Here is a 71,174-nt window from a genome sequence, read left to right as displayed (position 1 = left end):
TAACCTTAACCATAACCATCACATGCCTAACCCTAACCCTTACCTTAACATAACCCTAAATTTACCTCAACTTTAAACCAAGTCTTCACCCCAAAATTAATGATTTATGTTAAGGGGACTTGCTTTTTGTTCCCATAAGGAAGGCAAGTCCCCACAACATGAGGAATACCTGGTACACACACAAACATACACAGAAGCTACAGGCACAGTGTAGAGAGAGAGAGATAGTTGGAACCAGTGTTGCCAGATGTACAGTAATTATTGTATTTGTACAATAATTATGCTCTCTGCAAGCTGTACGATCAATAATGCCAAAAGTCCCATAATGTATGATAATTTGATCATTTTGTGACACTTGGTATTAGTAGTTATAATCAGTCATTTAATTCATTTCCTGACACAATCAGGATAGTAAAATATGAATCCTACATCTGTGGCTAGATTTGTAGGTGGTGTCAAAAAGTCGTTCATCTCTATAAATACATGTTTTCTGACAATTACATATTCATGCCTATTTGTCCTTTTGGTTATGACTTGCATACAATAATTTTAATATGATAATTTTAAGAATCTGATACGATACTTTAACGTTTCCCAACTGGCAATGCTGGTTGGAACCATCGGTTTTTGACAGATGTATTGTTTCTTCCCGCGGTTCATCTGTGGTTGTTTATCGATGTAGCCAAATCTCTGAGTCTTATATTGGTTTTTCAATACATATCAGTTTATCATTACACCCCTAATCAGCGCGCTAACATGCTCACAAAGATTATACTAATAATGCTAGCATGTTGATGCTAAGTGGGTATAATGTTTACCACGACGGACGTCTCCGGATCACCTGAAGTCCACCACCGTTTCTTTGGTTTTGGAAACATTGAGGGTCGAGTTATTCAAGCTGTACCAGGTCACCAGCTGTTCCACCTCAGCTCTGTACGTGGATTCATCGTCCTGATTGATAAGACCCACCGCAGTCATGTCATCGGCATACTTAATTAAGGTATTTGAGCTGTACCTGGCACATTAGTCATAGGTCATCAGAGTAAACAGCAGGGGGCTAAGCATGCAGCCCTGGGGGGGACCCGGTACTCAGTCTGATGGGGCCAGAGGTGTTGTTGCTGACCTTCACAATCTATGGTCTGTCAGTCAGAAAGTCCAGAGTCCAATTACATAGCGGGGTATTGAAGCCAAGCAGGTTCAGTTTTTCAATCAGTTTCTGTGGGATGGTGGTATTAAATGCAGAGCTGAAGTCCAGAAAAAACATCCTTGCGTAGGTGTCCTTTCTGTCCAGGTGGGTCAGTGTGGTGTGGAGTGTGGTGGAGATTACATCCTCTGTGGATTGGTTAGGGCAGTATGCAAACTGGAGGGGATTGTGTGCTGGGGAGGCTGGATTTGATATATCTGGAGACTAATTGCTCAAAGCAATTCATGATGGTTGAAGTCAGTGCTACTGGGCAATAGTTATTCAGACACCTCACCATTGATTTCTTGGGGATGGGGATGATGGTGGTGGACTCCAAATGGGATGGTGGCCTGGCTCAGGGAGATGTTAAAGATGTCGGTTAGCACATATGCCAGCTGGTTTGCTCACTCCCTGAGAAAACAGCCTGGAATATTGTCAGGACCCATTGCTTTGTGAGGCTTCACACTGGAGAGAGTGATCCTCACTTCAGCCATGGTTAGGTTGAGAGCCTGTTCATTGTTGAGCTGCTTGAAGCATGCATAGAAGTGGTTGAGTCTATCAGAGAGAGTCCTATCGCTATTATGACAGGGATGTCATTAGTTTTGCAGGTATTTGACCATAAACCAAAGCATTGGACAAATGTAATTTTGACCAGATGATAGTGCCAGATCAAAAGACAGATCATAGTTATTATAGTTCATCCTCTGGGGACCATTAATGTTTGAACCAAATTTCACAGAAATCCATCCAATAGTCATCGAGACATTTCAATAAAGAACTAAAAAGTCAACCTCTGGTAGTGCTAGAGAAAAGTCAGAGGATCATCATCAAAGATGATCATTAGAATATGTAATCTGGGAACCATTGTCTTGTCACACAGCTCCCTCTGGAGCCACAAAAGACTTTATACTACTCTTTTCACATATGTGGTAAAACTCCCCAAAAACTGGAAACACACTTCGATGTGTAGAGTCAGTGGAGCTCCCATTTAACATATATGCCACTGACAATTACCATTATGATAGTGTTTGATTCTCCTCTTGCATACAGTATCTACACTTTGTCATTTTTCTGTTATTTTCTAAAGAAAGTCAATTTAAGAGTATGAAAAAAAACTACAGTAACTGACTTTGCTATTTATTCTGAATAAATACAACAGGTGTAAAAGTATTTCTGCATGAATATAATCTTGTAGAAGAGTGATAAAAAATTAAAGCAGCATTTCATTTCCCAGTCTCTTCAGAATACAGCCAAGAAATGATTATTATTAACAACAGCAATCCATCAGAGAGACACTAAATCATTCCATTAGTGACATAAATGAGGCCATGATCAACAGCATTTGTGTGACATGATACTACCCTGCTGATGTAATGAATATTCATGTGATGTGGACTGATTTAGACTTGCATCCAAAAGGTCACCAGATCAATAAGATTTCCAGAAGTACCGTTGCACTGGCTGTCAAGTACTTTTTCTCTTGCTCTCTTCTTTATTTCCTACAGCCATGGCTCAGGAAAAATAACATGTACAGTAAATCATTATTTAATATTTCAAGTGCTGAACCTACTAGTTGGCAAAATGGAAGCATGGGCATTATGTGGACACAAAATTCATTTCATGACACCACTGATATGACTGTCAGTTACTACATGTATTGTAGATTTATTTAATGAAAACAAGAAGACCACACAAGCAGCTTTTAGTGTCAGTTTTTGGCATGAGTATGAAATAATCAATCATGATTAATGTGGCGCAGGCACATGTATTGATCTTATGATCTCATGTTTAAAAGATGCAAGAGCTGATTCTAATTAATACACATTTTGATCATTCGATAGTTGGTTTAAAACTGTATTTTATATTTGGTCAAAGGAGGAGTTTTTTTCAAACCATAAATGAGCCAGAGTGGTCATCGTGACAACTACCTAAGCTACGTATTGTTTGTCTTGTTACTGGGTCTTACTGCTGAGATACAGTAAACAGAACAGTCTTGTATACCTAGTGAGGGTTTACTATCCATAGAAGGTAAATCTAAGATCTAATGGCCGTTATAATGACCGACCAAATGATGAATATATAATTGAACAAGGGCAGTAATTTCCGTTGTTAAGTGATAAACTATGGGTAATAGAATTCCTCATTATACTCACCCATCATCCCACTTCATCTTCATTTTGCAGGTTCCAGTCTAAATTATAAACTCAGGCAGCTGTATTTGGTTAGTAGACCAATGTTGCTACCAGTCATCATCAAATCAGGAAATGAATGTTTTTATGTCAACATACAGGAGGAAATGCCCCAGGAGCCACCTGCAGAGCAGACTGTATGTCTGGGGCCTTCACTGAAGTGCTACTGTTCACTCCACTCATCATAACTATCAGTTTACCAACTGAAAACCCATTTCCTATTGATACTGTCCAATGGATGAGGTCATCTTATTAAAACATGATATCATTTTGAGAGAAAAGAAAAAAATCTGAATGTTCAGAGAATCGACTTGAAATTGTACACCATCAATATCATGATTACAGTTTGGATGCAACTAAATTTAATTTAAACTTGCAATAACAGTTTTTTTTGTTTGTTTTGTTCTGTTGTTTTTTGCCACTTTGGGGCATTGGAAAACAAGCTGTGAACACATCATTTAAACATCATCACTTTAAGTTGCAATGGTGAACTTGTTAGCTTACAAGTTTAGTTGGAAATTTCCACAGCCAGCAATTACAGGGTAACACAATAATTCCTTTGGAATCATGTTTCTGTCCGCCTGGTGAATTCAAGTCCAATATTCACTCTTTTAGCTCTGTTTTTGCTCTCTGCCATCTCCTGAGGGAAATATCTGTCTCTTTAGCTGCTAAATGTTCCACTATGTTCAGCAGCTAGTCTACAGCTAACTGTGTCTGATAGCTGTTTGGTGCTGAGAAGGTAGTGTACAGTGGGGTTTTCAGAGCTTTTTCTCTGAAAACAGCTGCCTGCTGTGGCCAAAAACAACACTATGAGAGTAAAAACAAAACAGTACAGTTACAGCAGAACAGTTAAACAATGAGCTGAAACTCACTCTAAAACTCCATAAAATGAAGGGGAGCTGCTAATAATAAGTCACTGATAATTCTGTAATTTAGGTTTATCTCTATGAGCAACGACTCTCACATCAAACATTGTCATTTTATGCATTAGAATTATAAAAATAATGATTATAGTTGCTTTAATTAAGACTGCAACAAGCATATTTTCTAAAATATCTGAGTTTTCCTTTAATCAAAGTGCGTCATGTACATATTAAATGCTTCTGGGGGTATTTTTGGTGGTTTTTTTGTTGTTGCTTTTTTTTAAAGCTGCACTCTTAACCATGAAAACAACAATGAAAGCAATAATTTTACCAGTATAATAAAATTATAATGATCAAAAGTTCCTTCTGCCTTCAGTTAATGTTTTACAAACATTTAGCAGTATGGTTGTTTAATTGCTGCTACTAAGTGCAACACGATGACAGCAGAGATGAATAACTAGAAAAAATTAAAAAACAAGATTTTTAAAACAAGCACATGGACAAGAACACACAAACTTTGTGTATGTAAAAGCCATCGATTGAGATAAAGAGACTTCAAACTTCAAACTAGAAAACAGCCTGTGGAATGGCACTGTTAGATATTACAGTCATGCTGTGGCCTTTGGCAAATGGAGTTTTTCTTTGAATGTGAACGTGAAGCCTTGACAGAAAAACCTGAGGATGGAATAACTCTGGAGCCAGAGACTGGCAGCATCTTTAATCAGATATTGACAGAAATCACTTCGCTATTCAAGGCTAAGCAATCCAGAGGGGAACCTTGTCCTGTGCACGCATGAAGAAAGGGGCAAGCTGAAGATAGCACATATGTGCCAAAAAAAAAAAAGAAATAGGAAACCATAGTACTTATAGTAATGGGTGGGCGGATGTCCTTGAGGAGCAAGGGCAGCAAGCTATAAACAGATTTCTAATGCATATGATGTGTGTAATTCTAATTACATTGATAAATGCAGCATGATAATTTGTAATTTGTTTCTAATTAATTAAGATACCACATATAGCAATCTTGTTCACACTGAGGATATCTTTTAAGAATTATGCTTCTACAGTACATGATAAAACTACAACTGGTTTCCTGTCATTTAAAAAAAAAAAAAATAATAATAATAATAATTTATGATTATAATTATTAATGTAATTATTTTTGGCATTTTTACATTTTATCTGAGAGTGTATAGTGTAGAGTTCACACATTCATTTTGAATGTAAATCACTATGGTAATCCTCTGGCTTTTAATCTAGCACCATCATCAGGACAAATTTCTAATTGGTCTAAAATTTGTAACTAATACTTGCAAAATTAATGACATTCCCATCAGTCTGTTTGGATAAAAAAAAAAAATCCCTGCAGTTCAGCAGCTTGGAAATGACTGCTGGTTAACATGTAGTGTTTATGAGTAGCGATTAAATCACTATTTCATGCTCACTCTGTTGTCTGACAACAGAAACAGAAAAACAGGTAAATCAGAACAACTAAACCAGGAATAAGGCTGTATTAAAACACGGTATGATAACAGAAAGAGATAACAAGTGATAACAGAGAACAGGAGGAGACTGAAAGGAGAGAAACAATAGTAATCACAGGGTTAAGGTCAGGGGATGATCAAAGTTACGTTTTTTTAGTAAACTGTCCCCACTGTTGGTTAGAAACAAAGTGAACAGTGATCTCCTATTGCAAAGTCCAACGGCAAAGTGGCACAGTTTGGGTTATGCCATCCAACCCACTACCTCCAAACCTCCAAATGAGGAAAATTGTCGGGTTTTTTTTCAAAACATTACACATGCTAAACATCAGCATGTAAGCGTTGTCATTGTGAGTGTGTTAGCATGCTAACATTATCATTTAGCTACAAATGTGGCTGCATGTAGATTATTAGTCTCTTAATAAATAGACAGATTTTTTTTTTTTTAAATTTCAACTTTGATTATTTTGTCATGAATATTTAATATTATTGACAAACACTTGAGGTTTAAAACCAGGTTTTCAGGGGCTTTACCAGTGTGACAACAAAAGTTCAAGTTTAGTTCACTTGATCCTTTACAGACATTGGACAAAGTATCCAGGTGTGTTGTTGTACTGATGCAGTCAATTACAACAGCACAGTGTAAATGATATAAAATGTCATAGATTTGAATCAACTCGTCAGTAGAAAATTAACTTTAAGCATCACTGGCATAGCATTTGTTTCATGGATTTTGTTTTGATCACATTTTAGTGTCAGATGATTCTGTTGTTTTGTCCACCCCTTGTATATTTAAAGCTAACATTCAAAGGAACCTAAGGACACACAGTTTAATAGAGACAAAGCATGTGAAGTTCAGCCGTATTGCAGAGAGGATGAGTCATTGATCCTGGTTCAATATATATATTCTGTCTGCTGTGACTCTCAACAGCCACTAGGGAGCAGCTGCACTTACAATGACGAGTTAGTGAATGAATGAATGAATGATTCAATGCATGAATGACAATGTGAGTAAGTAAGTGCGTTCATAACTAAATACCCATTCACATATGAGAATTTCGAAAAATGCATCGGCATTAGTGAGGAACTCCATTCATTCATAGTAGGCTCATAGCCAGCAGCAGCAGTGTTATTGAATGCATTACCATGATTAGACACAGTCTTCTTGGTATGCAACCTGTATTTCATCCTGAGCTGACAGTGTTCAATACTGCGAAAGCGTAAGGACGTAAAATAGCCATCTCTGGCTTCCTTTAAGAGTAAAACAGAACTTAGATACAAAAAGTGGTTGTCAAATACAGTTACTGGAACACTTAGACATTCTGACGCAGGAGGTTTTCTTGTCAATCGAGTTAAAGACTGCGGCAGCCAGGCGGTGAATGAGGGCCACACCCTCCCTCTTATTCTCTCTGACTCTTAGTGGTAGTGGTGCCAGGGGGAGCTCCTGCGTATTTCCCTGTCTGAGTGTGATTAATAATGTCTGGGCTTTGTCCTCTTCGTCATTGCTCATAGAAAACAGCAGAGTGACTTCACTCACAGGTGCAGTCATTCAGACTGGCTGGGAATGCTGAAGGGAGACTTTGAGTCACGCATGCATAAATTTATTTCTTCACTTGATGTGTAATGTTGATTTATGCAAGAATAAGTTGGATATATCTTTGCCAAAAATTCACTCAGTTGCTTGCTGTCACTCAACTGACCCTGTCGCTAAATATAGCAGCAGTTAATGCAGGAGCTACATCACAATACACTAGAACTTACTGACACACCTGTACTGCCAAGGCTGGCCCAAGCCACCTCGGACCCTAAGCAGAAATTGAGTGGTCAAGCCCCCACCCTATGCTGTGCTCGTCCTTTATGTTACCATTAGCCATTGAAAAAGATAACAGTAGTAGTGTGGTGTACTGAAAAACAACATATAAAGTAGCATCATTTCCAGGCTTTTATGCAAGGTAAAGTATTTGCCTCCAAAACAATTGGTTACAATGTGGAAAAACAACAATGAAGAGTTAAAAACCACAAAAAAGACATTCTTTTTACTGTTTGAAGTGTAAAAAAAAAAAAAAGTAGAAAAAACATTTTTTGAGAAATACATATTTTAGCAATGGATACTGTATGGTAGGGGTGTTCCCAAATACAAATACGTTATTCAGCAAAGCACAAATAGTGTGTTGTTTTTTTTACAAATATTTGTTTCATACAAATATTTTAAAAATTGTGTCTTTGGGGAGAAAAAAAAAAAAACTGTCAAATCCCAGCACACAGGTCAGTTACATTGCTTTCTCTGCTACGTCAACAGCAGGTCTCAACGAGGGGAGTCACATCCACCTGCTACATGATGCACATTTCCTTATTTTGACTTCACTCTCAGAGTTTGGGGTGTGAGATAAAGCTGAGCTACTGACACACACTGTCACAGTGTAGCAGTGACGAGTGGATCCAAATGCCGAGACCAGACAGCAGGGCTGAAGAAAACTGCTTTTACTCGGCATGAGCATCCAAACAAAAGCTGACGGAACAGAGAGTGCAGGCATACATGCAAACAGACTTGACAAGACAGAACAGATGATCCAACAAAGACTCAACTGAAAACCAGACCTTAAATACAACCTAAACTAATCAGGGAATGGGGAACAGGTGACTAGACACAAGGGCAGGCTGGGAGTGATTGGCTGAGGGAATACAGGGAGCAGGGCAGGGCTGACAAGACTGATACAGGGCAGGTGTGGGGAAGACACAGAACAGGGCAGGGCTAATGAGGGTAATGCAGGGCAGGTGAGAGGAGGAGCACATGAACACAGGAGGAGAAAACACAGGGAAACCAGAAAACAAAAAACACAATACCCTAAGCTAACCAAAAAAGACAGTCCTCTAAACCCACCACCCCAAATCATGACAAGCAAAACCATTACCAGAGGGACTTGACTCAACAGAAGTGTAATACAGAAAACACAAAGAGTCCAAAAACAGAAAGTCCTGGCAGGATGTGACACACACAAAGTGCTCCCAAGGGACTCTCCATAACCTGTTGTTCCCCTTCTCCTTTCCACAAAGTTATAAAAAATAGGCAATAAATGAAAAGTGCAAAGCAAGGAATCACCTTTGAAGTTCTTCCCTACATGTTACACGGTGTGCTGTCTCTGTGTTATGGGTGTATACATAGGTAGATGTCTGACTGCAATGAGGCGATGAGTAAAGTTTTAGCTCAGCAGTCACCGCAGTCATCTATGATCTGGGAGACTCCAGTTTGAGACCCGGTGTGGGGACCTCCTTCATAAGGTAGTTTATTCATAAACATTTAATATAATACTTTAATTTCTAAAATTAAAAGCCTAATAAAAACAAAAACAGGAATTTTACGCCTCTTTCCACTTTTATTCCAATACAAACACGAATAATGTTGCTGCCTCAATAGATACAGATACAAATACAAATACTGGGATCTCTGCACATCCCTAATGGACATAACCATATACAGCTTCTGCACAATATATTTTATGTGTTGTATGATAAAATATTATATTATAAGCAGTATATAACTAGCAATATAGTTATTTGGTATTGCTCAGTAATTGCAGGGTCTTGTGCATGAACTGTATTGAAGAACTATTTGTGAATGTGATTGAGGAAGAAACTGCTGGTTTTGTTTTAGTTGCACCTACCAGAGAGGAGACGTTAACACCAATGTGAGTGGTGTGAGGTCTCTGTGATGATGTTCCCTGCATGATCCCAGACTCAGAGAGTGTGTGAGGGTCCAGCAAGAAGGGCACCAGTGGTCTTTTCTGCAGTCCTGGAGACTGTTTCATGAAAACAACTTGCGAGCACTGCTTACGCATAGATCGCAAATTGTAGCAATGACATGTTTGACAACTTGTTGTCGCTCACAAATTGCAGACACATCTGCGAATCCTACAGCGCTCTTGCATGCTCATGCATGAGTCGCAAGTATGGTATTTGTTTTGATAAGTGAATTGTGTCAAAATTATATTAATTATAATTACTATCATTTCAATTCAGAAATACTGGTATGATCCTTCAAAAATACATAATGAGTGAATACTCACACCCTGACTGGACATCAGTGGAATGGACACAGTTTATTTATTTATAGATTTTTACCGCAGCTGTTTGTTCAGGGCCAAGTGCAGGGAATGCTGGACTGAAATGGGCAATTCACAAAAATAAGACAATAAAAATGCGTAGACCAGTAAAACCTATGAGATCAATAATTTCTTAGATTTATACTTACCAAGCATTCTTTTTACAAACTTCATTTAATTCTAGTAAAAGGAAAGACGGTCATATAAAGTTTTATTAAGGCCCAGGTTCTGAGATATTGCCTGTAGCTGCAGTGGTCAACGAGACAATCCCAGGAGCATGTCTCTGGTCTTGTGTCAGCGCACTTAAAGGGAAATACACGAGCACAAAGGTGCAAGGTGGGAACTGATTCATGTAGGAAATGAGTGGCAATAAGACGGTGCCAGCAGAGCCGCCAATTACAGCTGACATGTCCCATCTGGACCATCTTGATTAAACTTCCTCTAAACTGAGTTTTCAGTGCTACTAAAAGGCAGTCAGTCTTAGGAAACTTTCAGAAAGTGATTCATTCTTTTATTCCTATAGAGGTTTTAAGTGTGTGTGTGTGTGTGTGTGTGTGTGTGTGTGTGTGTGTGTGTGTGTGTGCGTGCATCGTGTGGAAGGGCAGGTGAGTGATGTAACTATTGTGGCAAACTGCATTCCAGGAGATGTCACATTGTGTGACTCATTGTTGTAGTAGCCAAGAAAATTAAAACATCCTTACAACCTTCAAAGATGAAATTGTATTTTGTGTCCTGTGATTTGTGTGTGTGTGTGTGTGTGTGTGTGTGTTTGTGTGTGTGACAACATGATTTCATTCCCACACATCTGCATTCTGCCTACTGTTCTATAGGTGTACTTGACATTTCATGGGTAACAATAGCTAACTGAAGTTGATGATGTGAAGTACAGATGACAATTGTACATCGATTTGTACAAACGCCTCTCACTCTGGAAGCAAACCCCACTCTTTGCGGTATTGAGTGCCTGATGGCCACTTCACTTTGCATCACTTCACTTCAACAAAAGTCATGGCTTGTAGGCGTTTTGGGGGGTGTTTGGGGGACAATATTAGATTGTATAGTAGCTAAATCATTGATGTGTGTGGCAAGAACCAGAATCTTAAGGCCAATTCATGGTTACTGCACCTCCATCACCACGAAGCTCCACTTGGTTCCTGTGCACAAGTGCACCAACTGTGCATGCACTAGAAAAGCAAACTGGGTGCTTGTTTCATGTACAATATGTACAGTATGTACTACATATAGTGCATACCACAAACCCCAGTTGTAGTACATATAGAAGTGTATGTGTGACTGCTGTCGGTGGGCAAATATTCAGCTATATTGAAGAATAAACAAAGCCTTAGGGCCCTAATGATCCAAAGCGCACGGTCTGAAGCGCATGGTGTAAGTACAGTTAGGGTGTATCCAAATCCACTTTTGCTAGTTTAATGGAGGAAAAAACAGTCACAGCACCAGCCGCATGGTTCAAAAGGGTTGTACTTAGTCTTTTAATTAATCATGAGTGTGTTTTGGGTGTAACATGCAATAAACCAATCACAGTGTCATCTCCCATTCCTTTTAAAAGCCAAGTGCACTTGCACCTTGGCGGATTGCTATTATGATGGCGCATTTGCCAAGTAGTAAGAAGGGACACTTCTCTGCAGAGGAAACGGATCTGCTCATGCGCAAAGTGAAAGCGCACGATCCATAACAAGCACACTGGCCCCTGCTGCTCCTGGACCCTCCCGTGGCCCCAGACCACCAGTTTAAGATCCTGTTCATTAATTTGTTGCAAATTTCTTTTTGTTTGCTTTTGAAAAGGTTTATTTTTTAATTTCAGCTTTGGTTTCTTTAAAATCATTTTGTTCAGTCATGGAGGAACAGATAAAATCAGCAGGGTTTTAATTGCTGAAAGTAACTGATCACTGAAATCTCAAAAATGTCAAAGACTATTTTTTAAATATTGTTCAGAAATTAAATCATTGATTTTAATCATGCAAAATCATTTTTAATCATATTTTAATCATACACAGTAGTCAGGACTTGATGAGCTCTCCAAGGTGCTGATCCTGCTGCTGGCAGCAGCTAGGAGCTGTCCAGAGTTCTTTCCTTCTTTAGTTTAATGTTTGTCTTCAGACCAGGTTTTTGTTGGTCAAAAGCGCAATCCCTTCTGCTCCCTCAAGATAGCAATACACCAGCAATGCATCTGACCACACCTCATTTTAAGACCAACACGCCCATGGGCGCACAGATGGGTGCAAGTGCATTTGCTATTTAAACAATGTGGGCGCTGGAAGGGAAAATGACCACTGCGTCGGTCTTAAACTAGCAAAGACACTTGCATTGTGCTTGGCGCTGCTTTGCGCTGGGCGTTAGATAAGGCCCCTTATCTGTGAACGTGTAGTCTGACTTGTAAGTGTGTAGAATCTGTTAAGAAGTATGAAGATTTTTAATGTGTATCAGAATATGTATATACTCAGACATGTGAATTTGTAGAACAGTTAGTGTCCTTTTCAATTTTGCATGTCTCTAGGACTAATTTTTACAGCCACAGTTCAGCACTCTGAGGCCTGCCTTTAAATTGGCAGGGCACCACACAGTGTATCCCTGTGGGTGGTGGGCCAACAAGGCTCCATGTTATCTCTTTTGGGTGAGTCTGAATGAGTGCATCCCAATTCTCAGAGATTCTTGAATTACTTTTAAGGGTTTGGTATGCTTAAAATGACCTAGTTTATTCAGATGTGTCATCTGATAAATCTAAAGGCAAAAGTGTTTATACATGTTTTGATTGCCATCCTTGAAGGCAGGGTCACATTCATGGTTGTACACACAAGTTCAAATCCTGTCTACTTTCTCACCTCCACAACATCAAGTGGGCTTGTAGGATTGTTGTTCCTGTAAGTTGCAAATTTTGGGTCACAGGGTCACAGGGACATGTAACCTTCCATTACAATAAGGTGAGGATACATCTGAAAGGGGTTCACAGGCAGATTGGCCAGCTGTAATGCAGGCTTGGTACTGCACTGCCAGAAGGTGACATTTGTTTGTGAGATTTGAAACAATCTATGTTCCAACTCTCACCTACATGCTCATGGTACTGGCAAAATTATTTAATTTAAAGACAGAGTAAGGTATTCTGATCTCCAGAAGGAAATCAAAGTAGAACTGCTGCTCTTTTGCATTCCCTGATTAGAAAGCCCCCTGGCTGACCCTTCTGGATTCCCAGACTTGCCCAAGTGGAAGGAGTCCCTGAGCCTAGACCCAGAACCCACTGAAGGGATAACATCTTATCTGATTTGGGAACACGTCTGTATCTCTCAGGAGAGAAATGAAGGACGTAGTTGGGGAGAGGGATGTCTGGGTTACCTTACTTAGTCTGCTGCCACTGCCACCCAAACCCAGATAAGTGGCAGAAAAAATGAATAAATGGATGAATGTAAATCCACACTGAGAGACATTTCTTCATTTCAGCTGCAAGAAAGCTTCTCAATTCTCAATCCTTGGACGGATAGATGTGTGACTGCGTCCCTAACTAAAACACCCACATAAGCACTTCCTAGAAGACAAAACACTGTCCCACAGCAAATTCTACCAATCAAATTCTTTAGTGTATGGACCATGTTTGTGAGGGTATGCCAGTCTCAGTGAGGTAGTCATGCAGCCTGACAGGGTAGTCTGCCTGGAAAACTCAACTCAGGAAAAAAAGTCAATAGAAACATGAAGTCTCTGCCTTCAGTATCCCTACAGTATGAGTGATGCCAGAAATGCTATGTCCCTTTTTTCCACCTTTTTTTTCCTCATTCATTAATTTATTTTCTACAGTCTACAGTTGATCTCCACAGCATAACCCATTTATTTGCAAAATATTAACTCTTTTCCTATCACTTCCTTGTCTTCTCCCATCTTATCATACAATTCATGGGTATTCAGCCTTGTCAAGTCACATTCTAAGAAAAAAAAAGTTACCTGTTACCACTGTGCAGATTTGAGATGCAAATTTAACACCAGTGTCTGTGGTAAAGCCTGCGTATTTCTTATTTCAGACATTCAGTTATCAATATTCCTTTCACATCAGCCACCCGCCCACAAGTGAGTATCCATTATCTAGATGGAGCCCAGGGGACCAACTCCATCAGAAGGTCACAGCATTGTTCATGCAACCAAACTCTCAGCATAGAAAGCAATTCGGCCACAAAGGAAAAGACAATATTTGGTCAGATCCCAGGCAACTGTTCAAAAGTACAACCAGAAAGTTCCTATATTTTTATAACAAAAGTGCCAATGCTAGTGAAACATAATTTGTAGTGTTTTATGCCATTTGGAGACTTGCCATTTGGAGATTTGTTCACTTTCTGTTTCCAACAGTGAGTCAACACTGTTGGAAACAGAACCATGATCACAATGACATTTCCTAACCTTAATCGCATGGTTATTGTAACCATGACAATGAAGGTCCTCTAACCTTAACAAAGCAGAAATTTAACCTAAGCCACAATATTTCGCTAACCTTAAAAAAGTTCCCCTAAACCTAACCAAACCTTAATCATTGCGTTGTCACATCATAAAGAGAATTTATTTTTCGAAAGTGATTTGTAACAGTTTTGGAAGGCTGAGACAAATGATGTCATCCTGCTGCTGATATCAGTGTCTGATCAGAAAATGCTTATATGAGTTGCTCTGGAGGGTGTTGTTTGTCGTAAAATTTGAAGGACTTTTTTGCTATTGGACATTCTCACAAAGATAGATAGATAGATAGATAGATTGATAGATTGATAGATAGATAGATAGATAGATAGATAGATAGATAGATAGATAGATAGATAGATAGATAGATAGATAGATAGATAGATAGATAGAGTAGGCAGGGACCTCACCTTAGAGGTGAAATAAAAAAGAGGCTGTGCTCAGCAATGAAGAGATGTGCAAAGTTGTGTATAAGTATATAATCATGCAGATACATGTAATGTTTTGCTATATGTTTGAGCAAGGCAGCCACAGACATCTATCAATTTATTATATTCTCTGTTAGAAGTACCTAATTAGAGGTAAATAAAAGATAAATAAATAATGAAATACACCACATCACAGGACAGGGGGGTCACCAGAAACATCCTGAATCATTCTCTGCGGACCATGAATATCTTAAGTGAATCTCATTTCAAAATGGCCAGCAGTTGATATCTGGACAGAAGTGTTGGACAGACATTTTAGGCCCCACCAGTAGCAGGGCACAAATTTGATCAGTACACTTCAGTGAACCAAACACATTCTCACTTTGTGCTCCTATAACGGGTCATATCTGGCATTTATCTGATTTTTGTGTTCCTTGGGATGTAATTCAATCAATCATCTAGGGAATTAAATGTGGTGAAATTTAATTAGTCTTTTACTGGGAGGCTTATTAATGGCCCCTGGTGACCCCTGGGTGCCAGCGTGTGAACCACAGGAGTAAAGCACTTCACTATTGCTCTAATCAAAATACTGAGTGGCAACCAGTAGGAGACTGATTATACAGTGCAAACACCAAAATGCAAACATGTAAAATAAAGGAGATGAAGTTGGAACAGAGTGCATATGCTCGGTAAACCTATAAAGATATGTGACAATGATGTTTTGGACTTTATGGAGCCAACTGGGGCTTTAAGGTAATTTTAGTGAGCAATAAATCCAACTCAATCCAATAGCACTTCCTTGGAAGGACTAACCACGGCTCTGCACATAGCCTATACAGTATATTGGCAGCATTGTTGACCTGCTTGTTGAACTACTGTGTTGTATGGGTTTTTTTTCCTTAAATTTAAATGGATCAAAACCAGCAGAAAAACAGTCAGCACACTGACCTGTATGAATACACAATATTTTGAAGTGAGGCTACTTTACTCAAACACAAATTTATTTCAGTCCCTTTAATTTGAGTCAGTCAAGTCCTCTTAACTGCAAAAATGGTAGAAATAATAGTCTAGTTTCTTGGATGGGGAGTATTTTTAGGGCTCTTTTGACCACTTCAGAGAGAGTTGATGGGAACAAACACGTGGACAATCTTAATATGTTGCCTATGGGGCTACAATGCTACTTCAAACTAGCAACAATTGAGAGAGGATAAGAAGAGTTACAACATTTATGAGGACTATCCCAAACATTTGACATGCATTAGTGCTGTCCCACCTGATACAGCTGGTATCAATCCATTGAAAGGCAAAAGAAGTGTGCTTGCAAATGCTTGTCAAGAAAGCAAGGTTCAAGTCTCTTATTAACATTTTTTGCTAAATAATCCTAGTTAGTTGTATCTGCACATTTAACAAGGCCATGACACTGAATTAACACAAAAAATACAATCTGCCTGGAGTAGGCAAATGGTATTATCACCCCTTTCAGACAGCAGATGCGCGTATGATACAGGTCTAATTACACATGTTCACCTTGTGTCACTCATTCATTTTGGACACTGTTGGACACTAGTCAGTTCCGTGTTGTTGCCATTCACTTAATACCCAGGTATAGCAGGAGTCTTCTGCAACATTTCCACATAAGTCACTGACTGGCTATTTTTTAAGATTTATGTTGTTTGTGCGACTACCTTATAAAACATTACTGCAACAATTAATGCTACATCAGCTTCAATCAAAGATATGATTGAGAAGAGCAGCATTTTTGTTGTTATACTCATGCACCTCACAACAAAACCACATTCCCGAATGGCGACCCCCATCAAGGATTCCATTCATGCAAAAACTGTCCAACTCTGGTTGAGAGTAAGGTCAGCTGATGCGGGTTGACCCACACAGACCCCCAACACGTGTTTAACCCATGTCAATGTGTCGATCTGAATGTTGCACGAGACTACATCTAATATTTGTGCATTTAGATACATGGATGCTCTTTTTACATGATAACTATATGATTATTGACATTGTGGCATGTAAATGAACTTGTCATCATCCAGTCTGGCCATCTCTTACAGAAAGTGCAAAGTACACAGCATCCATTATGGATATATACAATTTAGCATTTGTTAGCAACCAAATATCTGCTAACAATATTATTTTAGAAATAAGGCTGTCCTGTCAAAAAATAAATATTATAGAGAGCTGAAGTGAGGCTAGAACTTCAGGTTTCTGATCCATAAAACCTCATTCAAAATCTCTGACTCTCTCTGAATCTCTGAATTGACTTTGTAATAATCAAGTTACTGAAGTCCAGCCTTAGCCAAGTCCAGCAAAGTCTTGGACATGATCTTACTCAGTATGTTAAATTACCATCTTTATCCTTATAAAGATGGTAATTCTTTTCAAAACACTCACATCATTCATTGTGTAACATGTTTGGAGCAATTGGTGTTACTCATCTATTGAAAACAGTTGGAGGACAGCTGCATTTACAGATTGTGTTGAACAACAGAAGTTAGTGGAACAGCAGCTAGCCTGGATGTGACATCAGGATTTCTATGCAAAAACATATAAATCAGTGAACATTTTGAGGCCTCTCTTGCTCTCAAACTCTATAGAGGGTATTATATTAATAGAACAAGTCATGAAAAGGAGCTCACTGCCATCAGGTTGTCATTCTGGAAAATTAACTGCACAAGTTCCTGTTGTGAAATATCTTCTAAACATGTTACACCCACAGAGAACATGGGGTAACCCCATTTAATTTATCACCACATCTTTAATTTGAAAAGAAAGAAAACTTGTGTACTTTGAGAGATTGCTTATATCACGTCTCATAGCATTGGTGAGGGTGCCACATTTGTCATTTTAACATCAATAAATTATTACCACATTAATTGCGAGACAGTGTAATTATGGTAAAATTAATTAGCTCCCTATCCCATTTAACAATGTCTTGTATTACGTTACATACATGGCAAGTATTGCAGTTGACAGAAATGGGTTTATCTTCTGTAAATGTTCATGGAAGATCAAAAAATTCTTATGCTAATTTCCTCTTCTCGATACAGTAGTTAATATTTTAACAACTCTGCTTTTATTTAGCATCTACAAGGCTATTATAATTCAAAAATAAATTGAATCTTTGGTACGATCCCTGTTTACACCAGGGATTTTCTAATTCAAGTCGCTCATGCATTAACTATTGGCACTGTCATATCTTCCAACAAATGATCTGCTTCAGATTCATTCCATGCACAAAATCAACTTATGCTCTGATATATTCATGAATTATATCAGCATCCCATTTGCTACTGGATGCCTTATCAAAGTTAGAGGAGTGTCCACAGTGACCTACGCAATCCATCTGATCGTATTACCTACGCAGCAGTAACGGCTGCAAATGCCTCTCAGTCTCTCTGGGCTGATGTTCTATTTGTCCACATCTCTCCACATAATCTGCATATCTGTTTATCTCTGCACCCCAACTTCAACGACGCCCTGCTCCTTTTACCTCCTACGTCTTCCTTCTCAATCCTCCTCCTCCTGTGGTAACTCCCTCCCATGGTTCCAACAACTCCATGACCTCTCACTCTCTCGCTATCTCTCTCTCCTCACCTCCCCCTTCCTTCTGTTAATTGGATGAGCTGTCACAGTTGTGAGGATGATTAAATTCCAGTCCGGAGTGGCTCTGTGACCACGGAGCTCCCCCTGGTACCCTGGTAGAGGTAAGTAATGAAATTTAGTATAAACCTATCCACAGTCCCTTCACCTGCACAGAAAGTTCAACAGGACTTCTTCATTTTATGTGTGTCATATGTATCCCACACCCAGGCATGGTGGGAATATAGTCATGGTTTAAAGTCCCCCTTCCCAGAATAGAGCATTAATAAAATACACAGAATATCAAGGTCAAATATGTCAAACAAAGCCAGTCAATGCAAAGCATCCTTCAAAGATTCTAGTGTTGATGTAAATTGGTATTGCATCTTGGGTCAGTTGAACAGAAGGGTGAACAACACACGCCACAGAAGACATATTGAAGTTCCTCTTCACCTCAGGCAAAACATTTGCATTTGCTGATAGCACATGGGTAAATAAAATGAACTTATTGTTGATGGAATAAAGGCACTTGAGCAAATCAAGCACTCGAGTTGTGTGGACACTGAACTTGGTGTGGCAGTGTAGTCCTCTATTCATCCTGAACATCCTACACTTAAAAAAAACAGCTTTTCTAATGGAAATCAGTGGCACGCTTAGGTCACACACCCTTCTCCTTTTCATCCTGGCTTTGATATAAGAGGTTTGTAAACCTACATGTTCTTTGTGCTGTAGGAACCAGGATACATGTACAGGATAAATTATATGTGGCATGGGGTGTATAACATGTCTCTGAAGTCCGTAAAAATACAATATAATAATGAAATAAAACATATGTATTTGAAGACCTTTATGTAGTTAAGCGTAAAAGCTGCGTAAAGTCAAACGCGTCATCATAGACTTACGTGACTGTTACGTCATTATGTCGGTGTAGATACAAGCTTTCCGCTTCATACAGGTTATTTCTGCTTTTAAGATGTCAACAGAACTAGAAAATACCGTTTCCTCACAGCCTTCAGATGATAAATAACAGCAGCTTGTAAAAACAAATGTGTGATTATCATTTGAAATATCCTTCTAGATGTACAACTCAGATTTTTTTTATATTTGCCATTATGACTCATTTTACTGAAAAAATGAATAAATAAATACATTAAAAAAAATCTTTAATTGCTATACCGAGAATTGAAACGTGAATCCAACATTAGTTTCCTTCCACTGTATTTTAAGATCTCTTCCAAGTAAAATAATATCTTATTTATGGTCCATTTTTGAGGATAGTCTTCCCAGAAATGTTGTGATGTTATAAATGATTAGACCTCTGTGCAGAATGAGTGCTGTATTATAGTACACAATACATGTCTGAATAAGGATGATAAATTAGACTACATTCAGGCTTAGTTTAATATGGAGAAAGTCCAGTGACGCACATAGTTTACAGCTCGTGATAAGAGAAGTGGTTTGACTGGCAACTGTAACTTAATTGAAGTATCATTACACATCTTTACTCGTGACTGGGCGCGAGTAATCACACTACTGTAATAGCGTTACTAAGCAACGCTGCTTAGACCGCTATATAGGAGCGCATGCGAGGCTTCTCTGGACAGGAGGACGCACGAGACCGAAGAAGTAACTGCGGAGGCTGAGCGCGCGGAGAGCTTTGGACACAGTGGCGGGAGCCTGGCACAGCGTTTTGACGCACGCACGCACTATGGACTACTGTTGAGCTGAAACGGAAGAAGCAGTGCGCGCACGATACAGCTGCTGCTCGTGCCTCAAACCTTACTCATTTTGTATTTGTTTGTTTGTTTTGTAGTTATTTAACGACAGCTATTTTTTTTTCGTATAGCGACTAATTTATCTGAATAAAACTGCGTCGAAAAACAAGTTTGGCATCATGAAGTTGCTGCTTTTACCAGTTTTAATGGCTCTTTTCGCCGTCGCCCAAGTTTTTTGCGAGAACGACCCAAAAGAAGAGGTTGACTACTGGACGAGCAGTAATCAAATTCAGGTAGTTTACTAGACAACTTTGTTATTCATAAATGCCAGTTTTTGCTTATTATTGTGTTCTAGTCAGAAGCAGAAACAATAGTAATTATTATTAGTTTCTTCTCTTTTGAATTAAAGTTGCATAAATCTGCACCTACTAGCATAAGCTTCTTTAACCAAAATATGTAAGAGCACAAAGGTAAGTTAGTGGGATGAAACTGAGAGCATATTTTTTAAACTAGGATGTCTTTTTACTGAAATAAAGTTAATCTCAACATCGAATTACCCAGCAGGATATTTGCTATAGAAACCTTATTAGTAAAACCTGTCTAAACATAATAACTGTTAACTGTTGTGTATTTCTGTAGACAAAGTAGAGCAATAATGATGAGATAATATGAGAACAAGTGTGTTACCTGTCAGCTTGTAGGGAATATATCCAGATGTTTTATGTTTGGAAAAAAATATGATCTGATGTTTTCGTCATTTTTACTTATTTTTTGCTCTTACCATTAGCCATATTTTTTAATAGAACATAACTGATTAGTGTTAACTAATTAGAGTTAAGTGTGGCCAGACAATGAAACGAATTGACGCCAGTTCTCTCACTGGCAAAAAAAAGCCCAACCTGCAAGTTTCAGTTTCAGCCTTCAAGACATCAAGGCTGTATTTCTTAAAACTAGAAACAAATCTGCCTGCGTGAGTTTCATCCATTTTCCAAAATTAGTGTCAATATGTTAAGATACACAGAATACAGCAAATCACAGCAATAGTGGCCTATCACTGAGGAATAAGGGGAATAAGTGGATTTATAACAGAAACAGGTGAAACAAAAAAGAACACCCAGCATGAAGGAGGAGATGTTTGCAGCAGTCAGAGCAGACTAGCCAATAGGAAATTAAATAAAGGCTGAAGTGCGCAGTGTATGAGGAGCTGAAGCCCAGACTATCTCTATTGACATGAAAAGCACGTCCTGTGTTTGACATTGCGAGTTGGAAACGTTCCAAACTGCTCCACCAATACCATAAACTGTAGGCTGGGGCCATTCTGCAGATGAATGAGCCTACAATAAATCATTAGAACTCAGCGCTGGAGACATTAGGCCCCCAGGTCCACATCTCAGACTGTCAGACTAATGCATACTGTAGAAATATGTCCTGAGATGGAAATAGAAACACTTAGTAGAAGTTCAAAATTCAAGGCATATGTGGATTATTGTGTGTGTATGTGCGTGTGTGGGGGGGGGGGGGTTTCCTCTAGCAGTTATTGCTCCATTTTGTCCCCATAATATTGTCTCTTTATAAACTTATTTTAACATTTTGGTGACAAATGACATCCTACAGCCCAGGTTAGCAGGATTCCAGTTGGTGTCTCTGTGAAGATTCATTGAGTTTCTTGCACCCCTCAGGACGGCTGGCTTTCCAACGACCCATTCAGAGAAATCCTCCTGAGGATGACAAGAAAGCCGCGGCCACACCAGTTCATCGGTCTGATGGGGAAGCGCTCTATGGGTAACGCCTCATTTCTGATGCCAGAGGGTTTTTACTTCCCTCTGCTGACTTGTTGACTCTTAATTTTGTCTTCTCTTTTTTTTACTTTTCCTCCCACAGCAAATGCACAGATCACCCGCAAAAGTAAGTATAGTCACTCGTTTGTTATTTAACTCTCCTGATTGTGCCTTAAAAGTCAGTAAGAAGGAAACACTCCTTCTCCCACAATCAGACTAACATCATTTAAATTTGCTGGAAAACAGTAGTGGATTTCTGACTGATGATTGAATGTGATCATTTATTCGATGAGTGTCACCAGTCCAGCCTACAGGAAACATTTGTCCTCATTACCGCATACCTCATTTCTGGTCATTTTGGCTTGATCTTTCATTGTGCAGTAAAAATCATACCTCCGTATTTGATAAGTTGTCCTGTGCAGAGCCATAACCAGGATTATAGAAATACTGACGTCATGAGTCCCCACCAACCCCCCCCCCCCACACCCATTTTTATTACTGAATCTGAAACTGTAAAACCTTTCACTCAACACACGTTATTATTATTATTATTATTATTATTATTATTATTATTATTATTATTATTACATAAAAATCCAGAATCTAGCAGTCAAATGTAGGAATAATGGAATCTGCCTTAAAAACATACCCACCATGTGTAAGTTTAGAATGTAAATGTCGCTAATTTTCTAGAAAAACTACAAAGGGCATGACGTCAATGTCTTTGATGGTAGCTACGTCTCTGCTCCTGTGTGTTAGACCTTCTAAAAGCTCACTGAATGATCTGAAAATGCCTAAAACAAGCTAGTTTGTCTTATTTTATGAAAAGTTGACATTTTGAAATACATGTTTTTTCTGTTTAGATCAAATTTACACTCCTCTAACATTATATAGTATGAGAGGAACCATGTTTGACCAAATACAGTTTTTTTCATAACCAGCTTTTTATAACATTATTATGTATATATTATATTTGACAATAAAATGATGGAGCATGAGCCAGCAGATGTTTTGGCAGTCAGTATATGTCTTCCTCCAGTACTACAGACATTGACTCAAGTGGGTTGGGTCAGTCATTCGGTGCCAGCATTGTGTCAGCACAATGGGGAAAAAGCAAGTCCTGTCATATATCGCCCACAATATTAGTCATTGAATATTTATATTTAACAACAGTGGTTAAAAAAGATTCTGTAATTGAAGGGAACACACAATTTCACAAGGTTTAATTAATTGACAGCAACTGCAGATTACTGTCTGTCACTGTTTTTGCTTTTCTTTTGAACACATTAATTTGTCAGTATGGATGGTGGTCCAGAGCAGAAGTCTGTGTGCGACAAAGAGGAAAGAGATAAAGAGCGTAGAGGAAAAAAGGAATGAGGAGGAGGGGATTTTCCTTTTTTCTTTGTCAGGGGTTTTTGTCTAAATTAGTCACCCACTCAGTGATGCAACACAGCGCAGTATAAGTAAGTATACATCTAATTTATTCCTCTTATGCAGGCATGACTATAAGTCACTCATTATTAGGGTGAGGGAGAGTGCTGGGATCAATGCCCCAAGGACATCTGAGAGTTAAATTGGATTGTTTACGCTTGTGATGGATAGATGGAGCTACGCATTTCATCCTTCACTTCTAACAGGAATGTCTTCTGTCCTTACACTCTTACACTGTCTCTTACACAAAACACCAGAGACAAAAATACTATTTCATTCTTCTCCAGCAGGTCAGGATTTAGTACATTTACAGTTTACTCTCATCAGTTTAATGCAAATATTGATGTGTGATATGTTAATATGTAATATATATTCCCTAAAGGCTGTGTTTGGTTTTATAACACCCCAATCCAATACAGCGCCCCACCCCCTCCACCCCCATTGATCATATTACAGTCCATTACTGTGATTGACAGGGGCCCCAGTCAGGCTGTGATGCAACTGTCCATCAGATTTATTTTGATTTTGATTTTCCATCAGGTTGAGTTCACACATGGTGGCTTTTTTTTTAGGGAGATCCTAATATTTTTAGACTAAATCATGTGATAAAAGCAGATGCAGGGAAAACGTTTTCCAGACTTGATTCAAGTTAGACTCTTTCTTGTAAATTACTAGTTAATATATCCTCTTCATCCTCAAATGAACAACCTGAGAAGGAATCAGGAATCATTCTTTGGTTGAAGTGGTCACAATCTTCAGACAAACCAGAAAGGTTGAGAAGCACTGGACCAAATTTCTTTAAATATGACTGTTTCAGGTTAAAAAAAAAAATGACATCATTTTTAAAAATGATTAGAAATTTCTGATGTTTTTCAGTGGCTTTTTTCTGGGGTGGGTGTGGTTGCGAGGGGGGAACTTGAACTTTTGACCTCAGTATTTCTAAAATACTGGTTATAACCCTAGTTTCATTTAGCTTAATGAAACTTTGTTGCTGCTGTTTTGTCACACTAGTCTCTGTGAACTATTTTAAATCAAAATATCTTTTCCTTGAAGGGCATAAAGTCAACTCTTTTGTTGGACTGATGGGGAAAAGGAGCCAAGAGGAGCCAGGTAGTTAAATGTGTGAACTGTCCTCATGTTATCAGCCACTTTTTAAAGAAATAAACTGTGTGGTTATTATAGAGGTCCCTGTTTAACAACCATCTCCCTCTGCAGATTCCTATGAGTGGAGCACAATACAGACGTACGACAAGCGCCGCTAAACAGTCATCTCTTCACCCGCCTGCTTCTCATCTAGCCATTCCTCATCCTCGGGAGGGGTATCCGACGCTGGATTTATTTTCTCAAAACTGTGTATAGCTGTTAGTCAAATAAAAAGATTCTGTTTCCACATTGTAGTGATGTAGCAGTGCTGTACCTGTGCCAGTTTCATTTGTCCCAGCAGAAGGTAGAAAGGGGCAAGAGGAGGGGGAAATGATGTCATTATCAATGTTAGTGATTTCTGTGACCGTTCTAGACCATCTGCCATGCCACAAAGACTAAATGTTGTTGTGGACCATCAAAGCAAGGCTATACCCCGGGGTATGCTGAAAATTGCACTGCCAAAGTCACTGTATAGTGCCTCATAACTGTTTAATTGCAACTGATTGTTCTCAAAGTACAACACACTGGGACAGGTTCTCATTTCGGCTTTCGAGTGACTTCAGAAAAGCTGTCCTGATCTCCACCCAGACATATGGTGTGATATGACAGATACCTGTGTGTTATAGTGGTTTGACAAATATTAAAATTATTTTCTTTACTGGTTGAACTTCAGCTTGCAAATTGTGAATTCCTTGTGATTTATGTGTGTGTGTGTCATGAAATTGTACAACTGAGGTAAGGGTGCACTCTGGTGGACCAGACAGGTACTGCATGAAGAACATAGAAGACATTTCAGTGCCAAGAGTGAATTTATTAACACTAATTAGTACGAAACATAAACAATTACAAGAAAGCAAGTCAGACAGATAATTGTTATGATGGGGAGTGGACAAAATAACAGAGCTGAAAATATAATGCAATCAATTCAAGAGCCTTGCAATAAATTACTGAGATATTTTTTAAAGCTTACAGTGTTAAATGTATATTGACTGTTAGATAATGTTGCAAAATTGTAGTACATTGTCAGGTATTATTATGTCCACTACCTATAGTTCACTCCTCAGTTCAACACTTGGAAGGGGTGGGCCATATGGATAAAATATTACGGTATATTTAACTTTTTATTGTGATATAGATAATTCTCTAGAAATTGAATTCAATTTACTTGCAAACCAAGTGAAAGAAATACCTAAAATGATTGAAAAACATAGGTAGTTGTTCCCTTTGATGGAACACTCTAACAGCTGATAAGTTTCTCCTAATATACATCATATCCCCCGACCCTAACTCAAATATTATGTTGCACATACATGCAACAAATGCCTATCTTCTCTGACTCAAACACCTATTTCCCTGTGGAAAAAACCAGCACAGATGGCATTAATCAGTGTGATAAACCATGCCAGGTTCACACATGACTCACCTCTACCCATGAGAAACTGTAAAGATGTCCTTTACACACATTGCATAATATACTAGTCAATAAGCTGCAGCCTTTTTGGTGTTAGCGACTCTACAGCCAAACCAACAAAGAAACATTTGAGCAAATGTTGAAGTAATTTTACCCGATGGGCATCTAATTCAGATCAGTAGGTTCAGTATGACCTCAAGTGATGGGTAGGATTCTATTAAAATGTACTGTTTCAATATATGTCTATCTATATCATGTCTATGGTAATTTATGAGGACAAATTATCTGTAAAGAATTTGAATTTGAGGTCTCTTCAAGTATAGTACCATCTAAAAGAAAGAACGTAGCCTCAGGTTATTCTATTTTTTCCACATAACTAGAATATGACTGATGTGCTGATTGAGGCTCATTATTTTTGGATTCAGGATGCTGATAATGTTTATGAAAATAAATTAAAGAGACAATATTTGACACTACAGAAAAGCCTGTGTAACAGCATGTAGACTATGATGGAAGAGTAGGACACTAAAACTCACACTACTGCCAATCAGAATAATATTTTAGTTGGTTAAGCAGCTCAAGGCAGAATGAAGACAGACGATCCTGTAAAGGCTCAGTTTTGGTACTCATAATATATCCCACAGTACCCAAAAACAGTGAGGTGTTCCCTGTGATGGATTACTGTTATCCCAAGCAAGTTTCAAGTCTCTGCAGGTTCATTTTCATGTCATAGCATAATGAAATCAACTGAAACAAATGGCTACCTGGAAGGCAGAAAATCAATCTAATAAATAATAGCGTGCTTTGGAAAATGGTTAACAATTTAAAAAAAAAAAAAAAAAAAAAGGTAGGAAATGAGCTGATCATATAAAACCTCTGGGATGGTCCTTTAAAGGTCCAGAGTGTAGAATTTAGTGCTATCTAGCAGAACAGACTTGGCAGAAATGAAATATAATATTCATAAGTATGTTATGACAATAAGAACCATTGTATTTTTGTTCCTTTAGAATGAATCCTTTATATCTACATGGGGATGTAGATAAACATATGTACATGTTGCACCGCCATGTTTCTACAGTAGCCAACAACGGACAAACCAAACACTGGCTCTAGAGGGCCTTTTGCATTTTTTGTGAGTTTCGTGGTCACCATAGCTTCTCCTACATGCTTGGAAGGGGGAGTTGAGGTGAGGAGTATTCAGTTGGTTGCATTCTGCAACCTCAGGTCTAGATGCAACTAAATCCTACACACTGGTCCTATAAATAAAATGAAAATATCAAGCTAACCCTGATGTTTGTTGATCAGATTTAGCTGTACTTCAGGAAGTATTCATTGTTTTTTGTCAGACTTTGATGGAGTTTGTCAGATTTAGCTGTAAAACAATAACTGCTTTGCTGTACCTTCGAAGCTTTCATAGTGCAGTCAGCTGCACAAAGCAAACTGAGTAACTAGAACTCCTCTAACAGTACAGCTAAATCCGTTAAACTCTACAGTTGGTCTGATAAACTACATCACAGTCTGACAAATTTCATGAAGGGTAAAACCAGGAGCAGCTCAAAATAGTGCCGAATAAATCAAATTCTAAAAAAGGGCTAAGAGTGACACATGTAGTGGAGAAGGTCCTAAGAAGGCCAACACACTGATGACTGACAGACACAGGCCCACAGCTGTTCCAGTGAATCACTGGTCTTTATCGGGTTTATAGATAGACAGGGTGCGGGCTGATGGGTCAGTGGCGTTGGTCCAGCGTGGCATCCAGTAGTGGGGGATCCACTCAGCCCGGCCAGGGTAATTCTTCTCAAACACCTGTCTGAAGTAGTAGGCCTCTTTGGTGCGAGGAGGGTTGTGAGGGAAGGTCTTGTGCGCCTTCTCCATCTGGGCATCATTCACCTGAGAGGAGACAGAGCAGGTCAGACACTGTGGGACTACAGGTGAGTGTTTGTTTGTCCAAAAAAAAAAAAAAATAGCATAGCAATATGGATGTGATGGTGTAATAAGGATGAGGCAAACTACTAATTATCCATGTGAATCCTGTTCAGAAAAATACTTCAGGATGGATTACTGCTCATGAGTGAAGTGAAGTTTGATGTGTGTTATTGCTCTTGGTCCCACAGTAACACCTACCATAGACTCCAGGTGCTCCTGCAGGCAGGTATACCAGGACTTCTTCACTGACATCACACCGTCACTGAAGGCTTCCTTGCGTCTCCACAGGATCTCGTCAGGGATCAAGTTCAGACCTTTGAAAGAGTCTCTCAGAAGGTGCTTTTCCACTCCGTTCTGGTTACATAAAAAACAAAGAGTTATTACAAGGCGATGGTAGAAAACTGCCTTCAAAAAGGTGACTTCACTGGTTTGAGCACATGGACGACAACAACTGCACAAATGAACCAACCTTAGGAATCCTCATCTCCTCAGGCAGGGAGAGGTAGTACGCTGTGAATCTGTGGTCCAGGAAAGGCACTCTGAGCTCCAGGCTGAATGAGAAAAAGGAATTTCAGATGAGTTGAAACAAAAATAAAAAAATCCAAAAAGTGTGACACAAAACAAAAATATATATTATAAAATATATATTATTCAACTGAGAGCTCCATTGCTATCAATTATCAGTGATCATCATTTAGGTTCTTTGTTCCAAATTCATTTTCATTTTTTTTTACTTATTACAACCAGTATCACCTTGTTGGGTTTTAATGGCTTTCACTCCTGTGGTTAGTTATTAAGCAATGAGGTTAAATTATTAATCACATAATTGCTCTAATTATAAAACATTATTCATTTAACTGTTTCCAATCAAATAGCCGTTCAAGTCAGACCACTTCATCTTTTTCTTCTGACACTTGATTTCCTTTTAGTGGTTACATTAATCAAGACTACTAAAATTGAACATTCCAATCTTGTCCAATTAACTAACAGATTACAGTAGAGAGCAGAAAGAGCACCTTCAGGATTTTTAAGAACAGGGATGAAGGCGTTACAGCTGATGTCATAGAAACAAGTGAAAATGGAATTCAGGGTTTTAATATTTAAGTGAAGCAGATATTTCCACTGACATGCTGTAGCATTAGTAAAGACTTTTAGAAAACAGAATTGTGCCATTCACAAATGAATAAAGTCTGCACTAACTTCTAGTACAATTAAAAAAATGCAAAAAAAAAAAAAAAAGGGGACTTTTCTAACAGAGGACTTGTTTTCTCAGACATGTTGCTGTGTGGTTTTGTCAGCCTAAATTGTGATGTGATGCAGCAGTTGTGAATGAGGTGAATGGTGTTACCCGTGTGCAGCGGTGGTGCGATCAGCACGGAGAACATCAAACAGGTAGAGTTCCTTCATCAGACGAACACTGTCCTCTGCTGCTGCTTTGGGATTTGGAGCCTGGATGAGGATAACATTTTTGTTAACAACTCAACTCTATTAACATTCCAGGACACACTTGTACATTGCTGTAGCGAGGTCAGAACTTCAACCACTAGATGGCAGCAAAACCAAGATCAGCTGCTGTCTGCCATGTCTGACACATCCTGCCATTAGAGAGTGCAGTTGATCACATGCATTTTGTCCCCAACTTGTGTTTCTTTCCCCAGTCTATTCTGTGGGTACGTTTTAACTTTCACAGTAGCTCCACTGAATTAGAGGGTGAGAATATGTGCGGTGTGTGTCTGTTTGTCTCCGATTATCTGTTGTTTGATGCAGAGAGACAGTGATTGGAGGACTTGCCTTGTGGAAGTAAATGTATCCCTGAGTCAGTTCATCAGAGCCTTCTCCAGAGAAGATGACCACACTGTCCGTCTTCTCCCTGATGTACTTTGACACCAAGTACATACCTGCAGAGGAAGAAGCAGAAAAACATTCAGTTACAAAGAGACCAAATCAAGAGAGCTAGTCCATATGACTGAGTGAAGAATGTGCCAGAAATGACTGTAAAGCATTCTGGATCCTTTGAAAAGATGGCTATAATTGTAAAGGATGATTTAAAGCAGAGAGATACTTTTTTTATTTAATATTACACTGCACACTGGTCAACCAATGGATTCACTCCTGCCTACATACACTGCAGTACAGCTGGGCCATATAAACCATATAAAAACACTCGTCCTAATATAAAATCCAACAAGAAGAAAATGGTCGATATAACTGTCAGTAGGAAACATTGCCTGACAACGCACGAGAGCCTATCACATCACAGGAGCAGAGCTATTTGTAACCAATCACAGGGCGGTATTTTAAACAGCCAACATCCCTGGCGTGGTTGGTTGACTTGACTGAACCAACCACATGCTACTCTTTTGATTTAACAAGAGATGAGCGCTCCTTCAGAGGAAACTCCACGTGTCAACAAAGGAAGCGACAGCTCAGCGGCCACAACAACCTTAAACACAGGAAATACTGTAGATTAACAAGGTCAAAAGATGACGGTGGCATGGTGGTACAGGTGACTTCAAATCCCACTTGCAACAGAGTGGAGCATACATGTGAACTCTGCTAAAAATGTGATTTAAAAAACAGGAAATACCACCAACTTATCTCATCACCTGAAACATTGTCACCCAATAGCAGATGCAGAGTGTTAACAGTCACAATCAACAGGAAACAAGCGAGGAGCTGCTCAGAGAAAAACCCCAGCGACACACTGTCCTGTCTGCCTTTTCTAGCTTTACACCTTATGAGACGTAACACATGCTGTTGCTTTGTTCTTGCATGATTCAAGAAGCTAATGAAAGTAATGGACCCAAAAGCTGAAAGAAAAGCAAAGAGTGTTCTGACTGAGCACTTTTGGAAACCAAGTTTGTGTAAATGTGCTTTTTGGTGTCTGGTAATGATTGAAGGCTGTTGCACAACAAAGATTTAAGTTCATTTTTGTCTAATTTCTTTTATTAGGGATTAATTTTCTGTTCGCAGATGATACGATTCTTCAGTTTTCACATTCTGAATCCACGTCAAAGAAATCCTGACAGAATTGTAAGTTTAAAGGGAAGTTTTAACTTGATTTATATTGTGATATATATCGATTATAGAATGATGCTGCAGTGTTTTAAAGATGCACTACTGGACAAACTGGGATCACAGCTCCCGTTTTCAGACCGTCATTATGGCTGCAATGTGTCGGGTCGGGTTTATAACGCAGTAAACGTCCCATATGTTGCCCTCGCTGACCTCTTTGACCATTTCGCTAATCTCACTGGATTTCAATGCGATTCAAACGAGCCAATCAGGAGGAAGAGGAATGTAGTGATACAGCATACTCAGACACATTTGTCACATCAGTGAGCACATCAATCAGAAAAATGTGAAGCGTTCACACTTTCAGTTCAGATCCACATAATGATCCCGTGCAAATGTTTACCATCATTCTGCTGTTTTGTGAGTGAAAAGCCTGATAGTCTACATCACTAGCTGTGCAGTGTAATATCATCCAGAACAACAGCACTGCAGTATATGCTGTGTTTGTAAGGTTCATAGTGTTGATTTTTTTTTTGTATGACACTGAAATGAGAGCAAATGATAACATATTATTTATAAGGTTGCAACCGTGGCCATATTTTTTTATTAGCTTTATTTTCATTTCATAGATGTAGTTTTGCTTAGTCAAAAATGTATTTAGTGTGACTGAAACACATTTTACTTTTCAGTTGGTCCAGTTGCAGTTTGGGGGGTCCAAATTAAATCTATGTTGATGATGATGATGATGATGTACATCTTCGTAGTTTCTTAACGTCATACATTTCCTACAATGCTTCATTTTGCACTTACCAACAGAGGCACGTATGGTGGTGATGTCATAGGACTCCAGGTGGAAGATGACTTCCTCTACAGCTTGGATGCCTTCTTCTGCGGTGAAGTTCACCTCGTGGTGTTCGCTGCCGATGTGAGCTGCAACCTGACGAACACAAAACAACTTGACTTAAAAGTTGACCAAGTTTTTTTTCCTTCCACAAAAAAACTTCATATCATCGACTGTAGAAGAAGATAAAAAAAACTGTAGAAGAAAAAACTATAGTTTGGCAATGAGAAGAAGTCACCTTGCGAGCAGCTATGACGTCTGGACTGTCCTCTGACCCGATTGAGAATGTCTGGATGGGATACTGGAGCTTCTCCTCTTTGGCCAGTTTCACCAGTGTAGCAGCAACTAAACTGGAGTCCAGACCACCTGGTTGATGGACAACATGAATGAAGTTCATTGACCCAAACGACTGGTTCCCATCTTCCCAGCTTGCATCAATAACGCTTTCCAAGAAATTACTGTATTCAGGCTTATCTAATGACAACATAACAGGGCAATGTGCTCCTCAACAGGAGCCAATCACATGTTTGGACAGAACTGGCCTGTATTTTATTTTACCTCACCAATATTTTTCATAAGTTTGATGCATTTTATTTTAGCAAATTTTACTTTTAGCATTACTTTAGCAATTTATGCAATTCAGATTCCTTCACCAGCAACTTGGGGCTAAAATAAAACACAACAATCAGTGGCAAAGTAAGAGTTCAACTTTGGTGAAATTTTGACCATTGTCCAATATCAGAACATCTTGACTCCCTTTGAGGGAACACAGAGGACCTGGGAGTCCAAAAAGGATTCAATGACAGGTTCACAATTTTTCAAGTAAACAGTAGTGGAAGAAGTATTCACATCATTTACTTAAAGTACCAATACAGCAATGTAAAAATACTCTATTACAAGAAAAAGTCCTGCATGAAAAATCCTACTACAGTAAAAGTACATAAGTATTAGCAGCAAAATGTGCGTAAAGTATTACAGTAAAAGTAGTGGTTTACACCCTTTGACTGATATATTATTATATATATGGGCATAGATTTGGGTATGGACAGTAGGGACATGTGCCTACCAATATCATTGTGTTGGATTGTCCCCACCAAAGTTAAAACCAAACCTTCATTATATTTATGACATCATTAGATTATTAATAGTGAAGCATCAGTGTTAGAGCAGCATGTTACTGTTGTAGCCGCTGGAGGTGAAGCTAGTTTCAACTACTTTATATATACATTTTTGAACAGAAGGAGGACTGTGGATTTTGTCCCCCATCACTTCCATTGTAAGTGCATTATGAAGGGATCTTCTAATGGTCAGTATGAACAGGAGGAATGATTACAGCAAGAAAAACATGTTTCAATGTTCATTTGGGCTCCTGACTGATGTTTCAAGACAGACTTGAAAAATTGTGAACCTGTCCTTTAAGGCATGAAGAGCATCAGCTGAAAAATCTGTTTTTGCTGACATCTAGTGGTTGAAGCTCATGTACCAGTGTGTATTACAGTACAGTATGTCATATCATATAATATTTCAGTATATAAAACCCCTATTAAATGTATAAAGCCCTGTGCTGCTGCATATAAAAAGCTCCACAAGAGGGCCTGGTTTGCAGTCCTTCTTAAGACAAGAATTAATAGTTAAAATACTTCTCTTGAATTAACCGCGTTAACTTCTTGTCCTGTTCCAGTTAGCGACTGAGCTAGCTACATGGTGGACTATTATGACTGGCCAGAATGTTACTTTCCATGTACTTTGCCAGGATGTGTGAATGAATTTCAGTTTTTGGTCTCACAGGCCAATGAGTCACCCAGCCTGCCCTTCCATGAGAAACAGGAAAACCATAGTGAGTAATCTGAAAAGTATATCCACTAGCTCATACCCACTGGTCATTGACTGGTAGTGTTGGCAAGAATCCAGTAGATGTGATGTCGCAAATGCAGGCAAGCCACTGTGATATAGTAGATGTGTGATGGTAGAGAACAGGTAATGCCAACCTTTTGGTACCGAATGAAGTGGAATGAGAAGAAAATACACTAATATACTCACTTTTTATGTTACCCAAGGTGTTATTGATAGTTTTTATGAGGGTTTATGTTCATAAAGTATGTTAGTTATTTATTTTACAAAGAAAGATGTAAAAGTTTGTTACAATGTTTCATGTAACAGACAGCTACAGGCACTGTTTCAGTATCTCATTCTGTAGATGGCAGAATCATAAATTACCTGACAGAAGACAACCAATTCTCCTGTGAGCCATGAGACGTTTCCTCACTGCATTCTCAAACAGGAATCTGATGTTGCTTTTCACCGTCTCCTCGTCGAAGCCTGTGAACACATCGATTTAAATAACGCCATAGAAAATGCTTAGCAACTAACGAAACAAAAAGAGACAAACGCGGTTTCATACTTGTTGGTAGTCTCTCCACAGTGTCGTAGATGGCATGAGCAGGCTCTTTTGTGCAGCAGTGAAACGGCTCTATCTTAACAGATTGCACTTTGCCGGACTGCTTCAAATCAAAGACCTCATAGTGGCCAGGGAGAAAGGCGTCAATCTTGGCGGGGGTGGTCTGTGCATGGTTAATTTCTGTGAGGCCTGTGATCAGAAAAACAAGTTAAGAGCAATGCAAAAGGAAGAGAAAAAAAAAAAAAGGTGTAAAACATCTGATTCAAGGAGAGGTAAGAAACGACCCCATTACCTTTGGCTTCTGAGCAGACTGCGAGGAATCCATCGTTTGTCAAGAGTTTGAACAAAGGCCGCACACCATATGTATCCCTTCCCAGAAAGACTTTTCTGTTGGCAGTGTCCAGCAGAACAAAAGCAAAGACACCGTCCAGGAGTGAAGCCATCTTCTGGATGCCGAAGCGATCGTACAGATGGAGCAAAATCTCACCGTCCACTTTTGTCTGGTAATCAAAGTCAAACTGCTTCTTCAGCTGGGAGAAAATTGAGAGAAATAGCACAGAGAGTTATTTTAGGTTTTTAGGTCTTCACATAAACATTCATACTTCTCTATCACTAACAAACAGTGGATTAGTCAAAAATGGGCTTTGATTCTCTCAAGTCAGTCTCAGTGTGACCAAAACTGATTTTATAATTATTGTCACTTTTTCTTCATTTTGTGGAGCAAAATCAAATTTTAAATTCCCCCCCTAATCCAAAACTGGACTCCTCCAGTTACAAAATCATGTGAATCACTTATAGCTGAATGAAGAAAGGGATGCTGGCATGTCTTTAATCTAGTTTAATAAGACACAACAATGACAAGTAGTCAACATAGCTAACAAGTTGCACGCTAGTGATGGAAATCTTGGACAAAAGTTGAATTGAGCAGAAAGCAGGTTATTAACCACATGCAAAATATTTCTCAGTGACTTATTCTCCCCACTGTGGAAATATTCAGCAGAAGCACCAGTCAGTCTTTCACAGGGTGTGGAGGAACATGTAGTCCCTACTGGTTGGATTATTTGCCTGGGTACAGTTACTCTTCAAATCAGTGACATCAAACTAAGTGGTGATGTTTGTGTGGTGAATGTGGGAACATGTAATAAGTGATAACATCACGGGGCTAGTGCAGTGGATGTACTTTTTGTTCATGCTCTAGACAAAACAAGCTTTTTAGGGCGAGGTCCACAGTTTTCATGTAGCTAACATTAACAGTAAGCTCCGTTCTCCGTTTTACCTTTTATTTTGTTTTGACTGATTTTTAGTATTTATCCTGAGTAAATTATTGTCCAACTTGAATTATTTGGTACTGTACAGCAGCAGCATTGTGTGTCCAAGACAAATTTCCCTCTAGGATAATAAAGTCTTAGCTCACTTTCTAACATGCGACCATGTGTCAGCAGTTTTCAGTTGTAAATCTGATGGAACAGACTCACTGGCTGCTTCATGACAATTTTTTTCCTGCTTTTCCTTGCAAGTACATAATTGTTTAATGGGCTGTGTGCTTCTAAGCAGACAGAGGTGCTGTGTAGATGCTGGTAGGGGACTGCTGCTTTTGGAATGTGAGCAAAGTGTCCAAACTCTGGGACCTGCAGCAGATGTTGTCAATTTGGATTTTATCTTCAAGGCTGTTTGATGGGAATGGGTGGTCACATAACGTGCAGTCTAAATACGGTGTTTCAGTGTCTAAACTGTGTGTGTTAGTTTAGGACGACTGGAACCTTGACAAGATGGTGGGAACAGGTGATGGCTAGGGATGCCAAGGTGCGGATATTTTCCCACCGACTAATAAACTCGTGATAACACGCTTGATACTTTACAAATTGGAGTTTTTTTATTTGATGAACATGGACGCTGATACGCAAAAATGAAATAAATGGGTTTGTTTCTGTAGAAAAAAAGCAAAACTAGGTTTGGGCGGTGGGCAAGTAATGTAATCGGTGTATGTCCCAACATCGTGTAACACCGGTAACATCGACTACCGCGGCAAGCCTAATGATGACATAACAGGAATAATTGGCAGCAAGGTGGCTCAGTGGTCAGTAGCAGCCCAATAACAGACTGGAGATGTACCTTGGTGGTTCCTCACAGAACCACTAACACCAACGATTTCAGAGCAGCAGCTAGCACCTCCTTACCGTCTGATGGTTGTAAATCTCTCCGTTGTAGCAGAGCCACAAGAAGGGAAACTTCTTGATTCGCAAGGGCTGCATGCCATACAGCTGATCTACAATAGCCAGGCGGTGGAAGCCAAAACAGCAGTTGGTGTAGCCGTTGACATTCTCAAAGCGGAAGGCATCAGGGCCCCTGTGAGCTATCTTCATGGCACAGGTGCACTGAGCTGACAGGCACTCATCGCTGCCGAACAAAGCCCAGATACCACACATCTCAGAGCTGTGGAGAGAGATGAATAGGTGGTCAGAAAGAGACAGATAGTGTTGGTCAGTATGCAGTTTATAATAATCTGAAATGTAAAATAACTGTGGCATTCAAACTAAATAAGTTCAGTATCAAGAGATACTTTTTTATCAATTGTGAAAAAAAATAATACAATATTTGAGGGGTGCTTGTGTAAAAGTGAAAAATATCTGATTGTTGTGGATTTCTTAAAACTCCTGTAAACCAAATTAGAATATTAACTCACACACATGCTCCACAGAGCAACACAGCCACATGATAAGTTAGTGCAACAGAACATAAACCTTTCCCTGCACTACAATGAACCTTACACAGCATTGAAACTCTGCCCATGTCAGGCAGAGGGATGAGCAATGACCATTGCCTGCTGACTTATGGGACATTCTTTTTTAATCACGATGCACACAATTACATTACAGCTACAGAAAACACTGGGGAAGCTCTTTATACAGCAATATTGTGTATGCTCAAATTGAAATCGGAGAACGTGACTACAAGCTGAAGGAAACTCCCAACTTCCCTGAGAGCAGCAGATTGGTGTATGAGGCATGGGAGGGGCTGCTGGCGCTGCGCGTCAAACTTGATTCTCGCAAAAGCAGTCTGGAACAATTATTGGGTAAATGCCAAACCACGTACTACTACCGGTATACTAACTGACTCAATGAACAAAGTTTTCTTGTAGTCGAACTTTGTATGTCATTGTTTTTGTTCAGAGTAATTCCAGTTGGCAGACATGTAACGAGCTGTTGAGAGAAATATGCGGAGTTTTCATGTAGCTAACATCACAGTAAGCGCCGGTCCCTTATCAAGGGCACCTTCCACCGAAGTCCATTAAAATAATCTACCAATTACACTTTTGCTTTGCTATGGACAAACACTATAACAGCTACCGACATGTGTTGGACTTTTCATAAATTAATGAATAATATCATTCAACTCGGCGTAGACCAAGCAGCACATAACTTCCATTTAATGTCAAGTTGCATCATCCTGTATTCTCACTATTATATTGTAGCACATGTTCCTCGTGGGCCGGATAGAAGCTAACACGTGTTAAACGTTACAGTACTAGATAGGATTTTTCTACAATAAGATGCTGCTTGGTGGGTCATATATACGCCGAATTTTAACAAACATCCTACTCATTTGGAATAGGTCGACAGTCGTTCTCTATGTGTGTGTATACCTCTTATCAATAACGTATAAAATTAAACTTGAAAATGACAGATTTTTGAACCTGAATTCGTTTAAAAACGCCATTCAAGTGAAAGCCACTATTTCTGTCTACGCCATCATTTCAGTGTGAACACAGTTAACAAGACACGCATGTAGTTATGGATGAACTTACCTTGTTCTTCAAGAGATTTCTGTGAAGATCCGTGGAGACTGCAATGTCACTGACTTCTCAGCACTGATGCTAACTGCGATGACGCGCCCTAATTAATATATACCCGGATTTTGTTCTTTTTCTTTCAGAATAAGAGAGGCTTTTGTAGTACTCCTGAGGAAAAACAACACAATAGCTAAAAAACAAAAGGAATAAAATATATAACTGATGATTTAAACCAGTAAAAATATACATAGCAATAAAAATTCTATGTATGATAAAAACAATTTGCATGCAATGGTAAAAAAAAATAAATGTGAAAATCAGCCACAGCCCTACCACATTATACAGAGTTAGTCATAATATTTATCACTAGTTGTAATATTTCCTTTTACTACCAACGTCACGTTTATTGAGGTCTTTACTTCTGGTCATTCATTGTATATTCCTCTTCCATATAACTTGAGCCAGTGGTTCTCAAAGTGACGTCCAGGGACCCACAGGGGTCTTTGAGTGGGTTCCAGGGGATCCCCAGCAAAAAGGAGAATCATATATTTTCACTATAATTCCATGACACCATGACAGAATGTATGACTATTTAGGTCATGGGTTTCATACACTTTCTGTAAAAAAAAAACAAACAAAAAAAAAAAAACATTCAAAGCAACAGTCATATCAGATGAGGAATGCTGGGACAAAATCTTATCAGATGGCGTCCGTGGTCTAATTTGTGTCTTTTAAGGGTCCTTGATGTGAAAACGTTTGAGAACCATGACTTAAACTGAGCTTTTAAAATGGTTTTATTGTGAAGATTGAATCGTTATTTTATTTTCTTAATTTGACGTACATCCTGGCGCCGACGTGCAACAGTACATACTGTTGCATCACCCAGTAGCATCCATGACAGCTATCAGCCTGGAGATTTTAATTTCAGACAGACAGATATTTCAGTAGATGACTCAAAATAACATAAAGCTGTGATGAACGTGGCAGCCCTGTGGCATCATGATACATTGCATTTTATTTTTGTTTGGCACAAACTCCACATTGAACTATTACGCCATCAACTGATACAAAGACTTTTATTTTAATAAAGGCGATTAATATATCGTCAATATATTTTTTCGAACTGTGTCATGGGTACTTTCACACAGAACGCGAATATTACGAGGCGAAAAAGCGACGTGATTTTTTTTTCGGACCCAGGTCGATTTTTCGGAGTTTTCACACAGCGAATAAAAGCATCAACCAGCTGTTTCTTGCGACGGCCCACGTGGGGTGCTGAGTATCCTGCTGTATGTGTTTTGAACTTATTTACCGTATCTATATTGATTGATCAGCTCCAGGTCTGTCTGTGAGCACTGCAGGCAGACAGGTAGGTTCACTCGCTACAGTGGGCGGAGAAATAAAGCCAATGAATTAATACGTTGATGTATCGTGTATCATATGCATCATCACCATGTATTTATAAATACAAACACTGTGGATTTCTTCCTGTGGAGCCGACATGCAAACTGTTTTGGTTCAGTAACTCCCTGCTGTCAGTCAGCCTGGTGAAGGCAGTTTGTCCTCTCAGCTTCCCAGGGGCTGCAGCTGACAGGCGGCTACTTCTGTGGAAATGAGACGCTGAACGCAGGTCGGAGATCATCATCATCATCACTGGAGTATGATGCCAACATCCTCCAGTGATGATGATCTTGTCCTTCTTCTCCTCACTCGATAAAAGAAGTGTGTAAAAGCCTTTAAGGTTAAGTCTGTGTTTTTTCTTTTCTAGCTCGACACTGCGCCTTCACATGCAACATTGCATCACTAAAGGGAGCGGCTACATGGTATCTATTGACTGACTTGTCCGGATCATGGATGTGTAATAAGAGCTGGATAGGGCGCCGGCGCACCCTGGCCCACCCTGCGGCCCAAAAAGGATATTTACATTTACATTTACATTTTCATTTAACAAAGATTTTCCCCATAGACCACCATTGTAAAAGAGACGCCTGTAAAACTGTTGACAGGACACCTCGCACTATGAACAACGTCAATTATGACTCTTTCTATTATGAACTATTGATCCATGGAGGTTTTATATTTGTAAAACTTTCCTCGAGCCGAGAAAAGCGATTTAAAAATCCGTGACGTCATCACAATGTAAAGTCTATGGGCCGAGCGGGAACTCGCAGGCGGGACCAGCGGGGGAAATACTACTGCGCGTATTCAGTGGGCCGCACAACGCGGAAGCAAACCCAGAAGCTAGAAACTTTTTTGGCATGTGCGCCAGACGAACATTTCCTACAGGACTGAATGGGCGCTATTTTTAGTCCGGTATCCAGCTCTTATAATATATCCATGGTCCGGATGAAAAGGCAGTTCATGATGTTGTATCCTACTGGTCTAGATTTGTCGATAACCTGAATTGGAAAAATGTCTGGAATCTTCCATGTAAATATCTTCTTACTAATAAGATGAGGGAAGTTTCTTTCAAAATCATATATAGATATTATTCTGTTAATCATTATCTTCTTAAGTTCAGAAAATATACCTGTGTTAACTGTTCATTTTGTGAAATGCATCCAGAAACAATGCAACACCTATTCTGGCAGTGTCCTTACACTATCAATTTCTGGAAGGATGTAACCCAGTATATCATTGATATTATTGACTCTGACTTTTCACTCTACTGGAAAAATATATTGTTCGGTTTCTTCAATAACACTTTAATTCGATTTCCCTGTTTGTGTGTGAACTTGAATGTCAACACATTTGAATGTATTAGTTTTATATGATCGAGTTTAATTGTATTTAATTAATAATGTGTAATTTACACAGAATGTTCTCTCTTGATGTTCCTGACTGACAATCAATAGTATGCTAATTTACATGTCATGTGTGGTATACACAATGCCTGGAGGGAAGAGAGAAAAAAAATGGTCAGCAATGAGCGAGATAAAGTAAAGTATGATAAATAAAATATAATAGTCTGGTTTGGGTGTCACATTTTGGCAATTTAGCTTTAATGGTACTTACATTACCACTTTCTGGTGTTGAGTTTAGTTACCTATAAATAATTACAGTATATTTTAGGAAATTCCTTGTCTTCCTTCTGATGGCATTTACATTATGTACTTTACTTTCAGTTTTTCAGCTTTCCTCATTCATAGTAGCCATATAGATGTTAAGCCCTGACAGTGTAATTATAGTTTATCTGACAAACCAACAAAAGAAAACTTATTTAATATGTTTTGAATGAATTCCTTTTTCTTGACCTCTTCCCTTTCTATGTGCTGTACATTATGTATAAATGACATGTATGTTTTAACTAGATGTTTTTGTATTGCTGCATGGGAGTAAGTTGTAGTTAAGCATCTTTAGGTTAATTTTTTTTTAAAACTTTTAATAAGCAAAAAATGAAATGCTGTCATGAATATGAGTTAGTTGGTAAATCCTTTATTTGAACAGGTAGTGCCATTGAGATCAATATCTTTTTTTCTTTTAAGAGAGACCTGTGTACCAGAAAAACATGTACAGAAAGTGCTCTTTAACGTACTACATTTGTAAGGAACATAGTATTTAAAACTTGTTTTGCCAAGCGCAGGTTGAACATGTAGCACAGCTAAAGTTAAAATGTCCTGTAATTATAAATACTGTATTTGTCTGTGATCAGAGAGCAAATGTAATGAGATAGTTTTCCAATAGAGTTTTATGCATAAATAAATTATTTATTTATTTTAAGTTATTGTATAATTTATTGTACGATGTATCACTGGGTGACACACCCACACACATTATTTACGTATATCATTAAAAAAATGTATTGTCATCATTACATGGGCTATATAACATAAGTAAAATGTATGAAATGCCATGATGACAATAAAATAAAGTATATAAAAAAAGAGTTTTATGCATAAAAATGTAAAGAGCAACGCCCTGTTGATTGTTTGAAGGGACAGTCACACCTTTTCTTATAAGATACAATGGTGAATAAGGAAATTATCACCTGTGATAAAATGAAGTGCACTGTGATAAACAGACTCAAGATGCTTTAAGTACACCAGTCTTGAATATAGCAAAAGGAAACATGGGCCTTAAAAGTGAGTCTGTTATTTAGCTAGATTTGTAACATTTGATATTTTCAATTTGGGAGCCCTGAAGATTATATTGACTGCTGGTAGGAAAGTCTTCAGCATTTGAACACACTTCTGTTTGTTAAGTATGATCTGAAATAGATGAAAAGCAGACAATAGATTACTCATGGTTAGATTAAGAGATGAGTAGGTGGCATATAAAATGGTATCTGCATAAAAATATACAGTCCAACATAGAGAGGCAGGGATTCTATTATGTATTTATATAGTGAAAAGAAGAGGACCAAGAATAGCTCCTTGTGGGACACCTCTCTTAACGTTAACAGCATTTGTAACTACTAAAGAGAGGTAATCATAAAACCATTTATTGGGCTGCTCATCTAATCCCAAAAAGGATCCTTTTCTAGTTAAATATCATGATCAATAATGTCACAGGCTTTAGATAAGTTTATAAAACATGGTGCATGGTGTTGATAATTGTCCAAGGCATGAAAATGTTATTAATTATAAGTAATGCAGTGGTTGTTATGTTTAGTTGAGCATAACAGTTTTGCCTGCTAGTTAATAGTTAGACAGACAGTGAACCTAAACAATGAGCCAAAAGACACTAAAACCCTTTGTTGAGCCAAGCGAAACCGCACAATTAGGTGATAATTATCTGGGGGTTGGCCACTATAAGCAATTCCCTTCAAGTTTCATATAGTCATTTCATCTATTGTAAATATAAAGATATTGATTAGTGCAGCAAGAAAAAGTAATCACATTATTGTAATGCATTACTAAAGATTAATAAAGGCCAAAGTGTTGGACAACATGCTCTAGCACCAAATTTAAGAATATCTTTTGGAAATGGTTTTCCATCCCTCCAAAGTTCCACACACTTGTAGATAAGTGTTCCAAATACTTTATGGACTTCGTGATAGTCCTGTAAATGGTTAAACAATATTTATGACCAACCTAATAATCAATCCAAATTTGTTGCCAGCTGGATCATGTAGGTAGTCTAAATCTAGCACAATTCAACACAGTAGGCCAGCAATAAATCACATTTTTATTTCAGTTTTACTATTTATTAAATTTACTTGTCTTTTACTGAAATATGTATTCATATTCTTTTTATTGTTGAAGTACTCACATACATACTTAATATTTTGCCAACCCAATTAATAAATTACTAAAAATCTTTCAGTAGAATGCAATCCAACACAATGCCACCATTAGCTTAAGCCTCAAACACTACCACAGTGTCATTAATGCCTCTCGGTCACAACAAAACTTGATCATTTCAAATGTAATCTTATTTAGGATCTTATATAGAATTTTAAAATCTGGTGATATTGTATTTTTTTCTTTTCAACAACTCCCACCCAAACCAACAATGAATTGATCTACTTACAAGTATTGTGTGTGTATCCAAAGTCTAATAGCCTGATATATCTTATTCCTCTGTGCCATAGAGCTCTGTTGTCTATTAAAAACCCATCAATGAGACACACTGTTGCACTGGGTGACATGTTCCTTCATTAGTTAGAAATAGACAGTGAGATATTGGATACAGATGAATCCAGGTTGCAGGCGGAAGTAGCCAAGTCACCATTACTGCGGTGGCACCTCACTTGTAAACTTGCATAGGCTATAACACTGTAATTTATGTAAATGGATCTCACTGTTTGGACGTTAATGCTAAGAAATATCACTAGGTGATCCAGTAAAAGCAGTTCTATGTTGAAAATATAGTCATCATAGGCCATTAAAATGCAGGTTTTTATCTACTAAACTTAATTTTTCAGCTAAATTTAACAGCTAGTCCTGTTTTTACAGAGGGTTCTTTATTGTGCTGTGAGCTGTGCTGTTACCAGCTGCTCTAACAAGAAACTGAGACTCTGGAAAAACAGGAAGTATAGGAATAACCATTGTAATTTTCTGAATTTGCTGCTTGAATCGAGTTCACCTGTATAGCAGTAGTATATGTAAGCTCTGTTAATGGCCTTATTGAAAATGTTTATGTTGGCTCAATGGTGGTTTATAACTGTACTGATTAAGTTTACTATGTTGAATATTGACTTCCTTGTCTTAAGAGTTTTATTGTCATTGTTACCAGAATCACACCCACATGTATAAAGTCCTGCACCACATGTATAAAGTAATGTAACAGTGACACAGCAAGACTGGAATTTGGTTGGTTAATAAATGACTAACGGTGAGATGATTAATGGGAGAGGAAAGAGGAAGTTCCAACACACAAGTCTATTTTCAGTTTTTGGACTTTTTCTCTAATCTTGGATTTTTGGTGAAATATTGGATCATTTGAACATTTATTGATATGAAACCATGTGAGAAGTTTAGAGGGAAAAATCACTATTTTGTGAAGCTGTTACCAACTCACAGACATCGGAAATGTGACCCCGACTACACACTGCTTTTTGTAAGACGTCAAAAGCCAAAAAGGTTGGAAACCACTGGTTTCATCTTTAACAATGTGATGTATTTTAAAGGCTTGTTATATTATCCATTGTGTCACATCTTCATCTGAAAAGTAACTAAAGCTGTCAAATAAATGTAGTGGAGTGGAGTGTTTCTCTCTGAAATGTAGTGGAGTGGAAGTATTAAGTAGCATCAAATGGAAATACTCAAGTAAAGTACAAGTACCTCAAAATTTAACTTAAGTGCTTGAGTAAATGTAGTCAGTCCAATGCAGAATGATGTTTGTGCAGAGTTTGACACTACAAAGCTGTCTTCACATTCAGCTGCTGAAAGAGGAAAGTTTCTCTAGGTTTCCTGAAAATCTGAGTTTAATGCGTGTACTTATGAGCATGATTTGTGACACCACAACTAGTTTAGGGCCAGCTGGATTTTTCAATGAGAGAAAAGTAGATTTAATTTTAAGAATTTTTAACTTGTTAACTGAACAATCATATCAGACACACATTATTATTCCAAGCACAAGTATTTCAATATGTCTTAAAACATAAAAAAAAAGCTTATGCTCCTGACTCCCTCCCTCTACTCCTTTTATATCTGTGTTTTTTCAAATAGATATACCTAATGGTTCTAAAGCTAAAAGAAATAATAGGGGTGACATAGGAGATCCCTACTTGGTGGACTTTGATCATGTAAAAAAGGATGAAATCATTCCATTAGTCTTAACACTGTACAAGACATCGATCCACTTCGTGAATTCTGGATCAAAGCCAAATTTTCCAAGAACAATCAAGATAACCAGTTGCAAATCTATCATTGCATGGTCTGTTAATGAAATAGCCCCAGTGTTTCCATTTATTAAGCTTTCAGTAAGTTGATTTGAAATCAAAAAGTAATCAGTTCTAGACTGAGTGCCATGGGGGTGAGATGGGTGATGAGAAATAAAAGAATATTCTCTTTCGCTGGGATAAAGTAATCACCATATTAACCCCAGATCTCTCATTAACTAGAGATTGGCAAATGGAGTAGTGTTTTGTGTTTTGTTTTTCCTGCATGTAATGTATTATTATTATTATTGTTATTATTATTATTATTATTATCATAACCATTATTGATGTTTATAATGTATAAAAATGGGTATTTTAGTGTGCTTTAGTGCATTAGTGTGTTGACGCCACGTAGTGGTTTGGTGCTACTTTTTTGTTAATTTAGCACCTCCTGCTGGCCATGTGGCATATAGACAACAGACTGATGTAACTTCCTGTTGTGGTCATGTCATGAAGCCAGGTGTAGAATATAGGTGATCATCCTATTTTCCATGGCTGTTAAGACGCACTACATGTAAGTTTTTATTATATTTTTTTATGTTTTCAATGCATGTATGTAATTTGTTAGCTCAACATTTTCTCAACATCAGACTGTGGTCCTGAGAATTACTTATTTGGAGATGTTTATCTTGCTGGATAACTGAGAAGAAGTTTCAGTGAGACCAGTACAGCCCTAACTATAACTAATTTTCTCAAAGTATATTGTGTGTTCCGTTTTACATACTTCCTGAGGTTTTGTCAAAATCCAGTCAATGAGTCTGAGATATTGTACAATGATATTGTTGATACACAGATTCATGGACAGACAAATTTGCATCAGTGGAGTATCAGGGTCAATATTCCTGATGGTGATTCGTACTGTCCACATCATATTTTGTCTGCCACCAGTGAATCCCTGTTTTCCCTCAAATATGTTTTACCTGAATTGGCTTGATTACGGGGAATTTGCTATGTTGTTGAGCCACCACCATTATCTCAATTAGGGTTTTTTGACCATCCGACATACAGTATACTGTATATGTACTGTGAAATGTTGTTTGTTTTTCTTTTTTTACTTATATGGTGTCTATCTTATATTTCAGATGCAGCTTGGTCACAAATATGCCTACATGTAAACAGTGAACCTCACTAACTGTAACATATCAGTAATAGCCTTTGAGTTTGCCCTACGGAATTAATTTGGCCCCTCAGATTCTCCATTATATTCTGAAGATAAATATGAGTGCAAGATGACAATTACAGCTTATAAAGTAAAATTGGTATACATTTAGGAAAATCCAAAACCATTTTACAATCATGAAAAATGAAGAGATATTCATTATTGGTTGATATTATTTTTTGTTTTTGAAGAAATTTTGTGGCATTCATCAATTTTCTCATACCAAGAATTTTCTCTTAGGTACGAACAGAATTTACGAGTCATGAACAGGTGACATTCATCAGGCCAATTCACAGTAGTTCATGATATTTACTTACAATTTTGTCTTGTTCCCTTTGCATTTTCCGCTTTGTGCGCTCATTTCTTGGCATCGCACTGCAAAAGTGGCAACCCGTCAGCTCTCACTGCAACTCTATGTATGTTTGTAGTTAGCCAACAGTATGCAGCAATATTCTGGTAAACTTTAAAACGTGTATTAATACTTACACTGTACAGTGTTTAGCTGCTTATGCTTCTCATATAACATTAGCCTAATTGTTAGCTAATGTTAGCTAGCAGGCTAGCTGTCAATGTTACGTTGCGAAATCTTGCGCTACTGTTGATGTCCATCATGATGACAGAGACACTGGGAAATGTGAGTTTGTTTATTTGCTGCATCACATGTAGTTTTAAATGAGGAAATCCGCAACTTTCTTTTAAGGGCACAGCAGCCACTTCCAAACAGGGCATGTCAAACTGGCCATGTGAGAAGTTAATTTTAGAAAGGGCATTACGGCAACACTCTGGGGCAACAACAGCATTGATCAACAACTTCCCCATCGCAGCAGCTGCTGTTTTTTTTATTGTCTTATCTTTTTGGTTAATGTTCTGACAAAAAGATTTAATTATCTGGTACATGAACGACACTGAAATTAAGATATCTCATAGCTTTAAAACCATTGTAGATTCCGTTTAATGTTACATTTCAATAAAATGACAAAAGGAAGCACTAAAGAACCATTAGTAACCTGGTCCATTTTGGTCAAAGCAGGCATTTATTGAAGTCTCATTGATCCACTAATACCTGACAAACTGAAAACTTTCATGTGTTAAAGTATCTGATGAAAGCACTTTTATATTTCCTGCTCACTCATTCTTTATGATGAAAATGGATGTAAAAGGATGAAAAAAACAAAGTGTAGTTTTGTAAATTTGTGTTCATTATCAACATGCTGAAAATCTGTCATTCTGAAAATACATTTACCAAGACCCGCTGGCCCACTGTAAAGTCTGTTACATACTCTCCATAGTTAACACAATGGGTGTTCTTGGGCTCTTCCACAGTAAAATATATAATCTAAAAACCATGAGATACTCTGAAAAAGCAAATATGACGCTGGAGCAAAGTGGCTTCCTTCCTTTCCTTTTCCTCTTACATCAGGCACATCTGGTATGGCATAAAGCCTGACCAATATCTTATATTACAGTGTTGCTATAACAGTTTTTCCTCCGTAGTAGTGACAAGGGCAAGATGCCCTGCTTTGTACATATTTTGGTCAATATACAATTACCAAATTTTTATAAATCTCAAAAATGTATATCAGCCTCAAAAATCTAGTATCATTTGGGCTGTATTATGGAGTATGTCGCAGTTAGCCAAAAGTTTAACACTGAAACAATGACTTAAACAATGAACAAACAAACAAACATTGCAAATACATGTCCAAAACTGCTGTATCAAAAATCTGTGCATGGCACTGACAAAAAGCCAGGCCAAAGTCCTGCCACAAGTAGTAAAAGCTAATATATAAAGTAAAAACTTACCAGAAGTATCAGTACGGTTCTGTGCCATCATGCATGATAAAATGTAGCGCATTCATTCAGTGATAAAACTGTGGTGCTCAAATTAGTATTCATCTATATTTTCAACACCATTTCTATATTGATTTCAGCTTTGAAACCAAATAATTTAAAGCCATGCATTCTGTGGCAAGCGCACTAAATATCGGCGTTAACATAAAAAAAGGTGGCAACCCATGTGTCCTCATGTATAAAATATAGTGCCAGGATCCCAGTCCTGCACAAAATACTGAACTGAAATGTATCAAATGTATGGCTTTATTTACTTTCCTCAGATCTATAACTTATGTGTTTGATTATTTATCGTCCTGTGAAATATCCACAAGTTAACAATTTAACAATTCTCATACTGTATTGCACTTAATGATTGTATTTGTCACTGGTATTGAAAGTCCAAAAGAGAGAAAGGCACCATGTGACAGAGTGCGGTGATTACAGTGGCCTGTAACAGGCGTCTGGTTGCCACATACGCAGATCCACCACAATCTGGTTGAGTTTCTTCATCCACAAATTCCTCTCATCCTTAGTGTCAGCGCTCAGCCAGTTTCTGCACCGGAAAACAAATCAGTGACAATCAGCAAAGCAAGGACACTGTTCTTTAAAGAAAAGCTTTTGATAGACATGTTAGGGTGTGTGTATGTTAATAGTGGGTACTTACTTGGTGACACACATGGTATTCTTGCACTGACTGACTAGTGTCTCTTTGTCGTCCTCTCTTTGTGGTCTGACTGTGATGAGCTCAAATGTGTTTGGTCTGGCGCAAAACTCTCTGTTGGCTGGTTCCACCTTCTTACTGGTGCAGTTAGCCAGGTTGATGCGACCAATGGGATTCTAAACAAAACAGTAGAAAAACAGAAGGTCAACACAGACTTGACAGAAAGTGTCAGCCTCTTTTAGGATTATTCAGACTTTATATGGTATTTATATTTGCTATGTAACACAATTATTTTGGTCTAATGCCCAAGCCTCTGTGCAGTGTGTGCAGATATCTTTGCCTTTCAGTTTTTTTACACAACACTGAGAAATGTAACATCTCCTTTAGAGCTCCTGCAAGGTCTCTGACAGACAGCATACTGGTGCAAGAATTAGCTTCCTCTACTCTGGTCTGCCACAGTACTGCAGTTACTGCAACATAACAGATCAGGACTCAGCTCTAAAACAGGCCAATGACGTGTTTGAGATCAGTTAGAAAATGTCACAATAACAGTTTGTCCACAGAACACTGACAAGTTTATTTTTCACCTGGAAAATCTCCCACTCACTATATATCTTAGTCACAATTCTTTAATAATCAAATTTTAGGAATTCTCATAAAAAATGTTTATATTATATGGCTGTCATTAAATATGATATTTATCGATTGAAAATATAAATTGGTTTAATTTGTGGATTGTAAAAATTGTTGTTTTTTTTTACTGAACATCGTAATCTTTAGCTTCTGCCTGCCGTTAGCAGTGCTTGTCACAGGATTGTAAGCTCAGTGATTGGATGTTTCTTGCTGAAATGCACCTTGGGAGTCATAGTTAACTTCTATGTACACAGGTTTGTACCTATTTTCTAACACAGCTTTTAATCTTTTGTACTGATTATTTAACCCAGAGTTTCATGTTCACCCAAACTGTAAAAGAGCTCCAAGTCTCATCTGAGAGGACTTTCAATGCATGCAGGAGAGGTCCTCCACAGTGCTTTAGATTTTGATAGGACATGCACTATTTCTTTGACTGTGTGGAGATCTTCAGTTTCCACATTATAAATGATGAGTGTGTTAGATGCCAGTAAAGATACTAAAACATCTTACAGAGTCTTACAGGCAAAAGACTGATATGCAGACTGTGTGTGGGGCAGATTCTCAGTGCAGGTGCACTAAAGTGTAACTGGGTGGATCCCATGAATAATATGGTAACTTTCACTATCAAAAGGTAAGATGTATAAATAATGTTGAATGTTAAGTTAATTAATATCTATTTATTAGAAAAGGCAGGAATAGCCAGCACATAGCTAAATAAAATAAAGAAAGTTTTGCAGTGGGACAAAGAAGGGTTACCTTTCTCTTCTCATCATCTGGGTAAGTCCAGTAGGAGATGCAATATCCTGATAACACACACCACCTCCTGTGCCAGGCGCCAAATCCACTAACATCCTCAAACATCGTCTGGGCAGAAAAAAAAAAAAAAGAGTCTTGTAAACATATTTGTATTTGGAAACAGCATCAGCAAACCAAGACTGTTCTAATATCAGTTCATCAGTAGTGATGATTTGATCTGCTTTCACTCACCAGGAAGCCTCTCTCCTCCACCTTGGAGCCAACTTCACACTGCATCTTGAGGTAGATGTGGCCCTCCAGAGGACACAAGAATGGAACCTTGAACCCAAAGAACAGACACTTCATGAGAAGCTGGGACAGTGTGTCATCAATTCGGAAATGTTAGTCACAAGTTAAAAATAAAGACACAAAGGTTATGCAAGCTTCTCTTAAGATGGTTAAAAGCACCTGACAAGCATACAGTGATTAAAAGCAACTTACATTCCCTCCAGTGAGAACAGGTTAAACTGATAGTGTAACAATGCAGTTAAGAATGTTGTTATAGTGTGTTGACCCTTTCCCCCAATAGAACAGAACAAGGAAATAGACAATAGGGCGAGAGTAACCTTGTTATGAAACATGCCACTGAGTAGTTCTCTCTCACTTCCTTCATATTTGATCTAAAAGACAGATATATCGAGGCAGGTGAGTGAGTGCACAGCCAGATCATACTGTCCTGTGAGTCTCTGTAAAGCCTTCACACACATACTGTATATGACTGATCTCAGAGAACTATCTGTTGGCATCACACATGTACAGTGGTATAGATTGCAGACAAAGTCCAGCCATATTTGAAATGCGGGACAAATGAAGCACAAAGAAGAAAACTCAAGAGTTCAAATGAGTGCAAATGAGAAAAAAGTGTCTTCAATACCTTCTCCAGAGGAAATTTGTTTTTCCCAATGGAAGAGAGAGTGAGCTTGTGAGATCCAACTAGGACAAAGTTGCTGGTGCGAACAGCGTTGGGGCCTCCTGGACTGGCCACAACTACATAGAGAGAATCAGATGATTATCATCATGGACTGCACTGATTTTACACATCAAGATTAGTTTACTTGCCATAAGGAGTACTACTCAGCCTGTGAAAACGGTTGTATAATGCTTCTGTGGCTCAGGAGGAGCTTTGTTAAATCTGAAAATAAACAACTCTACCGACATCAGCAGGTATCTTGCTTGGGCTGGGAAGCCCAAAGCTGGAGACTAGAGGTGTGAAGTTTGAAAGATGTGGCTGTTTACAAGGCAAGGAGGGTCTAACCAAAAATACAAGCTGTTTTCACATATGAACTCCGGACAATGTCTGGAGAATCTTAGGGCTGCATACAGCACGCTAGATGCAAGAGTCTTCTGTCACATTTAACTCAGTAGGGCAAACTTTGCTTTCGAAGGATGTTGTATGTTGACATACCTGGTGTCTGTCCACTTTTCTGAAAAACAAAAGATGAAAGTAACAAATTAAAACACTAATTTCAGACAGATGAGAAATGAGTTAGGCAGAATTATTAGGGGGATGGTTATGTATCTTTTCTTTTTGCTGAAGGGAGAATAGCAAGATTTATCTTTATCTGTCAAAAAAAAAAAATCATGACCAGTTACATGAGAATAGTTACAAAAACAGAATGCATCATTTACTATGTTTACCATAATTTTGGCAAATACTAATTTGCAATTTGGACTATGTAAAGAATATTGTCCATTAACATATTAAGCGTGAAATCACGGTTGGGTTGATGAAATGAGGGTGATTTTAAAGTCACAGGGAGGGTCACTCTTCTTTAAAAAGCAAAACATAAGCTTCAGCCTCCACCCCACTCAAATAATTATCACCCAGTCCCTAACATTCTGATATGGTTTTCCAGGGAAACTAAAAAGAAAGAAAGAGACTGGGGTGGAGGCATAAAAAAGCAGTATAAAAACATTTAAATACTTACTGTAATGGCGAGGAATCTCTTTGGAGTGATAGCCTGAAAATAAAGCAAATAATGTATTTTTGCTTCAAAAGGAACGATGGAAGGAACAATTCAATCTGCATGAGGGAATTACTGTATGTTGCTGAGCAGTCAATATTCCACCTGGTGAAATAAACACCCGAAGCTGTGTGGAGAAACAGTTCTGCAGTAGTGACATTCTATAAAGCCTATCTACACTGTGTACACCCACCAACCAGTAAGTGAGGGATCTGACACAGAAACTGTTCATACCGCCATACACAACTCATGGGCCTCATGAACCTGCTTCCACATTATCTGGACACACACACACACACACACTTTTTAAGGGTCATGAACTGGCAATGTCTTTTACACTTGGTTAAAACAAAAAAGTGGGACTATACCTTTGACTTGTTGGGTTTCTTCTTCTTGTCAATGCAGACCTCACGCTTCTGCACCTGAGGGTGTCATTAGACCATGAATCAGTAATTAAAGATGGCAACACTCAAGGAAAATAAACTAAACGAGTTATCAAAGTAGAGTTTACATTCAGCTGCTGAAAGAGGAAAGTTTCTCTAGGTTTCCTGAAAATCTGAGTTTAATGCGTGTACTTATGAGCATGATTTGTGACACCACAACTAGTTTAGGGCCAGCTGGATTTTTCAATGAGAGAAAAGTAGATTTAATTTTAAGAATTTTTAACTTGTTAACTGAACAATCATATCAGACACACATTATTATTCCAAGCACAAGTATTTCAATATGTCTTAAAACATAAAAAAAAGCTTATGCTCCTGACTCCCTCCCTCTACTCCTTTTATATCTGTGTTTTTTCAAATAGATATACCTAATGGTTCTAAAGCTAAAAGAAATAATAGGGGTGACATAGGAGATCCCTACTTGGTGGACTTTGATCATGTAAAAAAGGATGAAATCATTCCATTAGTCTTAACACTGTACAAGACATCGATCCACTTCGTGAATTCTGGATCAAAGCCAAATTTTCCAAGAACAATCAAGATAACCAGTTGCAAATCTATCATTGCATGGTCTGTTAATGAAATAGCCCCAGTGTTTCCATTTATTAAGCTTTCAGTAAGTTGATTTGAAATCAAAAAGTAATCAGTTCTAGACTGAGTGCCATGGGGGTGAGATGGGTGATGAGAAATAAAAGAATATTCTCTTTTGCTGGGATAAAGTAATCACCATATTAACCCCAGATCTCTCATTAACTAGAGATTGGAAAATGGAGTAGTGTTTTGTGTTTTGTTTTTCCTGCATGTAATGTATTATTATTATTATTGTTATTATTATTATTATTATTATCATAACCATTATTGATGTTTATAATGTATAAAAATTGGTATTTTAGTGTGCTTTAGTGCATTAGTGTGTTGACGCCATGTAGTGGTTTGGTGCTACTTTTTTGTTAATTTAGCACCTCCTGCTGGCCATGTGGCATATAGACAACAGACTGATGTAACTTCCTGTTGTGGTCATGTCATGAAGCCAGGTGTAGAATATAGGTGATCATCCTATTTTCCATGGCTGTTAAGACGCACTACATGTAAGTTTTTTATTATATTTTTTTATGTTTTCAATGCATGTATGTCATTTGTTAGCTCAACATTTTCTCAACATCAGACCGTGGTCCTGAGAATTACTTATTTGGAGATGTTTATCTTGCTGGATAACTGAGAAGAAGTTTCAGTGAGACCAGTACAGCCCTAACTATAACTAATTTTCTCAAAGTATATTGTGTGTTCCGTTTTACATACTTCCTGAGGTTTTGTCAAAATCCAGTCAATGAGTCTGAGATATTGTACAATGATATTGTTGATACACAGATTCATGGACAGACAAATTTGCATCAGTGGAGTATCAGGGTCAATATTCCTGATGGTGATTCGTACTGTCCACATCATATTTTGTCTGCCACCAGTGAATCCCTGTTTTCCCTCAAATATGTTTTACCTGAATTGGCTTGATTACGGGGAATTTGCTATGTTGTTGAGCCACCACCATTATCTCAATTAGGGTTTTTTGACCATCCGACATACAGTATACTGTATATGTACTGTGAAATGTTGTTTGTTTTTGTTTTTTTACTTATATGGTGTCTATCTTATATTTCAGATGCAGCTTGGTCACAAATATGCCTACATGTAAACAGTGAACCTCACTAACTGTAACATATCAGTAATAGCCTTTGAGTTTGCCCTACGGAATTAATTTGGCCCCTCAGATTCTCCATTATATTCTGAAGATAAATATGAGTGCAAGATGACAATTACAGCTTATAAAGTAAAATTGGTATACATTTAGGAAAATCCAAAACCATTTTACAATCATGAAAAATGAAGAGATATTCATTATTGGTTGATATTATTTTTTGTTTTTGAAGAAATTTTGTGGCATTCATCAATTTTCTCATACCAAGAATTTTCTCTTAGGTACGAACAGAATTTACGAGTCATGAACAGGTGACATTCATCAGGCCAATTCACAGTAGTTCATGATATTTACTTACAATTTTGTCTTGTTCCCTTTGCATTTTCCGCTTTGCGCGCTCATTTCTTGGCATCGCACTGCAAAAGTGGCAACCCGTCAGCTCTCACTGCAACTCTATGTATGTTTGTAGTTAGCTAACAGTATGCAGCAATATTCTGGTAAACTTTAAAACGTGTATTAATACTTACACTGTACAGTGTTTAGCTGCTTATGCTTCTCATATAACATTAGCCTAATTGTTAGCTAATGTTAGCTAGCAGGCTAGCTGTCAATGTTACGTTGCGAAATCTTGCGCTACTGTTGATGTCCATCATGATGACAGAGACACTGGGAAATGTGAGTTTGTTTATTTGCTGCATCACATGTAGTTTTAAATGAGGAAATCCGCAACTTTCTTTTAAGGGCACAGCAGCCACTTCCAAACAGGGCATGTCAAACTGGCCATGTGAGAAGTTAATTTTAGAAAGGGCATTACGGCAACACTCTGGGGCAACAACAGCATTGATCAACAACTTCCCCATCGCAGCAGCTGCTGTTTTTTTTATTGTCTTATCTTTTTGGTTAATGTTCTGACAAAAAGATTTAATTATCTGGTACATGAACGACACTGAAATTAAGATATCTCATAGCTTTAAAACCATTATAGATTCCGTTTAATGTTACATTTCAATAAAATGACAAAAGGAAGCACTAAAGAACCATTAGTAACCTGGTCCATTTTGGTCAAAGCAGGCATTTATTGAAGTCTCATTGATCCACTAATACCTGACAAACTGAAAACTTTCATGTGTTAAAGTATCTGATGAAAGCACTTTTATATTTCCTGCTCACTCATTCTTTATGATGAAAATGGATGTAAAAGGATGAAAAAAACAAAGTGTAGTTTTGTAAATTTGTGTTCATTATCAACATGCTGAAAATCTGTCATTCTGAAAATACATTTACCAAGACCCGCTGGCCCACTGTAAAGTCTGTTACATACTCTCCATAGTTAACACAATGGGTGTTCTTGGGCTCTTCCACAGTAAAATATATAATCTAAAAACCATGAGATACTCTGAAAAAGCAAATATGACGCTGGAGCAAAGTGGCTTCCTTTGTGAGAAGCTACTTTTCCTCTTACATCAGGCACATCTGGTATGGCATAAAGCCTGACCAATATCTTATATTACAGTGTTGCTATAACAGTTTTTCCTCCGTAGTAGTGACAAGGGCAAGATGCCCTGCTTTGTACATATTTTGGTCAATATACAATTACCAAATTTTTATAAATCTCAAAAATGTATATCAGCCTCAAAAATCTAGTATCATTTGGGCTGTATTATGGATTATGTCGCAGTTAGCCAAAAGTTTAACACTGAAACAATGACTTAAACAATGAACAAACAAACAAACATTGCAAATACATGTCCAAAACTGCTGTATCAAAAATCTGTGCATGGCACTGACAAAAAGCCAGGCCAAAGTCCTGCCACAAGTAGTAAAAGCTAATATATAAAGTAAAAACTTACCAGAAGTATCAGTACGGTTCTGTGCCATCATGCATGATAAAATGTAGCGCATTCATTCAGTGATAAAACTGTGGTGCTCAAATTAGTATTCATCTATATTTTCAACACCATTTCTATATTGATTTCAGCTTTGAAACCAAATAATTTAAAGCCATGCATTCTGTGGCAAGCGCACTAAATATCGGCGTTAACATAAAAAAAGGTGGCAACCCATGTGTCCTCATGTATAAAATATAGTGCCAGGATCCCAGTCCTGCACAAAATACTGAACTGAAATGTATCAAATGTATGGCTTTATTTACTTTCCTCAGATCTATAACTTATGTGTTTGATTATTTATCGTCCTGTGAAATATCCACAAGTTAACAATTTAACAATTCTCATACTGTATTGCACTTAATGATTGTATTTGTCACTGGTATTGAAAGTCCAAAAGAGAGAAAGGCTCCATGTGACAGAGTGCGGTGATTACAGTGGCCTGTAACAGGCGTCTGGTTGCCACATACGCAGATCCACCACAATCTGGTTGAGTTTCTTCATCCACAAATTCCTCTCATCCTTAGTGTCAGCGCTCAGCCAGTTTCTGCACCGGAAAACAAATCAGTGACAATCAGCAAAGCAAGGACACTGTTCTTTAAAGAAAAGCTTTTGATAGACATGTTAGGGTGTGTGTATGTTAATAGTGGGTACTTACTTGGTGACACACATGGTATTCTTGCACTGACTGACTAGTGTCTCTTTGTCGTCCTCTCTTTGTGGTCTGACTGTGATGAGCTCAAATGTGTTTGGTCTGGCGCAAAACTCTCTGTTGGCTGGTTCCACCTTCTTACTGGTGCAGTTAGCCAGGTTGATGCGACCAATGGGATTCTAAACAAAACAGTAGAAAAACAGAAGGTCAACACAGACTTGACAGAAAGTGTCAGCCTCTTTTAGGATTATTCAGACTTTATATGGTATTTATATTTGCTATGTAACACAATTATTTTGGTCTAATGCCCAAGCCTCTGTGCAGTGTGTGCAGATATCTTTGCCTTTCAGTTTTTTTACACAACACTGAGAAATGTAACATCTCCTTTAGAGCTCCTGCAAGGTCTCTGACAGACAGCATACTGGTGCAAGAATTAGCTTCCTCTACTCTGGTCTGCCACAGTGCTGCAGTTACTGCAACATAACAGATCAGGACTCAGCTCTAAAACAGGCCAATGACGTGTTTGAGATCAGTTAGAAAATGTCACAATAACAGTTTGTCCACAGAACACTGACAAGTTTATTTTTCACCTGGAAAATCTCCCACTCACTATATATCTTAGTCACAATTCTTTAATAATCAAATTTTAGGAATTCTCATAAAAAATGTTTATATTATATGGCTGTCATTAAATATGATATTTATCGATTGAAAATATAAATTGGTTTAATTTGTGGATTGTAAAAATTGTTGTTTTTTTTTACTGAACATCGTAATCTTTAGCTTCTGCCTGCCGTTAGCAGTGCTTGTCACAGGATTGTAAGCTCAGTGATTGGATGTTTCTTGCTGAAATGCACCTTGGGAGTCATAGTTAACTTCTATGTACACAGGTTTGTACCTATTTTCTAACACAGCTTTTAATCTTTTGTACTGATTATTTAACCCAGAGTTTCATGTTCACCCAAACTGTAAAAGAGCTCCAAGTCTCATCTGAGAGGACTTTCAATGCATGCAGGAGAGGTCCTCCACAGTGCTTTAGATTTTGATAGGACATGCACTATTTCTTTGACTGTGTGGAGATCCTCAGTTTCCACATTATAAATGATGAGTGTGTTAGATGCCAGTAAAGGTACTAAAACATCTTACAGAGTCTTACAGGCAAAAGACTGATATGCAGACTGTGTGTGGGGCAGATTCTCAGTGCAGGTGCACTAAAGTGTAACTGGGTGGATCCCATGAATAATATGGTAACTTTCACTATCAAAAGGTAAGATGTATAAATAATGTTGAATGTTAAGTTAATTAATATCTATTTATTAGAAAAGGCAGGAATAGCCAGCACATAGCTAAATAAAATAAAGAAAGTTTTGCAGTGGGACAAAGAAGGGTTACCTTTCTCTTCTCGTCATCTGGGTAAGTCCAGTAGGAGATGCAGTATCCTGATAACACACACCACCTCCTGTGCCAGGCGCCAAATCCACTAACATCCTCAAACATCGTCTGGGCAGAAAAAAAAAAAAAAGAGTCTTGTAAACATATTTGTATTTGGAAACAGCATCAGCAAACCAAGACTGTTCTAATATCAGTTCATCAGTAGTGATGATTTGATCTGCTTTCACTCACCAGGAAGCCTCTCTCCTCCACCTTGGAGCCAACTTCACACTGCATCTTGAGGTAGATGTGGCCCTCCAGAGGACACAAGAATGGAACCTTGAACCCAAAGAACAGACACTTCATGAGAAGCTGGGACAGTGTGTCATCAATTCGGAAATGTTAGTCACAAGTTAAAAACAAAGACACAAAGGTTATGCAAGCTTCTCTTAAGATGGTTAAAAGCACCTGACAAGCATACAGTGATTAAAAGCAACTTACATTCCCTCCAGTGAGAACAGGTTAAACTGATAGTTAGTGTAACAATGCAGTTAAGAATGTTGTTATAGTGTGTTGACCCTTTCCCCCAATAGAACAGAACAAGGAAATAGACAATAGGGCGAGAGTAACCTTGTTATGAAACATGCCACTGAGTAGTTCTCTCTCACTTCCTTCATATTTGATCTAAAAGACAGATATATCGAGGCAGGTGAGTGAGTGCGCAGCCAGATCATACTGTCCTGTGAGTCTCTGTAAAGCCTTCACACACATACTGTATATGACTGATCTCAGAGAACTATCTGTTGGCATCACACATGTACAGTGGTATAGATTGCAGACAAAGTCCAGCCATATTTGAAATGCGGGACAAATGAAGCACAAAGAAGAAAACTCAAGAGTTCAAATGAGTGCAAATGAGAAAAAAGTGTCTTCAATACCTTCTCCAGAGGAAATTTGTTTTTCCCAATGGAAGAGAGAGTGAGCTTGTGAGATCCAACTAGGACAAAGTTGCTGGTGCGAACAGAGTTGGGGCCTCCTGGACTGGCCACAACTACATAGAGAGAATCAGATGATTATCATCATGGACTGCACTGATTTTACACATCAAGATTAGTTTACTTGCCATAAGGAGTACTACTCAGCCTGTGAAAACGGTTGTATAATGCTTCTGTGGCTCAGGAGGAGCTTTGTTAAATCTGAAAATAAACAACTCTACTGACATCAGCAGGTATCTTGCTTGGGCTGGGGGGCCCAAAGCTGGAGACTAGAGGTGTGAAGTTTGAAAGATGTGGCTTTTTACAAGGCAAGGAGGGTCTAACCAAAAATACAAGCTGTTTTCACATATGAACTCCGGACAATGTCTGGAGAATCTTAGGGCTGCATACAGCACGCTAGATGCAAGAGTCTTCTGTCACATTTAACTCAGTAGGGCAAACTTTGCTTTAGAAGGATGTTGTATGTTGACATACCTGGTGTCTGTCCACTTTTCTGAAAAACAAAAGATGAAAGTAACAAATTAAAACACTAATTTCAGACAGATGAGAAATGAGTTAGGCAGAATTATTAGGGGGATGGTTATGTATCTTTTCTTTTTGCTGAAGGGAGGATAGCAAGATTTATCTTTATTTGTCAAAAAAAAAAAAATCATGACTAGTTACATGAGAATAGTTACAAAAACAGAATGCATCATTTACTATGTTTACCATAATTTTGGCAAATACTAATTTGCAATTTGGACTATGTAAAGAATATTGTCCATTAACATATTAAGCGTGAAATCACGGTTGGGTTGATGAAATGAGGGTGATTTTAAAGTCACAGGGAGGGTCACTCTTCTTTAAAAAGCAAAACATAAGCTTCAGCCTCCACCCCACTCAAATAATTATCACCCAGTCCCTAACATTCTGATATGGTTTTCCAGGGAAACTAAAAAGAAAGAAAGAGACTGGGGTGGAGGCATAAAAAAGCAGTATAAAAACATTTAAATACTTACTGTAATGGCGAGGAATCTCTTTGGAGTGATAGCCTGAAAATAAAGCAAATAATGTATTTTTGCTTCAAAAGGAACGATGGAAGGAACAATTCAATCTGCATGAGGGAATTACTGTATGTTGCTGAGCAGTCAATATTCCACCTGGTGAAATAAACACCCGAAGCTGTGTGGAGAAACAGTTCTGCAGTAGTGACATTCTATAAAGCCTATCTACACTGTGTACACCCACCAACCAGTAAGTGAGGGATCTGACACAGAAACTGTTCATACCGCCATACACAACTCATGGGCCTCATGAACCTGCTTCCACATTATCTGGACACACACACACACACACTTTTTAAGGGTCATGAACTGGCAATGTCTTTTACACTTGGTTAAAACAAAAAAGTGGGACTATACCTTTGACTTGTTGGGTTTCTTCTTCTTGTCAATGCAGACCTCACGCTTCTGCACCTGAGGGTGTCATTAGACCATGAATCAGTAATTAAAGATGGCAACACACAAGGAAAATAAACTAAACGAGTTATCAAAGTAGAGTTTTACAAGCCAAAAATATAAAAGAGGATGAAGCATACAGACATGACCTAAGATCCAATGGGGGGGGGGACTTGGAGAAAAAAATGCTGTTTGGCTATAGAAAATGGTTAGAGCCATAATAACAAATGTGTTGACCCTGAGGTCACCTGAGCAACAAAGCTTATAAAAAGAAGAAAAAACTATATATTGTCAAAAAGGTATTTGATGTTTTAAGGATTGTGTTTTTAGGTTGACATCTTAAGCAAAGTGCATATTAACAGATTACTAGTCATTAGAGAAGAGGAAAAAAAATTGTGTAGTATTTGTTTTAGGATTTGCAAAAGCTAAATGTTGTGGCATCTCTATTGTAACTGAAAAAGCAGCATCAAATATCATGAAAATTAACAAATTGAGAGAAATGATATTTTATAGGTCTGGGAAACCCAAATCTGTAGTCATACCCAGGAATCAGAGGAAATTATTGCTTGAGAGAATGTCATAACAGTACTCTATGTGTTAAAGATGTTAGAGACCTTTTGGGTTTTGTTTACATCATGCAAGACTCAATAGAACTGTGCATATGTCTTCAGGAGGCATGTGCATCATTATTTCTGTGTCTGTAAAACACTCACCAGGCAATAGATCTCAATATCAATGGCAAAGTCACTGGACACATCAGTTCTGAAAATGAAAAAGAACAGGGATACTTGTTGTCAATATTAAATAAACATCATCTGGATCATCATAACCTGTATTGAATGAAAAACTGATGTTTTTTGACAAGAATCAGAGTTCACCTTCCTCACTGTAGAGTACGGACTAATGAAAACAACAATAACACAGACAGATAACCAACATTACATTTATCCCAACAACAAATCTAAACTGCCTCATAACAAAAGGTGGACAACAATGAGAGGATGTGTGTGTGTGTGCGCATTTGTCTGAGCAGGAGTCCTGACTTACATTGTGAACTTGGTAGGGAAGGTGAGGGTGTCTCCACTGAGGCCGCGGTGTGTGCTTGCTAATGGAGTGGCCACAGTATTCTCTGCTCCAGCCCGGAGCATGATGAAGAAGGAATGTTTGGTCGACTCTGAAATAATCAAAATACAGAATAATATTGATAACCATCAGTTTAAGAATGTGAAAGATGAAGTTGACTAAATCCAGCTCCTTTAGAAGTTCAATGTCAGGACTAAGACTGAATCTAAATATAACTGACAAAACCAACACTACAGCATGACTAAGAATTGAGTAAGTGAAAGGCTGTAGTTTGCATTAGTTTGAAGTTTTTACCATTAATATAAATAGTAGTAAGTACACAGAAGTGGTGTTGTCTCATAGAGAGCAATAGTGAGGACTAATGTGAAAAGAAAATGTTGAGAAACTGTGCAGTGTTACTTTAAATCACCAAGCTGCAGTTGAATGCGTTTTCAGTCTACCTGGCTTGTTGGCAGTGGAGCAAACAAAATCTGCCTTGAGAGGCAGGCGTAGCTCCTGCAGGGTGATGGAGCCCTTGGAAGCAGAGATGCTGGTGGGTTCTGGAGCTGTAGGGGCCTTTTTCTGGCCTGCTGGGCCCTCTCCTTTCAGACGGTCCAACTCAGCCTTCAGTGCCTCCCTCCTCTCCGCTGAGGAAGTAAAAAGGAAACAAAGTCAAGCAGGAGATGAGGAGGAGTGGGCTACGGAGGTCTGGTAACCTCACTTCTTTCTGACTCCACACCTCACAGATTTTTTCATTTTCAAATTTGTAGTGAAATATAAAATTGATTTTAAGATTCTTTTAACTGGTTTTAAAGCTCTGAATGGTTTAGCATCAGCCTACATCTCTGATCTCCTTGGTCCATATTCTATATGCAGACCCCTCAGATCATCTGATCAGTTACTTCTCTCTGTTCCACTTTCCCCGTCAAAATCAGGAGATGACCAAGCTTTTTCCCCATCACTGTCAGATCTTCCCCATCCATCAGCATCACCTTTTTAATTCCAACTACAGACTCACCTTTATAGAATTGCTTTTAAAGGCCCCCTATTTTTTTATAGCATGATACAATTGTTAACTTTGTTTATTACAATATACTTATCTATTTATTTTGTTTTGTTTCAATTATTCAGCTGTATTTTTCAATTTTCTGTAAAGCACTTTGATCAACTTCTGTTGTTTTTAAATGTGCTCTATAAATAAATTTGACTTGACTAGTCCTCAACTGACGCTGACTCAAGTGATGTCACTTGGAGCGATTTCTCAGTTTTCACACACATTTTTCCTTTATACAGTAATACTCCCCAACATCTGGAAACACACTGGAAAATCAGTGGAGTTCTTCTAAGTAAAAGACCCCAAAATGAACCAGATTCATAGGTTTTGAAATTTTAATAAAGAAAAAGCAAATACGGCATTCACAAGGACAGCTAAATGTTCTGTAATAAAGCTAAGTAACTTCTAAAGGCATATGCAAATGTGCCTTGTGTAAGTTGATCTATTGTCTGGATAAACTCACTTGCCACCAGCAGCAGTCTCTCTGCCTCAGCCTCCACCTGGGATCCTTTGCCGTGCTCTTCGTCTGTGCAGCAGTTGAGTGCCTGACTGGCCTGGTGAATAACTGTCTGCTGCAGGTTCATCTCATTCGCCAGGATCTACATAAACATACGACAGATTCACCGTTTATCACAGAGCGCAAGCTTCACTGCACTGTTTACTGAAAACTCATACTGTAAGTATACATAAAATGAAAAATATTATTCCAAACCTTCATCTTCTGTTTGATGCTAAACAGACTGGAGCCTTGTGGTTCCTCTGCCCTGTGAGAAACATCCTCTTTTCTCACAATCACCTGTTTCACATCAGGTCTCTCAGTCTCCTTCACTCTGGTGGACCTGTATGCATCAATGCTGACACGCAAATATACATATTATGATGGATGTTTGCTATGGCACAGAAGACTGTAATGCATCTCAGTATTGAATGGGAGCTCTTACCTGTAAGGCAGTTTATGGTCCTCGCCTAAGGCCTCAACACTGTCAATGGAGGCAGTCCGTATCATGTTGGTTCTCTGGAACTTGCTAGGTTTGGAAACATTGTCTGGGGTGTTGCCCTTCACAATGAATGAGCTGGCTGGAGTTGAGGTCTGCATAAAGGCATGACAAAAATCTTTTCGTAAGGATGTAAATTGTTACATAGGGACTCATACAAAAGACTTGAAGTGAATTAGGCAAAGCTCATGTTGATACCAACCATCATTCTCCTCTCTGGACTCCTCACCACAGAAGCAACTGTCTCTGCCAGAGGAGTGAGGAGGGACATGGAGGAGATATTCAAGGCATCTTCCTCCTCATCCTCTTCTTCCTCCTCATCATCATCCTGATCTTCGCTCTGCTCCAGGACTCCATCGAACAGCTCGTTGATGATTGCAGAGTTGATGGACTGGTCAACATTCATCTCGATCTCCTTCACCACCTCCTCCTTTTCTTCTGGGGTTTCATCAGTTGTTTTCTCTGCTGTACGGGCGACCACTCTCAGAGGACTGGATGTGGAGGCTGGAGGTGACACCGCCGACCTATGACCTGCTATTTGACATTAACTGTGTAAGAAACTCCATTCTCTTTTACCAGATTAAAGAAGTGCATCTAGCTGTAAAAATTATTTGTTAATTAAGACCTTCAGAGCAACACATAGTGGAAAATAGCCGTCACATGTCAGAGCTCTCAAGCTCAACCTCTCAAGTTAAAAAAAAAACACGGCCGTTTTTGTGATTTGTAAAAGTTCTGCCTGCAAAATGAATTTGTCAGTCATGAACAAACAATGTGATGGCAATTCCTAACTTGTTACATAACTCTTTTCCCAGTCAAGGGATATTTGAACTTAATAGATGAAAGAACAACTGCTAATACTAATAACTGACCACTGAAATGCCTGGACCAAATTCACCAATCACCAGTCTGAGATATCATAGAATACCTGGAGGAGTGCACTTGGTGGGTGTATCTGTACTGTCAGTAGAGGGTGCTGTGGGTTCATCCAGTGTCTCACTTGGGGCAACTTCACTCTGCACAGGCTTTTCCAGCTGTTCCTAAGAAGTACATTATTTGTTAAATACTACATAATATGTGCTATGAATGTGTAAATATTTTGTGAGATGTCAAACATAACTTTCTGTCAGATGAGCTTAAGTCAAACTTATCAGCCAACCTTGATGTCTGTGATTTTCTTGGTTTCTGCTGCTTCATCTTTGTTTTTCCACATGTTGTTGCCCTTTTGGAAACGACTACGAATCTGAGCCAGTTCAGACTCACGCTCCTGAAATGAGGGGGGATTTTTGTGAATCATTTTGATCATAACAATAAGAGTATATATTATAGTATCCGTAACATTAACCCACCAGCTTCTGTCTCTGGGTGAGATCAGCAGTGGTTGTTTTTGCAGCCTCGGCAGCTCTCAGCCTCTCCTGTACCAGTCTGGTGTTTGGTGTAACTGATGGAGTTACTGTGGTGGTCTTTGGCTGGGGGGTGCTGCCCCCTGCTGGAGAGCTCTGGTTTGTTCGCTCCTGGTACCTCTCTCCAAATCGCTCCAAGAAAGACTTTACACCTGGTGCAAGAAAAGAATGCAAAACATTTTCTTTCATACATGTGGAGCAAACTAACTGCAACATCAGATGCTAATCAAATCTGTCTGCAGTATTATTGCATGGTGAATATATTAAAAACCAGGTCTTAGAGCTTCATCAATAACCTTCCAGAATTAATCAATTATTTTCAGCAGCGGGAGGGAACCCTTGTTTTCACAACTTTGAACTTGCCCAACCTAATGGGCAATGGATAGTTTTAATTAGTATATAATCACCTGAAAATAAGAATCATTATGTTTTCGTTACCTTAGAATGAACCCACAAAAATAACCTGCAACATGACTCACCAGGAGCTCCAACAGTGGCCTTTTCTTGTGGGACAGAGGGGCCGGTAATGGTGGGCTTGGCACGGAGTTCTGGCTTCTGAGGGCTGGAGGTGAGGTTGAGACCCCTGGAAATAGCCTGATTCTTCAGGGGGCTTGGAGGCACTGATGTTGAGCTGGAGGAGCAGGCCTTCTGGGGACTGGGTGGTTGGGCTGTTTTCTGGACGGAGCTCTTCTGAGGACTTGTTACTGACTGAAGCGCTGGTCTGGCAGCAGGGGTGTCAGCCTTCTGAGGGCTTGGGTGAACCACATGTCTTGACTTAACAGGAGAACACACCGCCTGTTGAAAAGTCATACAATAGCCAAGTCACATCCAGTCTCTTCATTTATAAACCGTATTAAAAAACAATGCAAGTTGGGGCATCATGGTGGCCAGAAATTCAGACTAAAAACTACAATTATGTAAAAACAAAACCTAACGTTGTTGGTGTGTTTGTGTTGCTAAAGGCAAGACAACATATACATCCAGGACATCCAGTCTGACTGACATATCCAAGAGTTGGAAGGCTTATCAGACACCAAAACACTGCACAGAGGTTTATAATACAAGGAAGAATTCTGGGAAGTTATGGGGAAGCTATCACAGTAACAATCATTGTATTTTCTATTACAATGATCATGAGGTACAGACAATAATAACTGCAACAGTTAAAGCTTCAATGACCATGTAGCAGAAGACTGCTAACACAATATCTGCTACAGTCATCAAAGTTTTAGAAATCTCATAAAACACCAACCAGACAGAAGTAATAGGCTCTGTCCAAGACTAATGCATTTCTAATGTAAGCCTACCTGATCAGAGCTGGGTGTGAACTTGCTGCTTGCAGCTGAGCTGGCCGCCACATTGTCTGCAGCGCTTGGTTTAGTGCTGGCAGCCACACTGGCATCTCTACTGGCAAACTTGGGAACGGAGGCTGTAGCAGGCTTCCCTTGTACATTCTGTTTAGGAATGTTAGCGTGGCTTAAGTCGTCTTCCCAGGTTCCGATGGTGGCAGCAAGGTTGGCCAGTCTGCCTTTCCTCCCTAGTGGAGTTCCTGAGGACACAGTGGGGTCAGCAGCTGGTGGGACATCAGCTTGTCTCTTCAACATGGACAGTGGAGTGCTGTCAGGAACTGCATCAGAGGTGCCTGAAAAGGTAGAAATATGTATCATTTAGGTCAATATGACTATATGACTATCAGACAATTGATAGAGTGGATACCACACCCTTGACAATTAGTATTTGCAAACTTTGGATGGCTTAAACACCAAGCGACCCTTTCAACAACATACAGTACAACTACAGAAAAAAGAGGTGCAGCATTTTTCTTTTGACACATTGTGGCCTCCTCTTTCTGACACCTGACTCTTACTGGCTACCATGATGGTCTGACTGAAGAAAAATTTTCAATCTATTTTGATTCCAAAAAAATAAAAAAATATATATATATAATTGATCCAAATGTTGTAGAGCTGTGTTCCAAATAAGCTTTAAAAGGAAGATAGTGAGAAATGGTTCAAATATACACAAACCAGACCAACAAAACTTTCACAGCAACAGGAAACAATAACCACTTAGATTTGGTTGTTGTCTGCTGTTAGCTTCTGTCAGTCAGTTATAGCAGATTCTAACTCTGTGTGTTTTGTTAATTTGGTGTGAAGCTTCCCTTTTGTTTACACCTTGATCATGGATTGTGTCTTTAAATACTGATACACAAAGTATTCTTACCATCCCAACACTTTCTCTGCTCAGCTAGCCTCTGTAGACGAGATTTCATGCCAGCAGCAGATGGAGCTGAATCTTCCACGGAGTCCTCCTTGTTCCTCTGTGGGGCTGGACTGGCAGACACCATTTCCACTTCCCTGATATTCAGAGGAGCAGGAGAAGAGGTGACTGTCATCTTCTCTGGCTCTGGCTGTACAGTTTTCACTGGCTGAGACTGGACAACAGGCCGGGTGGCAGTCCTCTCCAGGGAAGAGGCAGACCGTACACTGGCAGGGCCAACCGGGGGTTTCTTGTTTGTGGGAGGATCTGGGATGATAGAGGACACAGGTCGTGTCGTCACTGGCTCCTGGTTCTCCTCGCTGACTGAAGGCTGGACATTTTCCCCTGAGCGACTGCGCTTGGAAGGAGAAGGCTTGGATGACGCCTGTGGAACTGGGACAAAGTGGAAGGAAAATATAAGCAAAGATAAACCAGCTGCTACTTAATGGTCAAACAGGACAAGAGATGTGCTCATACCTTTATCAATAACTGGCTCACTGATCACACTATTGGTGTCAGCCAGTGGCTCTCTGGGTCTTTTGACCATCTGTCTGTTTGCTGCATTTGGTCTCTCTGCCATTTTCTTCTGCAGGTTTTCTCTGCGAGCCCGGGTCCGCTCCAACAGTTTCTGGTTTGACAAAAGCAGTTATTCCAATGGCTGCTTTATACACATGTGCAGTGTTTTATTGTATTAGGTACAACTTACATCACAACGCCACCATATACTACAATCTCAAAAATTGTAAAAGATTTGACAGTCTAAACATTTTACATTAGTGATTTACAATAATAATATTATACACTTAGTTGCACAAAGGCAGAATGATATTATATTAAAATATTATTGTACTCTTATTGTTTTGCTGCTTTTATTGTGTTCACCTCCTGTACAGCAGAAATGGACCTTTGTAATGACCAAAAATGTGTTTTCTGCTAAAGACTGCTCCCACATCAAGTCAATGTCCATAAAGTTGCAAACATTTGCTCTTATGCATCCACATAAACCAAATAACTGAGTTATGGCTACAACTTGTAAGTAACTAATAAGTGTTCACAAATTTGAGGGGTTTTTTTTAAGCCTTTAGTTTCTCTTGGGCTTGAGCTAAAGAATAAGGCTGGCATTATTCTATATTGTTGTCATCAAATCCCATGAAAAGACCCAAACCAATGAGTTAAATTTTGTTCATACTTCAATACAGACTTGAATGCATGCAGCCACACTTGTAGTGTGTACAGTCTGCACAGTCATGAATTTTGTGCTACGTGCAAATCTTGGTGGACGTGAGCAGATGACATGTGATTTACATCACATGGACCCATGCAGACGGCACAAACATGAATTAACATTGAGTCTGCCTCTCAGTCCTTTCTGACTTCCCTACCCTGTCTACGGCACTCAGCCCCAAGCGCATTTGTTCCTTCTGAAGACATAAATTCTTGATCACAGATCAAATATATAGTTTCATTTTTTTAAAAAGGCTCAATCATTTCCTCAATCAGCTGGCAACTGTATTTTAGCAAAAAATACTTAAACAGGAGGAAATGGGAAATGGTACATTTGTTGAGAATGATTTTCATCTGCAGATCAATCCAGATTTGGTGCTCTAGTGAGTATTTCTGGCAGCAGGATGGTGTGTGTGGGACTGAGTCAAACTAAACTACTGTGTTCATAGTAATCAGCTGAAATCAATCTTTAAAAAAAGCCAATGAGAAGAGGTTTGAGATCAAAATATTTCTGTCTAATGAGCCCTTTATGTTCCTCAACAAAGTCTCTTCTTGTCAAACTTCCCCTACAGTTTCGCAGTTGCTATGCATGGGAAACTTGCAAATCAGGCAACCCCCCTTTTACATCTTCTAACTGTACGTACAGTACCATTCGAAAGTTTGGACACACTTTCTCATTCAAGTAAATGGGAAGGTGTATCCAACTTTTGACTGGTAATGTACGTTTTGGCACTGCAGCATAGTTGTGAGTATATGCTGTGTCATGGAATCAGCGAATCAGACCTCTTCATAATTACACTGTCGTTGTTGTGAGACAATTATTCTGTGCCTTTAAAAAAATAAAAAATAAAAAATATGCTGATTCTCCATCCTTAAAGTTAAGTGCTGTATATCTGAAAATACAAATATGTGGAACTAAGCACAGCAAATAACATTACGGCTGAGGACACACAAAACAGTCCCCCACCCTAGATAAAGAGGCCTCTGTTTGCTTGCTCTCTTTCCTTCCTCTTTTCTTTATTTGACATTCCCTTTCCTTAGCCTCAAACGCATCCTGTCACACAATCTGATTTACTGTACTGTAAGATAACTGTGCAAGCCCCAACACATTCCTGCAGCTGCACTGCAGTGCCTGCACCACTCTTTCCAGACACTGTGGAAAACATGAAGTCACATTTAGCAGCATTCCTCAAGAATGAGCCCCTCCTGCTTGCGGTTGCTGGATTTGAATTTTCAAATCCAGGAACTAGAGTGACAAGAGTTGTGATCACACAGATATAAATCATTTGTAGTCTGTGGTTCCAACGTCAGTTGAGAGCGTTAACGAAAAAAGAGGAATTCAAGAAAGGTGGGTCAAGTGTTGGACTATTTCCAGTGCTGACAAATACCATTGCCTTAAATGGAGACAAAGCTGTTTAATTTGAGGAACGTTACGTTACACTGATTGTGATGTGTTTTGGCTGCGTGAATGAACAATACGTGGACGAAACACGTGGGTATAGGAGTTATTATACAGTAACGTTATAAGCGACTGGCAAGTAAATAGCCTGGCTACATTACTTTTAGAACTGCTTAACGTTAACAACGAACGTTACTCAAACGTCTTCAAAACCTGCTGCCGTGAGACGTTTCACATACAAACTACATATTAGTGTTATTTCGTATTTTGCCAGATTTATGGTTGCTGACAACTGACAAGACAAAGAAAAAACACGTGACATTGTCCTTATTTCATGTATTAACGTTACTATACATTTCTGTATTGTGAACTTAGCCTACGTTAAAATCCTATGTGAGTAAAAAGGTTGGTCTCAGGCAGTAACAAACATGTATCTAACATTAATAACAGTATAAACATGAGAAAGGTTACGTTAGTTAGCATTAGCAGGTAACGTTAACGTTACCGCAGCTAATGCTACTTCGACTCACCTCGGTAAATGGATCCATTCCGGATAATTTATCCCTACTCGAACAATATTTCAACAACTGGGTATTTTAAAAGTCTAGTACACTACTGTGTGTACATAAACAGGACGCGGTGAGGTAGGCTGAGCGACTCTCAGCTTCTGTTGTCTCTTCTCGGCTTCTCCTCTCTCTTCACAAAACAACTTCTGTTCAAATTTGAATTTCAGCGCTGCGCCTACTGCGCCGACTCCACCACTTAAACGAAGCGCTCGGGAGCCAATCAGAACGAAGGATTCGGGTTTTACAGATGCTCAGCCAATCACAGCCTGAGTGTATCGAAAAACGCTGTCAACAGCACAGCACCACCCAGACCAGACCATCTACTTCCTATGAATCAGTCATCTGTGTACTCAAATGCTGAAAACAAACGGTCAAAACGTACACATACTGGACCTAATATACATATTTATTACAGAATAATGAAAACAATGGGGATTTAAAATGGACAAGACCACAAAACCATTGTTCACTAACACTGAGCATTACTGGATTATATTTCAGAGAAAACCCCATTATTGAAAACTGCTATTTCTAGGGTTATGAAAATGTTAACCTCTCATTAACATTTGCTTTTTTTGCTTAATCGCACATTTACAGATTGAACCATTTAAGACAAATATTCTCTTGGTTTGCTA

The 71,174-nt window shown here is 38.6% G+C and overlaps 4 protein-coding genes and 2 long non-coding RNA genes across 13 annotated transcripts; 2 read left to right on the top strand and 4 right to left on the bottom strand.

The window, feature by feature from the left end:
• Positions 1-19,884: 19,884 nt before the first annotated feature.
• tac1 (tachykinin precursor 1) lies at positions 19,885-25,005 on the top strand. The gene is made up of 5 exons (XM_042435986.1): positions 19,885-20,295; positions 21,682-21,784; positions 21,884-21,907; positions 24,265-24,321; positions 24,427-25,005. Exons 1-5 carry the CDS (start codon positions 20,182-20,184, stop codon positions 24,471-24,473), a joined length of 345 nt encoding a protein of 114 aa, XP_042291920.1. The 5' UTR covers positions 19,885-20,181; the 3' UTR covers positions 24,474-25,005.
• Positions 25,006-27,433: 2,428 nt separating this feature from the next.
• asns (asparagine synthetase) lies at positions 27,434-37,858 on the bottom strand. The gene is made up of 12 exons (XM_042434500.1): positions 37,751-37,858; positions 36,123-36,378; positions 34,238-34,475; positions 33,949-34,134; positions 33,765-33,866; positions 31,786-31,913; positions 31,517-31,643; positions 29,483-29,589; positions 29,040-29,140; positions 28,161-28,242; positions 27,890-28,045; positions 27,434-27,655 (listed from the first exon to the last, which is right to left on the bottom strand). Exons 2-12 carry the CDS (start codon positions 36,369-36,371, stop codon positions 27,446-27,448), a joined length of 1,686 nt encoding a protein of 561 aa, XP_042290434.1. The 5' UTR covers positions 36,372-36,378; positions 37,751-37,858; the 3' UTR covers positions 27,434-27,445.
• Positions 37,859-39,841: 1,983 nt separating this feature from the next.
• LOC121912392 lies at positions 39,842-46,794 on the bottom strand. Its single transcript, XR_006100053.1, has 3 exons — positions 46,705-46,794; positions 46,536-46,593; positions 39,842-41,943 (listed from the first exon to the last, which is right to left on the bottom strand). It is a non-coding gene; the product is annotated as an uncharacterized LOC121912392 (long non-coding RNA).
• LOC121912391 lies at positions 45,451-50,517 on the top strand. 2 transcript variants are annotated; one of them, XR_006100052.1, is made up of 2 exons: positions 45,451-45,573; positions 50,336-50,517. It is a non-coding gene; the product is annotated as an uncharacterized LOC121912391 (long non-coding RNA). The 2 variants fall into 2 exon arrangements; XR_006100051.1 differs by lacking the exon at positions 45,451-45,573 and adding an exon at positions 46,660-46,852.
• Positions 48,300-54,857, bottom strand: LOC121912390 (anillin-like). Of its 4 annotated transcripts, XM_042434501.1 has the most exons (12): positions 54,768-54,857; positions 54,599-54,656; positions 52,473-52,526; positions 52,339-52,383; positions 52,069-52,101; positions 51,546-51,564; positions 51,015-51,127; positions 50,707-50,760; positions 50,333-50,419; positions 50,102-50,209; positions 48,716-48,888; positions 48,300-48,604 (listed from the first exon to the last, which is right to left on the bottom strand). In XM_042434501.1, exons 2-12 carry the CDS (start codon positions 54,650-54,652, stop codon positions 48,490-48,492), a joined length of 855 nt encoding a protein of 284 aa, XP_042290435.1. In that variant the 5' UTR covers positions 54,653-54,656; positions 54,768-54,857; the 3' UTR covers positions 48,300-48,489. The 4 variants fall into 4 exon arrangements, with proteins under 4 accessions (XP_042290435.1, XP_042290437.1, XP_042290436.1 ...); XM_042434503.1 differs by lacking the exon at positions 50,707-50,760; XM_042434502.1 differs by lacking the exon at positions 52,339-52,383.
• A 348-nt stretch (positions 54,858-55,205) lies between these two features.
• Positions 55,206-70,722, bottom strand: anln (anillin, actin binding protein). Of its 4 annotated transcripts, none has more exons than XM_042434496.1 (25): positions 70,504-70,722; positions 67,828-67,978; positions 67,315-67,743; positions 66,399-66,733; positions 65,571-65,886; positions 65,038-65,243; positions 64,848-64,955; positions 64,617-64,728; positions 63,894-64,225; positions 63,638-63,786; positions 63,409-63,550; positions 63,160-63,295; positions 62,104-62,289; positions 61,628-61,754; positions 61,294-61,342; positions 60,545-60,598; positions 60,413-60,457; positions 60,143-60,175; positions 59,619-59,637; positions 59,088-59,200; positions 58,780-58,833; positions 58,402-58,488; positions 58,171-58,278; positions 56,785-56,957; positions 55,206-56,673 (listed from the first exon to the last, which is right to left on the bottom strand). In XM_042434496.1, exons 1-25 carry the CDS (start codon positions 70,519-70,521, stop codon positions 56,559-56,561), a joined length of 3,597 nt encoding a protein of 1,198 aa, XP_042290430.1. In that variant the 5' UTR covers positions 70,522-70,722; the 3' UTR covers positions 55,206-56,558. The 4 variants fall into 4 exon arrangements, with proteins under 4 accessions (XP_042290430.1, XP_042290431.1, XP_042290432.1 ...); XM_042434497.1 differs by having other exon boundaries at positions 63,894-64,222; XM_042434498.1 differs by lacking the exon at positions 60,413-60,457.
• Positions 70,723-71,174: the final 452 nt, after the last annotated feature.

The sequence above is a fragment of the Thunnus maccoyii genome, chromosome 15, assembly GCF_910596095.1.
Source record: "Thunnus maccoyii chromosome 15, fThuMac1.1, whole genome shotgun sequence".
NCBI lineage: Eukaryota > Metazoa > Chordata > Actinopteri > Scombriformes > Scombridae > Thunnus > Thunnus maccoyii.
This window is presented reverse-complemented; position numbering and strand designations above follow the sequence as displayed.

What these genes read in the sequence shown, in the direction of transcription:
- tac1 (XM_042435986.1), top strand. Translation starts at nt 20,182, where the DNA reads ATGAAGTTGCTGCTTTTACCAGTTTTAATGGCTCTTTTCGCCGTCGCC. An exon ending in GATGGGGAAGCGCTCTATGG is followed by an intron (nt 21,785 to 21,883) that starts GTAACGCCTCAT and finishes TTCCTCCCACAG; the next exon opens with CAAATGCACAGATCACCCGC. An exon ending in TGCACAGATCACCCGCAAAA is followed by an intron (nt 21,908 to 24,264) that starts GTAAGTATAGTC and finishes TTTTCCTTGAAG; the next exon opens with GGCATAAAGTCAACTCTTTT.
- asns (XM_042434500.1), bottom strand. Translation starts at nt 36,371, where the DNA reads ATGTGTGGTATCTGGGCTTTGTTCGGCAGCGATGAGTGCCTGTCAGCT. An exon ending in CACCATACGTGCCTCTGTTG is followed by an intron (nt 29,590 to 31,516) that starts GTAAGTGCAAAA and finishes CTTCCTCTGCAG; the next exon opens with GTATGTACTTGGTGTCAAAG. An exon ending in AGGAGCACCTGGAGTCTATG is followed by an intron (nt 27,656 to 27,889) that starts GTAGGTGTTACT and finishes GTCTCCTCTCAG; the next exon opens with GTGAATGATGCCCAGATGGA.
- LOC121912390 (XM_042434501.1), bottom strand. Translation starts at nt 54,652, where the DNA reads ATGCCAAGAAATGAGCGCGCAAAGCGGAAAATGCAAAGGGAACAAGAC. An exon ending in AGAAACCCAACAAGTCAAAG is followed by an intron (nt 52,384 to 52,472) that starts GTATAGTCCCAC and finishes GTGTGTGTCCAG; the next exon opens with ATAATGTGGAAGCAGGTTCA. An exon ending in GTGGCATGTTTCATAACAAG is followed by an intron (nt 50,420 to 50,706) that starts GTTACTCTCGCC and finishes TTTGGGTTCAAG; the next exon opens with GTTCCATTCTTGTGTCCTCT.
- anln (XM_042434496.1), bottom strand. An exon ending in GACCATAAACTGCCTTACAG is followed by an intron (nt 63,551 to 63,637) that starts GTAAGAGCTCCC and finishes TTTGCGTGTCAG; the next exon opens with CATTGATGCATACAGGTCCA. An exon ending in ATATTGAGATCTATTGCCTG is followed by an intron (nt 60,599 to 61,293) that starts GTGAGTGTTTTA and finishes TGACACCCTCAG; the next exon opens with GTGCAGAAGCGTGAGGTCTG.